Source organism: Pelophylax lessonae (assembly GCF_965119305.1).
Source record: "Pelophylax lessonae genome assembly, chromosome: 11".
Taxonomy (NCBI): Eukaryota; Metazoa; Chordata; class Amphibia; order Anura; family Ranidae; genus Pelophylax; species Pelophylax lessonae.
In genome coordinates this window covers 34,759,001-34,831,089 of record NC_138778.1, presented here as the reverse complement: position 1 = coordinate 34,831,089, position 72,089 = coordinate 34,759,001, and the positions used below count along the sequence as shown (strand labels likewise).

At 40.9% G+C, this 72,089-nt stretch overlaps 1 protein-coding gene across 1 annotated transcript; it reads right to left on the bottom strand.

The window, feature by feature from the left end:
* Positions 1–21,146: 21,146 nt before the first annotated feature.
* On the bottom strand, positions 21,147–50,397 carry LOC309567345 (uncharacterized protein; the record flags this gene model as incomplete). The annotated part of the gene is made up of 8 exons (XM_082272760.1): positions 21,147–23,463; positions 23,544–23,604; positions 27,642–27,690; positions 30,364–30,504; positions 33,254–33,364; positions 39,581–42,560; positions 42,936–43,310; positions 50,286–50,397. The coding sequence occupies 8 exons, from the start codon at positions 50,395–50,397 to the stop codon at positions 21,248–21,250; spliced, it is 6,045 nt and encodes a 2,014-aa protein (XP_082128886.1). The 3' UTR covers positions 21,147–21,247.
* Between the last annotated feature and the right edge of the window lie 21,692 nt (positions 50,398–72,089).

Sequence of the window (72,089 nt, the reverse complement as noted above, 5' to 3'; positions counted from 1 at the left end):
ACATACGGTCTGCAAACCTTTACATAGTCCTCGTTTTTTGTTTTCCTGTCTGATTTATATGCCGAACTAGCATTGATCCACTGTACTTTTAATTAAACAGGAAGATGTACTGTGATAACTTGATATGTTGTATCTGAGAAGCTTTGCCATAATATTTAAGAAAAAATAATTAAAAAAAAAACATTATTACTGTGTATTATTTCACCTATACATTTTGCAGCTATAGACCAGATGCAGAAAAATGGTGTGTGGCACCTTTGCAGTGCCAAGGCACAAAAATAGGTCAGTAATGGTGCCATCACATGATAATAGTGGCAGGTCAGTAGTAAGAGATAGATATGGTGTCAGCCCAACAGCAGTAGAAGGAGCTGACAATGGTTGCAGACCAGCAGTGGTGGCAAGAACAGATAATGTTGGCAGGTCAGCAGTGATGGATGGAGCTGGTAATGGTGACAGGCCAGGAGCAGTGGCAAGAGATAGTAATGCTGTAATGATATAATAATGTTTTTTGGGCCAAAATGAAAGAAAAAATATATTCAGTAGCATCATCTTTAGGGGTTTTGTACTAATTTCTGATGCAAAATTGGCTCATTAGTTTTGTAAATGTGAGCCAGCCAATTGTGTCAGGGACAGTCAAAATGTTTTCTTTGTCACAAAATTACCCACTGCAGTAAATAGCCCTGCTGACAACATATTACCCACAGGGCAAGCAAATATGGTCCAGTGGTCCAGCTTGGACACCCAAGAGTTCAGTGGGTCCTCAGTATGAACTTTTTCCACATCCACCCTATCCAAGATCCTATGCTTTTGGCACTGCTTGTGACTGATGCCAACAGTCAGACCTGGCTTATGCGTTCTAAAGAACTTTAAAGCATGACTAAGTCAGACACCGTAGCTCCTCCTTTCAGTGGCCTGAGAATCCGAGGATCATGGGCCATGAAAGGGGATTCTGCCACACTCTTGAAAGACATCCAAGAGGCACTTCTACATCATCTCTTTCAAGTGGGATATTTTGTTTATCTCTGTGATGGCAGCATGTGGTCTGTCATTTTCCATTGTCCACTGTGTCTGGGATTGCAAAGGTGTCCAACCAATAATGTTCTCTCTCCTTCATGGCCCAAATCCTGAGGTCCTTGTAAAGGCACTGCAGCATAAATGAGCCAATTTGCCATGCATTTTCTGTGGAATAGGACGCAGTGTTCTTGGTTTCAGTAAGGGCAATGGGGTCCCAACAATCTCAGACCACCAATGGGATCCCAGAGGGATTGTTTTGCAGATCCCCGTCTTGTCACAGCTCATCGTTCTGGCTGCCTGTTTGAAGATGGTGAAGATGGTACACACATCATAATTCAGTGAAGTTGCAGCATGAGCAGCAATTGGATGTACATCAGGCTGTTCGCATGTGGCTTGTGTTGCCCCGTCGTTTCGGCCAATTGAACTCTTGCTGCACACTCTTCTGACCTGCCTCAGCACATGGTGGAAGCTAGGGTACATAACTAGGAATCACTGCACTACTAGATTGAGGACATGCACCAGGCAAGACACGATTGTGAATTTCACTGTCAAAGGACAGACAGTAGGTGGGTGCTGCTGTGACCTTACCTGGCCCCACATAGTGTGGGTCAGCCACCTTTTGGCCTGCCCCCCTGAGGAGCTCACAGAATCTCTGGCCCAGTGTGGCTCCTGTCCCTTAGGCACACCAGTTACCAACATCTATCAGTGGGTCATTGCATAAGCTCTTGGTTGCTCGGGGGGACTGGTGACTCAAATGAGTCATTGGATGAGGCTATTGAAGAGGAGTAAGTAGAGGGGACCGAGCTGTTGCCATCAACAAGGTGCAGGACACAGGGTGGCACCATTAGATTCATTCTGCATCCTTCCTAGCCATTTGCAAATATACCCAGTGTTCCATAAAAAAAATATACAAAGTTCCTGCACATGTTTTGTGGATTACATATCTGTGCTCATGTAGGCCTTGCTGCTGACCGCATGGTCCAGCAACACTGAAACTATTTTTACCACATGCCAGTGAAGAGTAGTTATGGCCTTCTGGCCACTGTGGTGCATCAAAAGCCATAAAGTTGTGGAAGGGGTCAGACTTCATCAGCTGGGAAAGAAGCAGTTGTTTATCCAGCAATGTTGCATTGAAGTGGTGTATGGGTATTGTGCGCTGAGCTCAGTGCGAGGAAATTCATCACCTCGCACCGTGCAGCTGGTAATTGAAATTAATGAAATGTTTCTGTTACAATTCGGTAATGTTAATTTAAAAAAAAGTAAACAGTGTGATGCACCGAGACCGGCACTGCTGTAATCCCACTGAACCACGCCACACACAAGCCACTGCTTTGTAATGCAGTGGCTGGTGTGAATTAGCCCTTACTGCTTGTTTACAATATGTAAACACTTTAGTGTGCATAGTCTGAGCACAGGGTCACTTTAAAGCATAGTTAATAAACAAAATGTAATACATTGCGGCTTATCAGTCATTCGTTTCATTTTTTTTCACGTGTTACCTGTCAGTCTTTTCTAGAGTGCCAATCCTTTTTTTTAGCAGAGACCCTAGAGAATAAAACGAGTAACGTTAGCCTAATTTTTTTTCTATAATGTGAAAGACAATGTTACACTGAGAAAATAGATACCCAACATGTCATGCTTAAAAATTGCGCACGCTCGTGGAATGGTGACAAACATTGGCATTTAAGAGTCCCCGTGGGCGACAATTTACAAATTTCTAAAGGTTACCAGTTTAGAGTTACAGAGGAGGTCTAGGGCTCAAATTATTGCTCTCGCTCTAATGATCGCGGAGATACCTCACATGTGTGGTTTGAACACCGTTTACATATGTGGGCACAACTTGCACATGTGTTCGCTTCTATGCGTGAGCTAAGGGGGGCGGGGCAAATTAAAAAAAATTTTTCCTATTTCTTTTATCTTTTATATTTTATTTTTACATTGTCCTTTTCAAAAACATTTTTTGATCACTTTTATTCCTATTACAAGGAATGTAAACATCCCTTGTAAAAGAAATAAGCATGACAGGACCTCTTTAATGCGAGGTCTGGGGTCAAAAAGACCTCAGGTCTCACATCTACACTAAACAGCAAAAAAAAAAAAAAAAAGAGTCATTTTTTTTCATGATGAAAAAAAAAATGGGCTTTTTAAGGCTGTTGCTAGGAAGCGATGTATATGACGTCGCTTGGATCCTCGAAGGCCAGAGAGTTGAGTGGGTGCCATCTTGCCCTAACTCGACTTCTTGCCTAAGAGGAGAGCGGACCGTATCATTTTCCCCACTACCGACGACTCCGGTAAATGACCAGGAAGCAGCGGGGGGGCACCTCTCCCGCCGCCCATAAAGGTGATCCTGTGGCAAATCCGCCGCTGGGACCACCCTTATGTTAAAGCGGACCACATGCCGTTCAAAAAATACCTAAAAAAATAGCTGCCATAACCCCAGTATATAACATCAAAGTACCAACATAAATACACGTGGGCGGTCCGCAAGTGGTAGAAAATGATAGGTCAAAAACACATTAAACATATATTATACAGAGTGGCAACTCTATTGTGTAATATCAGCACAAATAGTAGACAAAATTAAAAAAAACAGAGTCGCGCTAGCAATGATGGTTAGACATGCTGAATACTTAAAATACAGACAAACAGAATATACATATACAATCCAAAAGACTATCACAGAAATAATAGTTCCCAATGGGTGTGGTGACAAAAAAGTTAAAATTGAGCTCAAAGATACTTTGCCACATATGGTTCCCAATCAAAATATCATGCAACCTACATCTATCACCATGTTCAACTGACCACCAGAGATGCTGCCACCTTAGATGTAAAAAAATGCCCGCTTAACAGCAGTACTGGACCTCTTTTTTACAGCAGGCCAGTAACGCTTTTTGTCTGATTACCCTACCAGGGCCTTAGGATGGTATTCCTGCAGACTTTTCACTGGACCATAAGGGAAAACATAGAGCTAGAGCAGGGGTGTCAAACTCCATTTCATCACGGGCCGCATCAGCATTATGGTTGCCTTCAAAGGGCCGGTTATATCTGTAGGATTAGATGTCCAGAGCACCCCATGTCCTGCGTGGGGCAAAGACAAGCCTTTCTACAGCTGCACAGAGGAGTGCAGGATCTGGCAAAGGAGTTCTGTCCTCTCTGCTGTCGACTACAGAGACAAGGTGGGGGCAGAGACAAGGGGGTGCTGCAGCTGCAGGAGAGGTGCGGGGGCCACATGAAATGGCCTGGGGGGCCGCATTCGGCCCGCGGGCCTTGTGTTTGACACCTGTGAGTTAGAGTGTCCATGTTATCAGGCTCCAGTTTAGACCTGTTTTCTCTCTCCGAGAGAGGAGAGTGGAAGGGTATTGAACAGCTGAAGAGCCTGGAATTAACCCAGCAGGGGAAGGCAAATTTAAGACCTGGAAACAGGTCTAAATATTCTGATTGGGAACCATATGTGGCGAAGTGTCTTTGAGTTTAATTTTAATAACTTTCTGTCACAACAGCCATTGGAAACTATTATTTCTGTGACAGTCTTTTGGATTGTATATGTATATTCTGTTTGCCTATATTTTAAGTATTCAGCATGTCTAACCACCATTGCTAGCGCGACTGTTTTTTCATTTTGTCTACTATTTGTGCTGATATCCCACAATAGAGTTGCCACTCTGTATAATATAAGTTTAATGTTTTTTGACCTATAATTTTTTACCACTTACGGACCGCCCACGTGTATTTATGTTGGTACTTTGACGTTATATACTGGAGTTATGGCAGCTATTTTTTTTAGGTATTTTTTTTATTTTTTATGGCAGGCGTATATTTTACATCTAAGGTGGCAGTGTCTCTGGTGGTCAGATGCACACGGGGATAGATGTAGACTGTATGATATTCCGATTGGGAACCATATGTGGCAAAATGTCTTCGAGCTCAATTTGAACTTTCTGTCACAACACCCATTGGGAACTATTATTTATGTGATAGTCTTTTGGATTGTATATGTATATTCTGTTTGCCTTTATTTTAAGTATTCAGCATTTGTAGCCACCATTGCTAGCGCGACTGTGTTTTTTAATATAAGAGCTTACTTAGCCACTGGAATTCTATCAAAATTCATCAGTTTTTTCTGTACTTGCAACAAAATGTACCAAGCCTGAAAAATACAAGGACTGGTATGCAGCAATATCTTAAATTTTCTTTTTGGATTTAAAAAATTGCTTTACAAAAAAAAAAGTAAATACACTAAACAGAGCAACGGCAATTTAACTCCCGAAGTATCATGATCAGTTGGTAAACCAGCTAAAGGTTCTACTTTGTCTTCTGAGTTGCTGCCATATCTATCTATGGAACTGTACACTGTAGATTTTACAAGTTAAACTACTGCTTAGTCCTTGAAGTAGAAATAGACGAGAAGGTATGATATGATATGATGTTTTATCTGTTGAATTTATGGTAAATGCTCCACTCAAATGCTTCTCTCAATTTAGATAAATGTACCCCTATTTCCATTCTATAAATACATTTTTTAAAAATGTTCTATATTTATATATTATTTTCATTTTAAACATTTTAATTGAATGTTTACTATATTACAACGTATAAACTACTGGAGTCTACAAAGTCTACAAACAGACAAATGGAAGTATAGCTATAACCGCTCATTAAAGTAATAAAAACAAATTGTATGAATAGTCCAATATCTACATTTCTTACCTTTTTTAAATCATATATGAAATTCTGAAGTCTTTGTGCATCTTCTATTCCAAATAGAAAAGTGTGGTTAGAGATCCTTATATCTTGAACCAGGATAACACCCATAATCCTTCCTAGTTATCATAAAGCCAAAACCTATTATAGTTGCTTGAGTGATCCAAAGTAAACTATCAGTGGCAAATCAGGAAATATAAAACCACCAAGGTCATGCATTAGTTTGAATTAGACCCACTTGTTCCAACTACAATGATAACAGGTCATTCTTATCTCTGCGTATCTTTAATAAGGATATTATCCTTGCAGTTGGCAGGTGCCACACACATTGTATATTCAGAAAAAAGGAGTACAGAGGTAAAAGGCTCTTTCCAAGTGTAATTTTTCACTTCAATAATGTGCTTTCCTGAGGAGGGTTTATGTTTCAATCTCTTCACACATTTCATGCATGTCAAAATAAAAAAATAAAAAACAGGTTTTATATATATATATATATATATATATATATATATATATATATATGCATATATATATATATATATATGTATAAAAACATATATACTGTATATATATGTATATATATATATATATATACATATATATATATATATATATATATATAGTATTTTTTTTCTCTTTTCTCATTTTTTTTTGGTGTACATTAGTGTTATATGATAAAAACAAATTTATGCAGCGCTAGCTTCAATAAAGTGATAAGTGCTGTGATATATAAACAATATTCAATAATTTATAAAGTGCATAGTAAAGATCATATACACAAAGTGCTAAGTGCTAAAAAATATATGCAATATCCAATAAATTATAAAGTGCATGTATACACATAAGTGGTTAGATATACTCCAAAAGAATATTCAGTGCTTGAAACAAAAAGTCCTTATGGTGATCCAATTAAGGTGCCAAGGTGCCAAAAATAATTCAGGTGCTTGCAAAGTGACAAGGTGCCCCTCAAGGTTCCCCACTCGTCAGATTGCAGATAAATTAAGACCTTCAAGATTATTGCACATTGCCCAGGATCTTTAAGGACCAGAACTTCTCCTGTGTAGCCTTCACACTTGTTGGGTCAGCTTCCGCATCCACAAACAGGTAATATCAGAATATGGCTCAATAGAAATCCTGGTGGAATTGTGCACATATACCCAGGTAGAATTAGTTATTAATAGAGATATTTTTAGATGAATTTTGCAGCAAAGTACAACTGCAGGGGCCCCTGAGGATAACCGCAATGTGGAGCTGTCTTTGTGAGATTACTCTCCCCATCAACGCTGATTTTGTCTTCAGGTCTCCATCACAAAGACAGCTCCACATTGCGGTTATCCTCAGGGGCCCCTGCAGTTGTACTTTGCTGCAAAATTCATCTAAAAATATCTCTATTAATAACTAATTCTACCTGGGTATATGTGCACAATTCCACCAGGATTCCTATTGAGCCATATTCTGATAATACCTGTTTGTGGAGGCGGAAGCTGACCCAACAAGTGTGAAGGCTACACAGGAGAAGTTCTGGTCCTTAAAGATCCTGGGCAATGTGCAATAATCTTGAAGGTCTTAATTTATCTGCAATCTGGTGAGTGGGGAACCTTGAGGGGCACCTTGTCACTTTGCAAGCACCTGAATTATTTTTGGCACCTTGGCACCTTAATTGGATCACCATAAGGACTTTTTGTTTCAAGCACTGAATATTCTTTTGGAGTATATCTAACCACTTATGTGTATACATGCACTTTATAATTTATTGGATATTGCATATATTTTTTAGCACTTAGCACTTTGTGTATATGATCTTTACTATGCACTTTATAAATTATTGAATATTGTTTATATATCACAGCACTTATCACTTTATTGAAGCTAGCGCTGCATAAATTCGTTTTTATCACATTTTCCTAAGAATTTTCTTAGAGTCTGCAGCAGCTGCTCATTACCTTATTCATATTAATAATTTTCACGTTGTGTAGCGCGGGTTTAATTTTGTTTTTTCATTAGTGTTATATGTTAAAGGATAAGTTTACCTTCATGGAAAATAACATTGCACATATTACCCCCCCCCCCCAAAAAAAAAAAATATAAACGTACATTTCTTTTTTTTTTTTTCCCCGGGATCCTCCAAAGCATTGCACCAGCTATCGGTGGATCACTGGTGCAATTTCAGACCCCTGCAGACATTTCCTCTTGCTTTCTTGCCCATTCTGCTTTATGGCTTTCTATTTGTCAATGAACTAGGAGGGCGGAAGACAGTGGAAAACAGAGCTTGTAGTGTTTTCATTCACAGATTCTTGCTGTGGGGGCAGAGCCCCGCACAGCCGTGCTGAGATGCTAATTTTAAAATGTTACAAAGGGTGCAGGGGAGAAAAACGCGGGAATGCTGGGGGAGGCTGTAGCATGTAACATATTACTAAATACGAAGTGTAACATGCTCCAAAGGTGAACTTAGCCTTCAAAAAAAATGAAAATAACAGAAAATATCATCAAAATATAGAAAATATATCGAATAAGTGTGAACCCAGTCTGAAAGTTCTGAGCTCCTCTTTGAGTATGTGGTTCTGGAGCTATAAAAACGAGACAGGGGTCCTTATTCCTACCTACTCTATCCAAAATGATATAAAAACAGTTTTAACCTTAAATACATTTCACAGTCTCCTTTGTACTTCTAATCCTGCTAAAAAGTGTTTTGTACAGCTGAAATAACCTAAAGCTAGATATATATGGTTTCCGTATTTCTCTGGTGGATTGTTTTTGGATGCCCATTACTGCACGAGTTTGAATTTAGATTTGGACAGCAGGAAGTTTAAGGTCGACTTCAACTTCATTGTCAACTCCAACTTTTAATATTTTTTTACAAATTCCTTCCCAACTAGAAGGTTGAATGAAACCCATCAAGGACCTGCCCTCTGGGTGCCCTTCATAAGACCGCTCTGAACCCACAGGAGAATTTTCCAAAAAGCAGTGACATGTCAGCAGTTAGAACCCACTTACCATTGAAAGAAGAAGACTGATAATGCCACAGAAATGGACCAAAAACACCTGGAAAAAAAAGTATGAATACATTGTGTCTGAACCTATGAGGAGGGAGAATACAGAGAGAGCCGCTGCTCATATGCACATCACTAGATTGAGATCCGACTCGGGTAAGTATAAGGGGCAGCTGGTGTGGGTGGGGGGAGCTGCTCTTAGAAGGTTTTTTACTTTAATGCAGAGAATGAATTAAAGTAAAAATACCTTTAGCCTTTAGAACCACTTTAAAGCTGAACTCCTGCCTTACCTTCAGTTTTTGGACCGTTGCATGGGCTCCTCTCCTGTATAAATTGCCTACTCTGCAATGAGAAAATAGTTGAGGGATAGTAATGCACTGCTGTGTAGAATGTCAAAAATTAAATAATATATGGAAAGAAAATGTGCAAAATATGGAACTGCCACCACTACTATGGTATGGAACGCAACCACTACTATGGTAAACTCTAACCACTATAAAGACTAAATATAAAATAGAAATGGTGCGCTGTTCTAAAACCGCAAACACAGGCCCTTGACAATCACAAAACTTTTGAAAGACTATTAAATACACCATAAAAGTGTCATACATATACTTTTCTGTGATATAACATTTAGTGCTATCATACACATAAGCAATCCTAATAAATGTCCAAAAACTCCTTTGTTATAGTAAAAATAAAATAAAACATTCCTAGGTACAAATAATAATAATTAAGTCTGCTTCACAGACACATGTCAATCGATGCAAAGTGTGAAAATATATAGTCCATCCGTAAAGAGACAGCTGTATGTCAGAAAACCATTACCAGACACCTCTGTGTGCAATGCCTGCTCATTACAGGTTATATTTCACCTTTTTGTATGTTAATGATCCGGTAGTATGCCTTTCTGGAGACTTGTGTTAGACACACAGTAAGTAAAACCAGCTCTTGGCATCCAAAGAGTGCTGCATGTATGTGCTTGGAAGCTGTCATGACGGCAACAACTTAAGCCTCATGCACATGGGGCATTTGAAAAAAACGAGCTGCAAAGCCAGTTCCAACCTGAAATCCAACTACTACAGCTTAAAAATGTCTGATTCGGCCTAACGACGTATGCAGCCTTTAGCAGCGTCAGGCGTTTTTACAGCTTAACGCTGCTGCTCCAGAATGCGCTGGCCCTGGGTTTTTTCTACAGCTTGAAAACGCCTATGCCACTTACAGCTCCTAAAAGCCTATGTGTGCATGAGGCCATAGAATAACATGGAGGGACATTTTTAGGCTGCAAACAAAAATGTCTGACGCTAAAAGCAGCTGTAAAAATGCCCTGTGTGCATGGGGCCTTACTGTTCAGGGCTGATGGGGTGCCTAGAATGCCTGTGGCTACTAGCCACCAATGACACATCTCCGACCCCACTTCACCAGCTGATAGCTAAATGTAAACAAAGGGGGCAGAGAATATGGCTGTCATTATTACCCAATATTGAATTTACCTTATTTGGTTAATGAAAGGATTCTTCCAACCACTAGCTGAATGCATAATAGCAGCCAATGACATTGTGCTGCTGAAAGCATCTTAGCATTCAAGGACATTGTTGAACATTGAACTGGGGGCTGAGCATGTATTGAGAATGGAGTATCCAGTATGGACATGTGTGCCTCTTAGCCCCCCTACATGCCTCTATGCAATAAATTCAAGATTTTGTTGCAGGCACTGACATTTGTGTGGAGGCACAACACAATTCAGCATCTTAGACAATTTTTATAAACTCCAGCAGATATACGCATATCAAGCATCATCTTTTTTAATCTGTTCTGAGTTCACATTAGTATAAATCTTAGATATTCATGTCATGGCACTAGGTGGTGCCAAAAACCATTGCTTTTATTTCATAGCTTAATTTTGTACTGGGATTTCTATTTTCACCTTTTTGAACAGTATATATACTCATACACTATATTGTTAAAAGTATTGGGACGCCTGCCTTTACACGCACATGAACTTTATTGGCATCCCAGTCTTAGTCCGTAGGGTTCAATATTGAATTGTCCCACCCTTTGCAGCTATAACAGCTTCAACTCTTCTGGGAAGGCTGTCCACAAGGTTTAGGAGTGTGTCTATGGGAATGTTTGACCATTCCTTCAGAAGCACATTTTGTCTGTATGTTTTTTACTTTTTAGCTGCATTTCACATAGGTTTCAAGATGTCAATCCACATCATTAAATTCTGTAGGAGTGACTTTTTAATAAATGGTAAGGATATTCATATATGGCTTGTGTTTTGAGATCCTCCCCTCCGCCCTCCAATTTTTTGGAATCCTCCCCCCCAATGGCCCGGTGTAGCCTGATGACTCACACCCCTTCTCCTTTCCCCGTCCCTTTTTTTTCCTCCCCCCCCGTCCTTTTTACCTTCCCCATTCCCTCTCCCTGTTGTCTGGTTGTTTTTTGTTTTTCTTTTGCTGATATATTATGTTTTATGTATATTGATATGTACTATTATTTATTCTAGATATTGTGATATTAAAAGAGTTTGTCTGATATGAATATATTTTTGGATCCTGAAGAAGCTCCATGAATGGATCGAAACGCGTAGGTCCACGAGCATATTAAAAAGCTCATTTTTAGATCATGTGATGCATTTTAGACATGCATTGTTTTATTGATATGACTATAAGAAAATATTTTTTTCTGTTCAATATGTATTGTTTGCAATCTTCAATAAATATGCAATTTTCTTTTTCACTTTTATTGACTGATATATAGGCACATTCAAATCCCCACATCCAGTGTTTGGTAGATTTATTCCTATTTTTTGTCTAATTCCCTTTCCTTTCCCTTCTTCTACCCTTATCAGTCGCCTACCAACCTGGTTACACAACTATTTTTATTATACTTATAACATTATTTAGCTATAAGATTTAACCCTTCTGCCCTTCTGGTATAATACCTACAGGCAGTGACTAATGTATTGGCTGCTGCTTACCTACATGGATCCCCAAGAGCTATATATCATATTCAAAATTAAAACACTAAACAAATATACAAATATATCTAGCACCTACACATATATTCCCATCCCATCCCATACATAGCTACAACGTTTCACTTATTTGCTATTTTATTTAGCAAAACTAACCAAGAGTATTCACAATCAAATTCATCAATTAATTAAAATAGCTAAAATCAAAAACATACCCAAACTAACAATAATATATAGATATATGTTTCAATGGAACCCTTTAATTGTTCACAGTGTGTGCAATGAAGTGTATACACTTACACCATTAGGCCCTAATATCAAATTTGATCCTAATTGTTTTATTTCTGATTATTATTTTTTTGTATATTTTTATATATTATTTTATATATTTTAATGATATTTTTGGAACAAATATTTTTTTTCTTTTCTTTTCTTTTTTCTTTTTAACTTTATTTTATTTTTATTTTCCTCGATGATAACATTCAGTGTTTTAAATATTTCCATGTTATTGATCGTATTCACTTTATTTTCTTATAACATGATTAGAATGTTTTCTTGTATTTTGGTTAATGTACAAGTGATTTTAATAATTTATGTCTTAGTTTTGTTGGTAATTTGATAAAAACGGATTTTATCCTCTAAATATTCTATTATTATGGATATTCTTTAGAGTTACTACATTGCTGAATCAACTTTCAATGTTCTTTATCATAACACTGTTGTTCTGATAACATCCAGTGTTTATATGGTTAATAGTGAAGTTTGATCTCCATTATGCGGTTCCTATGGTAACTGCTGTGCTACTTATTCCCGGCGAGAGTCATCTAGTCATGTGTCTGTGATGCAACGCGTCGGGAGGAGCTGGGTGACGTCACTTCTGGTCTATGGCCGAGACCGGAAGTTCGGAAATGTATACGCTGTATGATCCGGGAACCCCTCGGTCCGTCCTGGAAACCTACCTGCTATTGTATTCTACTCTGTAAGTCACTACTTATGTAAAATAAACCGTTGTTTTTATATACTACTCTTTGGAGATGCTTATTTGTCTTACATGGGCTGATCAATGTCTGCCACAGAGTGAATCTCTACAACTGAATTGCTTTATATGAATATGCATATTAAGTTTATTTAAGGTGAGCGGCCATTGCATGTGTTTGGTGAATAGTGGCTGTTGGAACTCTGCACTGGTGACACCTTTACCACTGGATATTGTCATTCACTACGTTGTATGGACTTGTTTTTTTTCACATTTCTTCACAATTTATATGGACTTATTGATTATCTATATTATATATTTTTTCCGTGATTTGCTTTTTATTTTTTTTGATTTACACTGTGACAAAATCAGAGTTTTGCCTGCAAAGGAGAGTAATAATTATCAACAATATCTCTCAAGAGGTATGAATATTTGGTCCCACTTTACAATGTAAGACCTATGGCCTGTTGCCATGAAGTCTGTAACTCCTGAATAATCAAAGCAATGCTTAGATGTGTACTTCTTGGGACAGATGCTAATGTCATCAGCCCAACCACCTGTCTTCCAGAAATCATCCAATATGTTGATTTACCCATCTGTTGGATAATGTGTATTGTATTGCATGAGCTCGAGGACAGCCGTCTGCAAGTTAATTGGCTCAGGTTGATTGAATCATTGTCATCGGTTGAGTTGCTGAGTGGAAATAGAATACTGTTTGTGGTCATTGTTCCTTAGAAATGTTAATGAACTCACATTGCTTCTGTTCAGATGGCTAGATAATCAGTTCAGGTTAATTCTCTATACAATTCCATCTGCATATAATAATGTGATCAGACAACCCCTGACCTGCGTATGGTAATTTGGTCAGGAGGGGGTTGTCCATGCTGTATATAAATTCTGTGTGACTGTTCAATAAAGATTTCGTTTTTACCCCTTCATGAAGTCTCGACTCATGTTTGGGGGATTGGGAGCTATTTTCAGTTCTCGGCGTTACTTCGACTGGGATTTCGGGAGAAGCTGCATGGATCTTTCTCACAGAGACTATCGGATCCGTTACATACACGTGGGATTTATTATTCACTTCTGCTTTTTATATTAGCACTATATACACTTTTCATTATATATTTATTTGTTTTGTGCTGATTTTATGCCCCCTTTTTGTTGATGCACTTTATGTATATATGCCTTTATAAAATTAAAATGCTTTAGCGCCGATCTGATATTTCTTTATTTGATTATTGTTGTATGTGGTGACACTAAATTGATTGGCTGCTATCGCCCTTATACTTTTTTGTTTTATTCGTTTATAGTCATTTAGTATATGTGCAAGGCTATGCTTCATCTGCTGGTATTGGTAGCGCATTGGTTTTACTGTTTATTATGCTTACTTAAGATAGCCATGGCCAGAAATGCTAGGGGAGTGTTTTTCTAAGTGATATCTAAGAAAAATAAAGCATGGACACATGGTTGAATGGGTGGGTGAGTTTGCATTTAATATTAAAAATGAATTAAAAAGTACTTTTGGTTTGTGTTAGTGAATCGTAGTAACTTGTATATCAGGAATAGAAATGGCTAAGGGGGGGTCATAGTACAAGAGGTCTTGCAACAGGTCTTGGATACTGATCTACCACTTGACACCATACACTATCTTCTAGGTCTTCCTTTTAAACACCCAAATTTCTAAAATGTTAGCCACACACATTTTGACTGCAGCAAGTTGCCTATTTCCTAAGCATTAGAAATTAGTAGAGATACCATCACAAAACCAATTATTTTCAATTATATCTGAGATGCGAGCTATGAAATACTTGACAGCCCTAAATGAGAAATCCCTAGATCAATTTAATAAAACATGAGCTTTGTGGGGCACCTCTACTTTTGCATATTTTCCTTCACAAACCCCTAACTCTAAATAACCCTCCAGTACTTCTTAATTCTATTTATATTTAGCAGGTTAATCTTTTTCATAATATGTGGATTGCCATTAATTGGTGCTCAGGCATATCCTCAATCCCTCATATTGTTTTACATTGGTTCCTTATAAGAATTTGCTATATCCTGTTTTTCTATATCCAGTTTTAGTCCAGAGCCGGCTGAGACCAACCGAGTGCCTGCTATAATGTGTTCGGGCTGAACTGGCAGAGGAGCAGGTATGGCAGGGGCGGTGCCTGAGCATGCTTTGTAATGTCATGGTGCAAGAAAGTCGCGTAGAGGGGGGGGGACCCTCGTTTGTGGGTCTGAGGGACGGGAGCAAGGCAAGCCAGAAGAGGGACTGTCAGTGCTGTTTGGACTGGACTGGACTTAAAGGACCATCTTGTGTGGAGAGAGACTGTCACTGTGACTCAGGAGGGGATATGTCATGTCAGTGATTTGTGTTGCTGCACACTGCTGTCAGTGTCACTGTGAGAGTCAATTTTTTAATGACATTCACCTGCCCATTCTAATTTCTTGTCCTCCTGAGTCCTGTCCCTGAGATACTTACTTACTTACATTCTAGATCAAAAATAACATAAGAAATATGCTTTTGCCTTAATATCTACCCTAAATAACATTGCTGTTTGCACAATGTACTTATTTGTAGACTAAATACTGAAATTTGCACCTAAACCTATAATTTTGTAACTTTTGGCAATGCCAGTAAAAACATGGCTGTGCCAGTAAATTTTAGGTGTCATGTTAGTAATTTTCAATCTAGTAGGTCAGCAACACTGTTGCCTACTCTCTCTAAAACTAAATTAAATTATTTTGGCTTTACATACACAGATGCTGTCATTATTTTTTGGGGGTACAAATTGTTTGCATTTAGAGCACCATGGTGGTCTGTTTGCTCAGGAATCTGATCAGCTCTCTGACAGAGTGACAAAAGTACTTCTTCCTAATTTCCCTTGCCCAATGTGCTGGTCATGTGACATACTTCAAAACTAACAGCTATAGGGCCCTTGCTCACTAGTGTTTTGTCCTGGGTGCGCCAAATCCCAGCTTTTCGAGTGCCCAGGAGGAACAGGAGACAGCCCCACTGCATTTTAAGTGATGGATGAACCTCAAGGTCTGGATATACTGTTTAAAATTATTAGCCCTATGTGGAGCTACAGGAGTCATTTTGCCAACCTGGACTGGTACTTTTTTTTTTTGTTTGCTCATCTGCAGTTTTTGATATTTTAATACACTTAATAAATATTGGTTGGGATAGAAAATGTATGCTGTATGCTTAGTGAACCTTCTTTTGAAATGCTAGAACCTCTTGTCTTAAGTCATCCTGGCTGCAATGTACACTTATTCGGTGGATTTGTTGTAATAAGCTGCTCCTCCTCAGCTTGACATTGGTGATATGAAAGAAAAAAATGGAGCGCCTTTAAGTGTAGTATGTTTAATTATCCACGGTAATACAGATACAAAAACTTGCTCACATAAGAAGAATGGGAATAAGCTGATCTGAAAAGGTTGCAATCCGAGATTGGGAGTCCACATCCAGGTAAATGTCTCCATGCCAGTAGAGCAGGGGAGGAAGCGTTGTACATCAGTGGCTCTGTCAGGCTAGATGGTCAGCGGCTTCCAGGTATCGCATGAGATCACCGATCGGGCAGCCAATAGCACTGATCGGTGATGTCACGCAGGCGACTCTGCGTCTCCAGTGTCTGTGAGCGGAGTGGTACCCGGAGGCCGCCGGCCATTTAGCCTGATGAAGCCACAGATGTACAACGCTTTCTCCCCTGCACTACTGGCGTGGAGACATTTACCTGGATGCAGACTCCCAATCTCGGATTGCAACCTTTACAGATGAGCTTCTTCCCATTTTTCTTTTGTGAGCAAGTTTTTGTATCTGTATTACCGTGGATAATTAAACATACTAGATTTAGAGGCGCTCCACTTTTTCTTTCATTTTTGCATTACAGAGTTGAATTCTCTCTGCCGCAGAGCCAGCCCTTGGTGTCATCCACTCTTTTAATTTTTTTCATTTTATTGAACTGCTTAGTGACTATGCATGGACTTCAATCCCTATGGTGATGCTATTTAGGTATGTGCTATGCGCCAACATTTTACCTTGTTTGACATTGGTGATATGGTGGAGAGGATTGGCAAACTTTGATTTGGGTATAAGCACAAATAACTAGCTCTTTCATGTGAGGGACATACCTGTATTTCTAAAGGAAGTGTTCCCGGCAAATTGTGCCATGGTACCTAATTGATTGGTGGGCACTGTTAAAGGTGGGTATTAATAATGGACACGGTTTATTGTGGTATAACTCTTTGACATTTTGCAGCAACAGTTGGCTTTGTAGCTCTCTCCATTTGGACACATGACATCCCAGAGCAGGAATGGAAGTTGGTGGTGGAAGGCTTTTCTCTGGAAGACACTAATCACAAGTCTGAACAGGAAGCAGATGGCTTTAATGCCCACCATGTGTCAATGACTGCAAGTCTCCTCTCTGATCAATATATTGTATAAATTGTGAAGTAACTCCACCCAGAGCCACCAGCTCAATATCCCTTATCATATCTGGCTCAGGAGGCAAATTGCATCCTTCCCCCAGCACAGTTCGGTCCTGGGTTAAATTAGGGATCGACCGATTATCGGCAAAGCCGATATATCAAGGGCCGATATGCACTTTCTGGCAGATGTCGGTAATCCAATAGGGTGATTGACCTTCACTATTCTGTTGGGCTATTTCATGGAAGACACAAGATAATAAAATAAAGTCCTGCACAATGTACTGGGAATGGTTTAGTAGAGGATAGAATATGAAGTTCAAATTTAGCTGCTGCCTAACCAAATACTATACCTCATAGGGGAAGGTAAGGTAAAGATAAAGATAAATGCTGGGTCTGGCACTGCTAGATGTTATTTAGGGATGATCGAACTTTTGAAAAGTTCGGTTCGACCAGAACACCCGAACTTCCCGAAAGTTCGGTCCGGATTCCAGAACCCCATTGAAATCAATGGGACCCGAACTTCGGTAATCAAAAAACACCATTTTGAAGCCCTAAAACCCAATAAATGCCCCTAAAAAGTGCCTAGGGTTCTGGGTCATGCCCCAGGGACTATGAATCAGGCAAAAAAAAGTTCTTAAAAATTGTCGTTTTTGATAGAGAGCAAATTATTGAACAAATTATTGAAAAAAAAAATGAGATTTCTTTGGATTTAGTGTCTGGGGGGTCTAAAAATTGTACCTGTGAAGTTTCAGCTCTGCAGCATGTCCAGAACCAGAAAAAAAAAGATTGTTTGTCTTAGAATTGCAGTAGAGCAGGGATGTGGCTCCGCTATTTTCACACCTGGCCGTTTTTGTTGCAGGCGTTTATTGGGCTTTTTTGTGGACGTCTTTGGAGGCAGGCATGACATCTGAACTTCTGTGTAGGGGTATATATACACACACACATATATGTATAAGTACACATACACACATATAGGTGTGAAAGTAGGCCTTGTATTTTTTGAAGGCCTTTTCTTTAGTTTTAATATGCATTTTTATGTTTGAGTTTAGCAACACATTTTTAAACGTATTCCCCGCTAGAGTGCACTGCCCATTACCTTTATTTAGTATGTTCTTAAAGCACACCCATTTTTCCTCTGTGTTCTTTGTTCCCAGGGTTCTATCCCGTTTTATATTGTCTAGCAAGGAGCGCAGTTTAGGGAAGTTGGCTCTTTTGAAATTCAGTGTCCTAGTATTACCCTTGTGTTTTCTAATTGCATGATTTACACTGAAACTAACTGACTTGTGGTCACTGTTTCCTAAGTTGCCCCGTATTTCTACATCCATGATCAGGTCTGTATAGTTAGTAATCAGTAGGTCTAATATTGCTTCTTGTTGGTGTGTTCACCATCTGACCCATAAAATCGTCCTGCAGAACATTTTGAAACTGTCAACCACAAACCGAATGTGCGGTTTCTTCTGCTCAGTCTATATCTAGATGATTAAAATCCCCCATTGTAATGACACTTCCCATCCTTGCTGCCATTCCAAGCTGTGTTAGGAGGTCCAACTCCCCATCCTCCCTCTGGATAGGGGCCTATAGCATACACCCAATATTACCTTCTCCGTAGTGCCTTCCCTTTGAATAGGGATTCTACCTCCTCCTTAGCTCTGTTTGTGATATCTTCCCTCATATTTACTTGTACATTGTTCTTAATATACAGGCATACCCCACCCCCTTTTTTACCTTCTCTATCTCTGCGATATAGAGAATACCCCTAAATGGTCGTCAGCCAATCATGAGAGCTGTCAAACCAAGTCTCTGAAATTCCCACAAAATCCTCCTCATACATTAGCAACTCCTGTTCTCCCATCTTGCTGGCCAGACTTCTAGCATTTGCATACAAACCTCGTAATTTGGACTGGTTGCATACTATGTCCTTGTTTGATGTTATGAGGCTGCACTTGCGATTTGCCAACCTACCTACCATGGGTTTAGGATCTCTGGACACCCTACTGCTAATGCCCCCATTAATGCCCGCTGAACCTTCCTCCCTGCTGGCTAGTTCTACATCTGTACCCCCCCCCATCACCTAGTTTAAAAACCCCTCTAACTTTTTGGCCATCTTCTCTCCCAGTACGGCTGCACCCTCCCCATTTAGGTGCAAACTGTTGCTACTAAAGAGCTGGTAGCCGACTGAGAAGTCGGCCCAGTTCTCCAGGAACCCAAAAATCCTCCTTACTACACCAGCTCCTCAGCCACTTGTTAACTTCCCTAATCTCTGTGGCTCGAGGTACAGGTAGTATTTCTGAAAATACTACCTTGGAGGTCATGCTCCTTAATTTAGCTCCTAAGTCCCTAAAATCGATTTTTAGGACTCTCCATCTCCCTCTAACTTTGTCATTGGTACCCACATGTACCATGAGAGCTGACAGCTGAGTATTCCCCAGCCCCACCCAATAATCTGTCCACCAGATCTGTGATGTGCCGGACCCAAGCAAACAGTTCGGCATTTTTGACAGATTGACCAAATAATTTGAAAAAAAAAAAAACTTCATATAGTTTATATTTGATTTCTTTACCTCAGATATGGTATGGTTGATACCATACCTTGCAATTAATCAGGTGCAGCAGTTTTTTTCGTAGGGTCACACACACTTGTTGCTAGTAACACTTTTTTCTTTTTACAAATGTGATGATACCAATAGTATGTTGTCATAGTAAAAAAATAACAACTAGCTACGCCAGACCCAGCATTTATTTTTATCTAGTTAACGGAAGAGATGGTTGCAATTCCTTCTCGCTTTCTGGTCAGCTACATCCCTAAAAAATGCATCAGCTTTGATCAATCTAGCTGAAAGGTGAAAAAATTGGGAGTTCATTGGGACCGGATTAGGCTCTTGTACAGACCACTATAGCATGGAAGGACAGACCTCCTGTTGGCGGGCTGCTGAGTGGTAAATAATCCCTGATGAAGAAAGATAACTTTATGCTTTCAAAACGTGTTGGATGTTTCAGTCTGGAGCAGCAACTTCTGTACCCAGTGTGCAAGTAAGAATGCCTAGGACCTAGCTGGAAATATTCCACCCTCTAAGTTTCAAATACTTGCAATATGGTTGTATTTGTCCCCTAGAGGGAATTGTTAAAGATTTGTACTATTTTCATTTAAAACAATGGTTTTTATTGAGTGTTGTAATAATTATGGACATATTTTATGAAATTTATAATACATTTATTTTGAAAATTTAGTATAGCGTCACAGTTACAGAAATTGCCATGTAGAGTCCCGGTAACAGAGAGGAGTTTTTCTTGTTAAGTAGATTTGGGATGAAGGCAAGCACACCCCCTGCTATGTGGGCTTTTAAATATTACTTCCTGGTCAGACTTTAGGTCATGACACAGGAAGGAGTTGACCAGCTGATCTTTTTAGCACACACCCTGCATCATCTACCCTCAGCTGGTCAACTCCTTCCTGTGTCATGACCTAAAGTCTGACCAGGAAGTAAGGCAGAAGTAATTGAGCAGTGTGTTTAAACAGCTTTGAAGAGAGTTAGATAAGTTAGTGTAGAATTAATATAAAGCTGTTTTATTTTTACAAAAAAAGTACATTAATGCTATATTGGTACATAGGGGAGCTGGAATTTAGGGGGGAAAAAAAGGTGAACTTAGCCTTAAAAGTATTAATGTTATTGGATCATTATGACTGCCGGGCAACAGACAAAAGGATAAGTCAGCCATATCAGCCTCGATATTTTTCTAATACAAGTTTTTCTTAAGAAGCTGGTGGATGGCTGAGACTACCAGCATCTATCCCAAATGTGAACATAACCTTGTGCTTGAAGAAGTATGTTGTTTTCTTGTGTAGGTCTTGATACGCACATTGATTTTGAAAAAAAAAAAGTAAAGAAACATATTCACAGAACAATTTATTTTTAATTAACACACACTGCATTATAATACAGTTTTTGATAATCAGAAGAACAATTGTTTAAAAGTAATTTGTACAATGTGCAGGAATGCATGGCATTAATATTGATTATTTGCATTCAAATGTTCCATTCAAACATGCATTTCAGAAAATTGATCAAATATGATTGGTTTCTAAGATTGAACTTTCTATGGGCATTTTTAATCAACCAAATGGCTAGTAGAATTGTATTCTGCACTCTAGAATTACCATTTCACTTTCTTGGACCAGACTTTACTCTCTTGTACAGGAATGCTTTCACTCCAAGTAAAAGTTTCACCTTTCATACCTGACATTCCCTTCCCTGCTGACCCCAATCCAGATCCCCATCCACTGTCACCAGAAAATTGAACCTGTCCAAAGCCACCTCCAGACATTCCTGTTTTACTCTCTTGCACAGGAATGCTTTCACTCCAAGTAAAAGTTTCACCTTTTTTACCTGACATTCCTTTCCCTACTGACTCCATTCCAGATCCCCATCCACTGTCACCAGTAAATTGAACCTGCCCAAAACCACCTCCAGACTTTCCTGATTCAATAAAGTCTGTTTGGAAAAGCTCCTGACCTCCGAAGCCTGAATAAAATCCACCAAAGCTGCCACCTTCTCCAGTTCCTTGTAGTCCTCCAACTCCATTGAAAGTTCCTCCATCTTTGCTGAGTCCAAATTGATAATCATTAAATTTAATGCCATCACCAGCAACGCCTCCAGCAAAGCTCCATTGTCCACCTGCAGCTCCTTCAAATCCATCAGAGCCTCCCTGGACCCAGTACTCAGATCCGCCTCCTTTTCCATTTAAACCTCCTACTATTTCGCCTCCAGATATTGTTTCCCATGATAAGCTACCTCCTCCAGTTCCTCTAAATCCGCCTAATTCATTAACATTTCCTTCAACTATACTGCCTCCAAATTGATATTCATCAGCAAAAATAGCATTACCACTAGTGCTCCAACTGCTACCTGCACCTCCTATTTCAAATTCACCTGTGCCCCCCTGGTCCCAGAACTCAACTTCTGCTATACCTCCTGATATTTCTCCACCATTTCCTTTTTCAACTGATATGCTACCTTCTCCAGCACCTCTAAATCCACCTATTCCATTTATGGATCCCCCAACTTTGTTGCCTCCAAATTCATATTCCCCATATGAATTACTATTGTCACCATTGTTCCAACCTCCGTTTCTACCTCCCTGGCCCCAGACTCCAAATCTGCCATTTTCCCCATCTACATCTCCTGATTTGTCTCCACCATATTGTATTTCTTCTGATTGGCTACCTCCTCTAGTTCCTTTAAATCTACCCCATCCCTTGGCTCCAGATTCATTTTCCTCATATGAATTACTGTTGCTATCTGTATTCCAGGTTTCTAACAAGCCGTCAGGCATGCTTACAACACCATCCATTATTTCAGATATAGTTTCAGTTATACCTGCTACTTCATTTAGCACTCCATCTAGTACATTATCTATTAGGCTCATAGGCATTTCTAAAATATCTCCTATATCAGATAAAATACCGGTATCTAATGAGAGAGCATCAGTTAGAGCATCTGTTATATCACCTAATAAATTGTCAGTGATACCTGAAACTGTATCTGATAATCCATCTACTACATCTGTTAATATATCTAATTGGAAACCATCTGTTAGGCTACCTAATAGTTCCATGGGCATTTCTAAAAGATCCCCTACTACATCAGTTATCATTTCTAATTGAAGACCATCGGTTATGCCATCTATAAGACCTCCTACTGCATCATTTATAATATCTAATGGGAGACTATCTGTTATGCCATCTAAAAGACCTCCTACCATATCATTTAACATATCTATTGGTAAACCATCTGTTAAATCAGTTAAAATATCCAATTGGAGAACATCTGTTAGGCCATTTAAAAGATCTCCTGCTATATCAGTTATCATATCCAAAGGAAGACCATCTGTTAGGGTACTCGCTAAATCAGTTATCATACCTAATGGGAGCTTATCCGTTAGGCCACTTAATAATTCCATAGGCATTTCTAAGAGATCGCCTGCTAAATCAGTTATCATATTCAAAGGAAGACCTTCTGTTAGGCTACTCGCTAAATCAGTTATCATATCTAATGGAAGCATATCCGTTAGGCCACCTACTAATTCCATAGGCATTTCTAAGAGATCGCCTGCTAAACCAGTTATCATATCCAAAGGAAGAGCATCTGTTAGGGTACTCGTTAAATCAGTTATCATATCTAATGGGAGCATATCCGTTAGGCCACCTAATAATTCCATAGGCATTTCTAAGAGGTCGCCTGCTAAACCAGTTATCATATCCAAAGGAAGAGCTTCTGTTATGCTACTCGCTAAATCAGTTATCGTATCTAATGGGATCAGACTCGTTAGGCCACCTAATAAGCCGCCTCCTTCACCCCCAGGAATCAGACCTGTAAACAAAAAGGAGAAGTGGTAAAACACATTATTGTAAATTACTTTGATCACCTAAGATAAAAAAAAATGTACTTACCACCTGCCAAGCCAACGCCTGCATTTACAAGTCCGAGGGCGACTTCAAAGACAGGGCACACCTGTTTTATTAGAAAAAGAGCATGCATGTGAAAAGGACAAAGGAAATGGCTGTTTTATGTTATTTTACTGTGTATTGAAGCAATATGGAGTGCTATGTTAAAAAAAGAAATGCAGATGTTTGGGTGGCTGAATCTCTATGGATTTCTAACCATTAATTTACAGTATGCATTTAAAGGAAATTACATAACCACTTGCAGTAAACAGTCGCATGTTGGTTGCATTCACTGATTACTTTAGGCAGGCAATAGGTGCGTACCTAAATCTTCAAGAATGATGGAAATCCAGATATCTGGCCATCCTGCTATAGGTTTTTCAGGATTCAAGACTCAGCATTAGCATTCGTGCACATTGACTTTTTTTGATGGCTTAATTTTCTACAAATAAGATCCAAATAAGGATTGGGACCAGATCACTGGGATATTTTAATTCGAGCTGGAAATTCCCCTTGTCTGATAACAAACAACATTGACTGGCTCCAGGCACTGCTGTTATCTGACATTTCCAGGTGTCTCGTATAACACTGTCATTCCTTCCACCAACTACTACATCACTACTGTATCCTTTAGGGGCATAGCAGTTGGTAGGAGGAACCCCAGAGTGCAGCAGGGGGAATGAGGTGTGCTATTTGACACAACCCAAAACATCAGACAGGAGCAACGTCTAGAGCTCTTCAAGAGAACGAAGATATAACACACCATCCATTGGCACGAAAGGGTAATATAAAGCTTCACACCCAGATAGGCAACATTCTCTAATATATGAATAGGCAGCATTGTTAGTGATTTCATCAATCTCTAGCGAGTGGATAGGCTGCATTCTCCGAAATGGCAATGATCTCTAGTGAGTGGATGGAAATAAAAAGCCATATTGCCACAATGAGCTGCACCATCCAATGTCTCATTTAGGTAAAATTTCATAAAGACATAGACACTCTTTAGTCACATGGATGTAGCACCTTCCTAGTTAGCTAGGTGCTAGCTAAAGCATTTATTGCTCCTGCTGCTTATCAGGGGAGTTTGATCTATTAGTTTGCCTGTCACATGTTTCCAGGTGGGATTCGCTGGGTCTGAGGGAGTGTCCCCACTGTATCCAATGAGGGAGCTTGTTGAACAGTGGAGGAAACCCAGCCAGTGACACATCAGGTTTTATGGCAGTCCCAGTGGGAGGGCATTCCTGCAATGCATCCTGGGATTGACCATAAATACTGAGGGGACATGTGACAGGGCGTCTTCTGGCGGGAAGCAGAGTCCCAGGAGGAGGTGGACGGCTGTCTCTCCTCCTGCAGGTGTGAGGAAGATGGTTCAGGCAGTCGGCCTAGTGAACCAGGTGTGGAGCTGAGCTGCAGAGGATCCAGAGTGCTGACAGTGAAGCTGCTGGCAGAGTCTCTCGGGAAACAGTGTCCAGGAGATTTGCCAAAGTATGCCTGAAGTCCAATAATGTGAGCGGGGGTTGTGTTATGTGGCAAGATCTAACTATTTTTCCTTGAACAACACGTATTTAAACCGCATTTACATACAAGCATAGCATAACTTGAGCATCTTAGCATAACTATTATTAGAAAGCTATTTAGACAACTTTAGTTTTTGGCCGTACATACACTTTAAGGTGTAAGGGCATCCTATTTCCTGCCTGAGCTCCATGCTGATATGAGACATATCTGTATTATCAAAGTGCTATCAGGGTGGTGTAAAAGAAAGCTTAACATATTTTTGGGGTTTCATTTTTAAAGCTTAAAGCAGGCATGAAAAAGAAAAACCCAAGAAAATCACCATTTAAATGACTAATATTTCAATACCAATAAACTGATAATCCCTAAAGCCTGGAAAACACCATCAATAAGAGTTGTAGACCCCCCTTTGACAAAGTCGGATATGACGAAACGCGTCAGTGCGTGGCTACACGGCAAATCAGAGAAGTGATCGGGTGAGCGGCGCTGCTTCTTAAATGTCCGGGTCACCAGCGTGGAGGTGGTGAGGACGTGGGGAACACCACAGACCCCTTTATATATTACATGCGCTGAATTCTTTTTAAATTTGTGAGTGCAATTATGTTGGATTTGACTTTAATAAATATTTAAGCTTAAAAACCATATTGCACTAGTGGGATCTCCTCTGTTTCCTTTTTACATGCATATAAAAGTATTGACCCTTGTGAGAAACTTAAAGATGATGTCTGAATTCAACGGTGGTCTTTTATGCGCTTGTAGCCCTGACCATGAAAATGGAGGGCAATTGTATGGGGTGAGTTGCCAGCTGATGGGAGTGGGATCCCATTACTCAGCACGGAGCTCTATCATCACCAGTCCCTATTGAGCACATTTGATTTAACGTGGACTTTACACTTGCAGGTTTGATAATTTTGTGTGCACTAATTAATCAATCCTTATAACTCATTATCTTTAATGATTGTCATTTACTTTAACACTGTGAGAGAGATATTATTTCACTTATTGTTGAGAACACCTATTTAATTTAAGGGTGGTTTCTTCTGTCTCTGTGGAGGAGTATTTGTATTCCCTTCTTGTTTTTTCTTCCGTTAATTTACTTGGGATAAGAATGTCATCATTCTGTCTCACTAATGTATATATATATGGTTATTAATGTGTTTACATGGATGCTCTAGGGCTCCAACCACTGCTTTGTTAAGCATGATTTATGTGGTTGATGTGGCTGTAGGTTCTATGCACTGATCTTTTTAATTAATTTTCAATAAATATTTGTATATTTTTTATACACTTTTTTGTCTTTTTATTGCTTGCCTTAAAAATCCTGAGCAAGAGGAGAAAAACGATGTGTATTTCTGGCAAACTTTGTTAGGGTGTAATGTGTCCCAAGCATTTCCTTTGAAATATCCAGTTTTGACTGAAGCAATAATGTCCATCAAGCTTTCAGTAGTCACAGAGTGTACAATGAGATCAGTTCAATAACTGATGTAGCATCCTCCTAGGTAGGTGCTAGGCAAAGCATATCTGTGACCCTGTTCTGCTTATCAGGAGGGTCTGATCTGTTAAATTAGCCTGTTACATGTTTCCAAGTGTGATTCACTGGGTTTGAGGGAGTGTCCCTACTGCAGCCACTGAGGGAGCTCATTGGAAAGTGGAGGAAACCTAGCCAGTGGCACACTCTGTTTTGTGTCAGTTACAGTGGGAGGGCATTCCTGCAATGCATCCTGGGATTCCACATAAATAGGAGGGGAGCACGTGACAGGGTATCTTTGGGTGGGAAGGCAGGTTCCAGGAGCAGGGTAACCGCTGTCCCTCCTCCTGTTGCTGAGGAAGGTAGTCCAGGCAGACGGCCTAGGGACTAGGGGATGAGCTGTGCTGTGGAGGATCCAGTATGTGCTGACCAAGTGGAGTTGTGGGGCAGGATTCTTCTGGAAAACCAGTGTTGTGAGTACTTAAGATCTGCCCAGGGGTCTGCCAAAGAGAGTGGGCCACTCCAGAGAGGTCAAGGGGATCAGAGAGCCAGCTAACCCAGGATGTTGCAGTAAAGGGGGTGCCAAGTTGTGAAGACCTGAAGAATAGGGAGTAAAGATGGCACCAGGAAGGGCCCTGAAGTGTCTCAGCAGTACAGTCTGCACTACAGGTCAGCTATCTCAGGAAGGAGTACCTTAGGGAGCTTAAAGGACTTATCACAGTCAAAGGTGAAGTTAAAGTAAGCAGCCTAGCTGTGACCAGCGTCAGTCAGCATTAACCAGCATCAGTCAGAGTTAACCAGCGTCAATCAGTAGCTCTGTATAGTCCCTGCCTATTTTGTGCATAATTCAGTTGTTGGAGTATCCCACTCATCCCTTCTCCTATCTAAGTTCTCAATAAACCCTAAAAACCAAAGAAACTGGACTGGTTCTTGTCTGAGGTAATCACGCTTGGAAACATGCTTAAATGTCCTACTGGTGCTAATGGTAACCCACACTCAGCAGCTCCCATGGGAGTAGTGCTACACTGGCAAATCACGCTCAGCTTTTCTTATTAGCAAAGTTTTCATTAAAGCAGGTATTTACACATCAGCAAAGCATTCAAAAGAGTATAGATACTTACAAGGCCGGGCAGCATGCCTTTTGCCATAGGTCCTACCATGTCAAGTACCCTAGATTTAATCAGAAAAAGGAAAATAAGTATATAGAGAACTCAGAGCAGCTTTACAACTGCAAACCATGGTTTTCAACCAATTGAACCACATTTTGTTGAATTGTTCTTTTTTCTGGTTTAAGGGAAGCTGTCAATTGTTCCATCTCATTGATCTCATTTACCAAAGCTATCCACAGCACATGAATTTGACGTGATATCATCCTCTCACAATCCCCCGTAAAGCAACAGTCATTCTAAAGGCAGAGGGTTTTTTATCTTTTTTTAATTCTTTTATTTAAAATTTTTGAAAGGATAAAATCCGTTTTTTTTTTTTTATCTTAATGCATTCTATGCATTAAGATAAGAAACCTTCTGTGTGCAGCAGCCCATGGAGATGTGTGAACCGGCTCCATTCAGAGCCCGGCACAGTCCTCTGTCATGTGAATTGGATGCGGAAAACCCACATCCAATTTGCATAAGTGTGAACCCAGTCTTAAGAGTTTTTTAAACTTTCCTTCTCACCACCACCTAGCCCTGCCAGTCTAGTTTTACTAATCTAACCCACCATGCCCCTTCTCAGCTGGATACCTGCCAAGTTTCCGACATTGGGTAGACATTGGGTAAACATCGGGTAGACATTAGGTAAACATCTGCAATGTTTACATGTGGCCAATCGAATTTCCCCATAAGAAATGATGGAAACTCAGATGATTCATTCCACAACCATCATAAGTCCTTCAGTTTATAGTCCATATAAAAAGACAATGTGATAGGTTGTGTAACCATAAAATGTCCATCCACAAATGGTGCCTCCACAAGGGGATTAGAAGCAAAATTCAGCAGCAGCTACAGTTTATAAAAGAGAATAGAGGTGCCTCTAAGTGTAGCAATATGGTTACATTTAATAAAGGTTCAACATTTAGCAACTCACACGGTTGAAGAATAAAAGAGGCACATCTAAGTATGCAGGCATCTGGGGTAAAGCTGTCCACATAGACCATCCTCCTCACCGCCGGCTCTCACCGCCGTCAGTCTGCAGTCGTGACCAGGAAGACTACCCTGCATCTTAAAGCAAGGCTTGAAGCGCTCATGGAGCGCAGTGTGGAAGGGATGATGTCGATGGTGGTTCAGAGGACAGTCTATTTGGACAGCTTTACCCCAGATGCCTGCATACTTAGATATGCCTAAGTTAATCATCAACCATGTGAGTTGCTAAATGTTGTACCTTCATTATATGTAGCCATATTGCTACAGTTAGAGACGCCTCTCTTCTCTTTTATACTCAGTTGTGGCATGATGCTACTTGTATTACGCTACTTGTATATCAAGACATCGCTTGTTTATCAAGTCACAATTTATAAAGAAAATGTTGCTTGTCTTGCAAAACGCTCTCAAACCAAGTTACTCTCAATCCAAGGTTTTACTGTACATCCTGAAAAGGTTCAAGGACATGTAGAATAAAAGTCTAAGACAGACACTGTATACCATTAGGCACAGCAGGTTTGTGCCTATACAGTAGGTGTCACTATAGGAGGGAGTGTCTAAAATCCATGGTTGTCAAATAATTTGACAACCATGTCCTGGTCAGAGTTGAAGGAGCTCTGACAGCCTGTGGCTGTACCCCCGTGTACCACACTCTTGAACCCGGCTGCTGTTTCGTAGGTCCCCACCTTTGCTACAGAAACATTAACAAGGTTGGTGAAAGACAGATGATAGGGTCAACTCCCTTTATTACAAAACGGAGCTCCACAACACACTGCTTTATCCACCGAACATCAATTCATATATTCATATCGCCTATCGCACTCAGGACTGGAGGGAGAGGACACATCTTTAAGTGGCACTGCAGGATATAAAACGGGATGGCCATGAACATATAATTTTACTCAATTGTTCTAGATGTATAATTGTTTCTTCCTCAGTCTTCTCTCCCTCACTGATCTGTGTCTCAGCCAAGAATTACACAGGTACCAGGATTTACAAAATTGTCCCACTTCTGAGCCAGCATTTCATTGCCAGAAGCAAATGGTGATCATTTATGATGGCTGAATAAAGATATTGTCAACCTACTGGGGTGAAAAGAGGATTGGAGGACCTTAATTATGAAGAGCGCTTACAAGCACTTGATTTATTCTCCCTGGAGAAGAGACACCTGAGAGGGGACATGATGGCGATTTACAAATACCTCAATGGTGATCTCAACATAGAAAAAAAATGATTCAGTCTCAACGAATGCATGAGGACACGAGGCCATACAATGCGATTAGAGGAGAAGCCATTTAACCTCAGGCTACGGAGGGTTTTTTTTTACAGTAAGGGCTACAAGACTGTGGAACTCTCTGCCACAAATGGTAGTAACTGTGGGGAGTATGGCTACTTTTAAAAGACTCTTGCATGTACATCTCAAGGATCAAAACATTCAGGGGTATGTGAAATGATTACGGCCACACACCTACACAGGTTGAACTGGGTGGACTATAGTCTTTATTCAACCTCAACTACTATGTAACTATGTAACTATGTAAAATAATAATTGGAATTGAATAAGGGATTATCAGAGGAGTGCTGTGGTCTCCTTAGGTGAAAATACATATCTGTACTTGACTTAAATGACTTAGTACACATGCATTAAACATTAAAGAAACTATCTTACATTAGGTTCACTTTTATCTAAAGCAGGTATTTTACTTACATCAAACCCTCCACTGTCATGCCGTCGAATATTCCTTGGCAGCTATCAACATTAAGTTGAAGACCAGCACCTTGATCCTCTAAGACGACAGTTATTTCAAAGTCAATTTCGATACGGAAAGCAACTAAGTCTAAAGGACTTCTAAAAGAACAAAAGAGAAATGTTCTGTAAGTAATTTGAATGGAGAAAATGACATTATGTTGTACCAATGAACAATTTTCTGCAATGTTGTTTTAAAATAATTGTATTACGTATGATTTTCTGGTTTATAGTATTTAAATAATTTGAAGTGTAAGTCAGGGCATTCAAAACATTTGCAGTACACTTCTACATGTACACGCACCCATGTTTTATACCTTTAAGGACCCTACAAGCACAGAAAAATATCTGTTTACTGTATTTGCCAGAAATGCACTCTGCCACTAGGTCCTATTGCGGGCTGGCAACACACAGCATTTTGTAGGCTAAGTGGTGTCAGCCCTGCCCAGTTTTCTTTTGCTAAACTACTAAATCATACCCCTTCTTCTCATGTCCACAACATGAGCACAGATTAATCTGTAGTTCAGGATATAAACTGGGAGGGCTAATCAGGCTCACTGAGATAACACAGGAAGCATAGAAAGGACACGGGGCAGCTCTAGATTTCTGACATACAGGTATTTTTCTTGCACTTATTGAACAAATATAACAAAACACTTTCAATTGAATATTTAGCAGACCAAAAGGAGAAAATAGAAGTTTGTTGTTACGGTTTACATATACTTTAACACAAACTTTTCCAAAAGTAAACTTGTCATGGGCAAAATATGAGGGATGTGATACCTGACTCTCTAAGTTTAATACTTTTACCAGAAACAAGTATGCAAATAAGAGTTTTTGACTTTTCCCTGACTTTCCTAAATTGTGTAATTGCTCCAGGTTTCCTTCTTTCTATATTAGCAAGTTGTCTCCAGTCCAGATAGCATTTGTTCATATTGTCTTTTAACTATACTATTGTTTAACCACTTCTGGACCGGAAGGATTTGTCCCCTTAATGATCAGGCCATTTTTTGCAATTCGGCACTGCGTTATTTTAGGAGACAATTGTGCGGTCGTGCGACACTGTACCGAAATTAAAATGATGTGTTTTTTTTTCCCCACCATTAGAGCTTTCTTTTGGTGGTATTTGATCACCTGTGCAATTTTTATTTTTTGCGCTATAAACAAAAATAGAGCAACAATTCTGGAAAAAAAAAATGATTTTCACATTCTGCTATATAACATTCCCAAAAAAAAAAAATTAAAAATCTAAATTTTTTTACATTTTAGGCCAATTTGTTGTCTGCTACATATTTTTGGTAAAAAAAAATTAGCAATAAGCATATTTTGATCGGTTTTATTGCGTCTACTAACTACGGGAAAGATTTATGTCATTTTTATTTTTTTTTTTTTTTTTCTACTAGCAATGGTTTTTTTGCGGGACTGCGACATTGCGGCAGACAGATCGGACCCCTAACTGACATTTTTGACACTTTTGTGGGTACCAGTAAAATTACTACAGTAATCAGTGCTAAAAATATGTACTGTAATAATGCCATTGGCAGGGAAGGGGTTAACCCAGGGGCGATCAAAGGGTTAAATGTGTACCTAGGGGCGTGTTTCTAACTTTACAGGGGCGGGGCTTGTGAAATGATCACAGAGACCTGTGATCCTATATAGAAGGATCACAGGAGCTCTGTGATCATTCCAAAGAGAAAAATGGTCAGCTGTGTTTACAGTGTTTACAACAGCTGTCCATTCTTCTCTCTCAGCAGGGAACAATCATGGGTGTCAGGCGGCAATCGGAGCCACCTGCCCCATGCATCGGAGTCCCCGCTGCCAAATGGGGGCGGGAGCGCGCCGGCGGCGGCGCACGCTTGCCCCCTAGCTGCAGGCACGCGACGGACGTATACCTACGGCGGTTTGCGCAGGAGGGCCAGTCTTCCACACTATAACTGCGGCGGGCGGTCCTTAAGTGGTTAATAATTATAATTAAAAAAAAAAAGATCTACCTCATTTGTGTGGATGATGGAATCTGATTTTTTTTTTTTGTTCATCTATGGGCACCCCGTGGCCTCTTTCACACAGGTGGCCATGGAGCAGTTTTACCACCTATACTTCCCAACTTAAAGCAGGGTGTAAGACCCCATTCCCACTAGCGCAACTTGTCAGGCGACTTGGTCGCCTGACAAGTCGCGGTGGGTCGCCTGCCATTGAGTAGCAAAGGACCCGTTCTAATAGGAGCGACACAAGTCGCTCCGACTTAGAAAAAGGGTCCTGTACTACTTTGGGGCGACCTGGAGGCGACCTGCATTGACTTCAATGATATGAAGTCCGTGCATGTCGCGCCGAGGTCGCCCCAGCAAGTAGCATCGCCCCTGTGTGAACGGGGTCTTAATGTACAATTTATTTATTTTTGTTTGTTTAACAAGTGGGTTAAATGAAAAAAAATGACAAACCCCTGCATTAACACAAGCAATGTTGATGCAGTAATCTCTCCCACTGTTCTTTTGTTATCTGACAGCGGGAACACCGTCCCCATCAGAATACCCAAATCAGTTCTTGCAGCCATCGGCTGCACACACTGATCGAATGCTGGTTTTCCAGCAGGACTGTTCGGCAGAAGCCGGTTGTTAGACCGGCTTTTGTAGAACATACAGCAGTACATGTGTACCCAAATTCCTGACGAATTTCAGCATGTGTGTACAAGGCTTTAATTTACAATACAGCCAGAAAGGGCTACAGTGCCTCAAAAAAGTGTCCATACTCTTTGAAAACAATAAATCTGCAGGATTCACTTATTTCTGCTGCATGATGGGTAAGCTCAAAAATTGCCAATAAACTGCACATGTCTATATATGATAACATTTACCCTGTTTCTTCACCACCTCCAGCTGATACCCTGGTTAAAGCATCAATCTTTACTCCAATGCAGTCGTCCATTGGGGTTATCTTGATATTTGGGAAGATTATATCAATGGATCTGTAAAATATTCAGAGTTTACATTATTATCATTCTGATATGACAGTATTTGATTAACTTATTATTTTTACTTGGAACAAGATTAAATACCCCAAGGTAAATGACTGAGCCCCCTTTTATACAATAGAAAGATCATAAACAGCAATTCTGATTCCTAATTGTTGCATAGCATACAGCAACCCCAAAAATGTCCAGATCCGGATACATTTATACTTCAAGGTCTTTGGAACATATTTTAGGATTCTCATCTCAATAAAATGTATCTTCAGGCATAACTGTTTTTAGTTTTGGATAGAGTAGGGTAGGGTTAGACCCTCTGCCAAGTTTTCATTTCAGTCTGTGTGATGGGGAGATTCACACTATTATTTGTACTAGTGACCATCGTGACCAAAAAGAAAAAGTGTGTGTGTGTTTGTGTGTGTTTGTGTGTGGGGGGGATTTAAAATGTTACAGTTGTCCCAAGAACAAGTGGTAAGGGGAAATGTAAAAGGAATGACCATTCCTGGGAATTCTCTCACCTTGGCAGATTTCTTCTAATGTTAAAATGCATCTCCAGGACAGGAACCATAGGGACATTTCCCAAGTGATACACAGGAAAAAGAAAAAGAAAAGCTAAAAAAAAAAAAAAAAAAAAGAGAAAAAAAAAAAAAAAAAAGAAGAAAAGAAAAGAAAAATATCCTGGCCAAGTTTTAATCTTTTCATACTCTATCCACAGTTAAAAAAGGTCTAAGGATACACTTTAACACAAACTTACTCTTTATCAATTGTCAGTTATATTAATAAGAAACAAAGAAAAGCCTTCTTAAAGCAGAAAGTATTTGCTTGTCTAAAGTTTAAAAAAAAGGACTATCCCCTGTTTTAAGATAGGGGCAGAGCCTTGCAAATCATACCCTTATGCCCCTACAGCCAGTCTGCACATCCAGAACTACTGCTATATAGTGCAAATAAAGCCTAATATTACAGAGCCATTTATTTCAAAGTACATACAGCTGTTTGCCATCATAAATGCAGTGTATAAAACAATTTGGCTTCATAACATGTAATAGGGTTTATGTACATTTAAGGGACAACTAGACAGCTTATGGTGAGGTGGGCAAAAAGAAACCAGACCCCCACCACCACCACTTAGTAGTAACTCAGTAGGGCCTTCTTAAAACACAAGGTGCCTTCTTGCTCTAAGCAGTTTGAAAAAAAGAAGTCCTCTAATATTAGGCTGTAGGCCCTATATACCAGCTATGGCTCTGCCTAATAGTCAGCCTCATATGGCTCTGCCTAATTCCCTATCATAATTTTTTGGATCTGTAAAGAAAGTGAGATATGCAAACACACTCTACTGTGTTTTTACTAAATAGATGAGTGGGTTGGATGCTTTTTATTTATATTAGGCCATCTTGCCAACAAGGTGTCCAGTTCTATTAATAAAAAGCAACAATGTCACATATGGCATTGCTAAAAGTTTGCCCTGAGAAAAAGTGGTTAATGGGGGATATGATCAGAATATGTTCTATTACATTAACAAATTATATAAAAAAAATTGTAGAGTTCAACCGTCTTGTTTAAAGTGAGATGGCCAGGTCATAACAGTGGAGCCATCAGAGTTGCTGATGCTTAGTTAATCTTCTGTGTGCCTGAGAACCCCCAACATCTTGGCCAATAGAAGGTAGGTTTTCTAATGACTGGGGCAGAACCTTGCTTTAACATGGAATAAAAGTTGAAAAGTCAGCAAGAATCAAACAGGGTCCACAGGCATATGGAAAAATTTTTATTATTGGCTATAGCAAAGATGCGTTAAAGTACAAAATTAAAGGCAGAACTTTTTTTTTTTTATTTAATATTTGGATAGAGTGGTGAGCATAGTCAAGTGTTTTTATGCATTGTTTGCTGTTATGGGGTTTCCCACTCTCTCTCTCTCCTGTTCATCAATGTCACCAGAAATAAAACGGGGTCTAAATCAGGGGCGTAGATAAGGGGGGGTCAATTTCACAGCAGCTAGGCTAGTGTAGCCTATCAGCTGCGGGAGCCGCACTGCCACTGGGAAGACCACCTGTCTTATCCACGAGGCTAACAGGCAGGGCCCGGCTTACATTTAAGCCATGTTTACTATTTGCTTCACTAACAGATGTGCCTGCTGGGGGCGCTGTATATACTGTATATATTTACACACCACAATTTGTCACAGCGTGGCAGGCGTGATAATTATTGTTCTCTGGGTACTCAAGGCTGAACCCCCCCCCCCCCCCAGGGAAAAAAAATGATCTACGGCATTGATCTAAATGCCAAATATTTACTAGCCACCAGTACAAGAATAGAGGGAAAACCCACCATTGGGGACTTTTATTCCCCTGACAACTGTCTAAGAGGGTATCTCCCTTACATTGGAAAGATATCCTATCACTTGTAGGACAGGAAGTGAAGGGAAATCTCCCTAATGAGACACAAACTGGAAAAAAAAAGACAGTAGTTTTAACACTCCCCTATTCTATTCAAAATCTTAAGTTTGAGTTTTAGATATACTTTTGGATTGGTGAAGTATTCTCTCAATTAGTAAGTGCAGCAACACATGCTATTTATTTCAGTATGTTTTTAATTTTCTTTATTTACTTGCAATGATCCTGTACTAGAAATTTTGACTACTCCAGTTAGAGTCAATTCCCTAGCAAAGTCCCTCCCTCCTTACATTTTCTAGCCCTTTCCTCCTCTGAGAATGACTAATTATTCTTTGTGCTTGCCCTCCCCCTTTACCCCTCTACCCCTCTACATTACCTTTTATGTAGCTGCTGCCAGGGGGGGGGGGGTAAAGGGAATACTATAGAGTTTTACAGAATTAAAGATCTGAGCCTGCTGGGGCTGCTGATATCACTTTCATGATGGTGGCAAATAGCAACAGTTTCAGGGCTCTTGGATGTCACAAGGGAGGCTTTAACAGGTAATCAGCAAGTATAACATATTTTTAATGCTCTTTCAACCTTATACAATTTTTTTTTAAATGAATGGTCTGGTGACAGGGTCTCTTCAAACTAAACCCTCCTATCCTTTACAGCAATTTTAGCCTCTGTTTGATCTGCAGTTGGCATGGTGCTGCACATGTGATCAGTAACAGTATGACACCAGCCATTTGATGGCTTGACAGTTCGGTTGCGACCCCAAGTAATTGTGGCAGTTATCATCCATGGCATGCCTTGAAAGTAACTGTTTTGGGAAACAGTTAAAGTGATTAATTCCTCTTTAAGGGATTTTTAGACCTTCCTCTGTATCACATTTGCATACTCTTGTGATTTTATTGAAATCTCAACTTGTTTGATTTTTTTGAAATCTCAAATTTTGTTGTCTATAAGAATGCTTATTTGGCTAAAGCACTATAATAAGGGGCCTCTTTATCTATGGGAAAAGGGAGCCGTAATTGCTAAAAGCTGGATGGTCCTTTATAGTCAACGCTGTATATTGGGCGGCACTTTGCAGGGGGCGGCAAAAAAGCTCCCGACCGAAAATAGTCCCTGCTGGCTTGCTCTACACTTTTAGTGTAGCGCCAGCAGTGGCATTGCTATGGGGGTGTGGGGGTTGCCTTGACTGGAAGGGGTGGGTCATATTTAAGTTAGGGGGTGCATGAGTTTATTCAGGCCTAGGGCAGCACAAAACCTAAATACACCATTGGTTATAGTGAAAGTAAATCTAAAAGTAATGTTTCATAAATTGCTCCCTTTTTAACTGCTGAATACAGAAGTACATTTTAATCTTGCTAGTAGTGAAGCCATAGTAATTTCCTGTTGATCCCATTAGTTTCTGTGCTCTTTATGGGTTTCCTGTGATAATGCTAACCACAGGCTTCCTATGCAGTGGTAGCCTAATTATAAGTTATTAGTTGGGAAACTATGGCTTCAGAAGTGGAAAATGCAATGACAGCTCCACACCAATGGAGTCCAAAATCTTAAAGAGGAAGTAAACCCTCCTCAGGAAGTTGTACCTATAGGTAAGCCTATGATAAGGCTTACCTATAGGTACTGTAAATATCTCCTAAACATGTACGGTTTAGGAGATATTTACCTTTAATGCAGCCAGTGACGTCAGTGGCGCATGCGCTCTGAAGGAACGGCTGATCGTGCCGTTCCTTCAGAGCCCCGTGCCGTGACCGTCGGCTCCCGCGCGCGTGCGCGGGAGTGACGTCACCGCGGCTCTGGCCAATCAGATGGCCGGATGCCGCAATCCCGGAAGACGGGCGACTGAACATGTCGCTCGTCATACAGGTAAGAGAGCGGCACGGCGGGGGCTCGTTCTAAGGTAAGTATTTCATAATGAGTTAGTATGCGATGCATACTAGCTCATTATGTCTTTCTCTTGCAGGTTGTAAAAAAAAAAAATTTTTTTGAACGAGTTTACAACCTCTTTAATATGCTTCATATTTGATCAATAGAAGGTAAAACAGCTAAGTACCTTGCATCATTAGCTTTTAATAACCCCAACCTGGAGGAACACAGCAATCATATAATTTAGTTTTTCTATAATTATTTCACTATTCTAAAGCTTTTCTACTCCAGTTCATATTACTCTTAAGCCCTAAGGAAGAGGGAATGCCTAGACCCCCAAAATGCATTGGTTGTTTTACCTTGTTTTGATCTAATGTGAAGCAAATAAGGATTCTCTTAGATCTCTTTGACTAGGCCCTTGGAGTTACCTGGCTGATGAAAGCAGCTTAACCAGAGCAAGTGTTTTTTCTTTTGCAATATAGAACCTCTATAATAGAATATTTAGAACCTTGCAGCCCTGAGACTGCTACTGTCACCATCTTGGATGTGAATTCGGTAGCTCCAACAGAGTCAGAGCTAATACTGTCACGCAAGTGAAATTCTATAGTATTCCCTTTTATTCCTTCTCTGGCAATTATTTTGTGGAAAGAAAAAACAATGCCTTGGTGGGGAAATATAATTTACGACAAAAAACCTTAGATTGCAGATAGTTGTCATCAGGTGCTGACTGGCAACTTTCGGCCCAGGGGGCAAGTACAAACCAGAGGCCCATGGTAAACCACCTCCCACTCTCTCTCTTCCCAGCCTCCTCCTGACCCCCTTTCCAGGCTGAAGCTCTGCTCCAGGTACTCTCTACTCACCGGCCAAATCTCATTTCCCGACTTGGCCAGCAGGGGTGATTGGGGGAAGCTGGGACAGCTCGGTTGGTGCTGGCCGGAGGAGGAGAGTCTCCAGTGGGGCATGGAACCATCCTTTGCTCAGACACAGTTTTCACCATCCATGCTGGGGGGGAGGGCTACGTTCTGTCCTTGTCTTTATCCCGAACTCAGTAGGTCAGTGGTGGGGACTTTTTACTTCTTCTCCAGGAATCCTTTAGGCATGTCTGTGGCAGAAGTGGTGCAGCATTTTTATGGGGCATCAGAGGGGCCTGGGGGGGGGGCAGTTGCCCCCTGCCCCCTGGCCCAGTCCTCCCCTGGTTGTCATCAGTGGGTCAGATTTAGACATTCCTTGTTAATAACAATGGATCTACATCACTGGACAATGGTTATACAAATGTGTTAGTGTGTTCACTCTTTAGAGAGCATATAACAGGTGGTAGGGAGGTGTTGTATTGCCTCCTCACCTCCTGTTTCAACTCCTGCTTTAACCCTATGAATCCTGCACTAGTGTGCCGCAACTACATGCACTGCATGCAGTTGCAGGGGGCTTGCACAGTGGGCCAATTTACTAAAACTGTAGCACCCGTTGAAAATGACAAGGGGGGTATAATTCCTGCTGCTACCTGTGAAGCATATTATCATCACAGCCATAAAATGTGTACACTCCCCTGCCTCTTGAGCTAAATTGGAGAGCATTTGGGGGCTTTAAAAAAAAAAAAAAACCACACAGCTCAGACAAGGTTTTATTGCCTCCTTAACCTCAAGTATGAAGAAGCCCTAAGACCCCTATACTAAAATATTTTTCTCCAGTCCAGAATCCTTAAGCACTGAGGAAAGAGGCACCAGGAATGCCCTAAAATATGTTGGGTTTTTAAACACCCTTAAATTTTATAAACATTTTTTAGACCCTTAACAATATGGTGCTCTCTTTCCTACCACTCTGTGACACATTTCTTGCAATCTCTTTTTGCCGATAAACTAGGAATACGTAATCAAAACATTTCCCATTAAACACTTTCCTCAAGACTGCAATGAACTTAGTGTATAATTTTTGAAAGTTAATTTATTTTAACAATTTATCCATTAAATTTACTTACCCAATACCTCCAAGAAGGCCTCCCACAAGGTCTCCACTTAGAAGTCCTCCAATCAGATCACCATCAAGAAGGCCTCCTAGCAAATCTCCACCGAGAAGCCCTCCGAGTAGTCCATCATCACCTAGAATTCCTCCAAGCAAATCTCCACCGAGAAGCCCTCCAAGTAGCCCATCATCACCTAGAATTCCTCCAAGCAAATCTCCACCGAGAAGCCCTCCAAGTAGCCCATCATCACCTAGAATTCCTCCAAGCAAATCTCCACCGAGAAGCCCTCCTAGTAGTCCATCATCACCTAGAATTCCATCTAGCAGATCACCACCTAGAAGCCCCCCAAGCAGTCCATCCTCTCCAAGAACTCCTCCCAGTAGTCCATCACCCCCAAGAAGGCCTCCCAGTAGTCCATCATCACCGAGAAGGCCTCCCAGTAGTCCATCATCACCGAGAAGGCCTTCTAGCATATCACCACCAAGAAGCCCTCCTAGTAGTCCTTCATCACCAAGAAGCCCTCCTAGTAGTCCTTCATCACCAAGAAGCCCTCCTAGTAGCCCATCATCACCAAGAAGCCCTCCTAAGAGTCCTTCATCACCAAGAATTCCTCCTAGCAAATCACCACCAAGAAGCCCTCCTAGCATACCATCATCCCCAAGAAGCCCTCCTAGTATACCATCATCCCCAAGAAGCCCTCCTAGTATACCATCATCCCCAAGAAGCCCTCCCAGTAGTCCATCTTCACCAAGAACTCCTCCTAGCAAATCCCCACCAAGAACCCCTCCTATCAAATCACCACCAAGAAACCCTCCTAGTAGTCCATTATCACCAAGAAGCCCTCCTAGTAGTCCATCATCCCCAAGAAGCCCTCCTAGTAGTCCATCATCCCCAAGAAGCCCACCTAGCAGTCCATCTTCCCCAAGAAGTCCCTCCAGCAAATCACCACCAAGAATATCTCCTAGCAAATCACCACCAAGAGCCCCACCTAGTGATCCACCATCACCAAGAAGCCCTCCTAGTAGCCCTTCCGCACCAAGAAGCCCTTCTAGTAGCCCTTCTTCACCAAGAAGCCCTCCTAGTAGCCCTTCATCACCAAGAAGCCCTCCTAGTATTCCATCTTCCCCAAGAAGCCCTCCCAGTAGTTCATCACCAAGAGCCCCTCCTAATAATCCTTTATCACCAAGTATCCCTCCTAGTAGTCCATCTTCCCCAAGAAGCCCTCCAAGTAGTCCATCTTCACCAAGAAGCCCTCCTAGTATACCATCTTCACCAAGAAGCCCTCCTAGTATACCATCATCCCCAAGAAGCCCTCCCAGTAGTCCATCATCACCAAGAACTCCTTCTAGCAAATCACCACCAAGAACCCCTCCTACCAAATCACCACCAAGAAGCCCTCCCAGTAGTCCATCATCACCAAGAACTCCTCCTAGCAAATCACCAACAACCCCTCCTACCAAATCACCACCAAGAACGCCTCCTAGCAAATCACCACCAAGAACCCCTCCTACCAAATCACCACCAACAAGCCCTCCCAGTATTCCATCATCACCAAGAACTCCTCCTAGCAAATCATCACCAACAACCCCTCCTAGCAAATCACCACCAAGAACTCCTCCTAGGATATCACCACCAAGAACCCCTCCTACCAAATCACCACCAAGAACTCCTCCTAGCAAATCACCACCAAGAAGCCCTCCCACTACTCCATCATCACCAAAAAACCCTCCTAGCAAATCACCACCAAGAACCCCTCCTACCAAATCACCACCAAGAACCCCTCCTACCAAATCACCACTAAGAAGCCCTCCCACTACTCCATCATCACCAAAATCCCCTCCTAGCAAATCACCACCAAGAAACCCTCCTAGCAAATCCCCACCAAGAAGTCCTCCCACTACTCCATCATCACCAAAAACCCCTCCTAGCAATTCACCACCAAGAACCCCTCCTAGCAAATCACCACCAAGAGCCCCTCCTAGCAAATCACCACCAAGAACCCCTCCTACCAAATCACCACCAAGAACCTCTTCTAGCAAATCACCACCAAGAAGCCCTTCCACTACTCCATCATCACCAAGAGCCCCTCCTAGCAAATCACCACCAAGAACCCCTCCTACCAAATCACCACCAAGAGCCCCTCCTAGCAAATCACCACCAAGAACCCCTTCTAGCAAATCACCACCAAGAGCCCCTCCTACCAAATCACCACCAAGAACCCCTTCTAGCAAATTACCACCAAGAACCCCTCCTAGCATATCACCACCAGGAAGCCCTCCCGCTAGTCCACCATCACCATGATGCCCTCCCACTAGTCCATCAATACCATGAAGCCCTCCCAAAATTCCACCACCACCGTGATGTCCTCCTACTTGTCCACCACCACCATGATGTCCTCCCACGTGTCCACCACCACCGTGATATCCTCTTACTTGTCCACCATCACTGAGACGTCCTCCCAAACGTCCACCATAAAACCCTCCCACCCTTCCAAAAGCACCAAGAGACCCTCCTCCCACTTGTCCATCACCACCAAGATACCCTCCCACTTGTCCATCACCTTCAAAATACCTGCCTGATACTCCATTATCACCAACATATCCTCCCCCTTGTCCTTCACCAAAAAGATACCCTCCGGCTTGTCCATCATCACCAAGATATCCTTTCACTAGTCCATCCCCACCAAGAAAACCTCCAACTAGTCCATCACCAGCTAGAAAGCCCCCCACTAGTTCATCATCACCAAGATACCTTGCAGCTATTTCACCACCACTGAAAAATCCTTCTACTTCTCCACCAGCACCAAGAGACCCTCCTTTTCCATAATTATCATAACGTCCTCCCACTACTCCATCACCACCAAGCTGCCCTCCCATTAGTTCTTCACCAACACGAAAGCCTCTAACTAGTCCATCACCACCAAGAGACTCCCCCACTAGTCCATCACCACCAAAAATCCCCCCTGCTAGTTCATCACCACTAAGATACCCCCCTACTAGTTCCTCACCACTAAGATACCGTCCAGCTATTTCACCACTACTGTAAAACCTTCCCATTTTTCCGCCAGCATCAAGAGTGCCTCCTTTTCCATAATTATTATAAAGCCCCCCCACTACTCCATCACCACCAAGTTGCCCCCCCACTAGTCCATAACTACCAAGAACCCCCCCCACTAGTTCATCACCACCAAGATACCCTCCAGCTATTTCATCATCTCTGTAAAACTCTCCCACCTTTCCACCAGCACCAAGAGACCCTCCTTTTCCATAATTATCATCCCCACCAAATTGCCCTCCCATTAGTCCACCACCAAGAAAACCTCCAGCTAGTCCATCACCAGCTTGAAACTCCCCCACTAGTTCATTATCACCAAGATATCCTCCAACTTGTCTATCACCTCCAAGAAAACCTCCGACTAGCCCATCACCACCAAAAAATCCTCCTGTTAACCCTTTATGACTGCCTTTTTTTCCACTTGAATGGTGGTGGCCATGATTTGACCCCTTACGATCCTTATGTTTTGCGTGTCCTCCACCACCATTTTTATCTTTACTCTTCCAGCTAACCTTTTCATCTACACCTCTATCAGATATGTCTTCAGTATAATACCAGGTTTGCACAGGTTCCATAGATTCATAATCATATTCATAATATGTCCAAATTGTTTCATCAGGAGATGATGGTCCTCCATGGTCTTTATAATGATATGTAGTCCTGTGTTTACTTTCTTCTGGTTTGGCGTTATCTAGAACATTGCAAATAAAATAGAAATGTAACTATTGGCAAAATATAAAACAAACAAACAAACAAACAAACAAACTGTATATAATGCAGTTTGTCTAAAGCTTTAACATAGCAGTGTTTTTTAACGCCCTGTGCAAAATATCTTTTCTACCTGTTGAACTTGCCAGGAGGTCTGTTTTTTTTTTCATTTTCTGTAACAGGCCAAATTGTCTAGAAAAAGTGGCAGTTACACTGGGATATCCTGGTCTCAGTTGCTAAATTGGATGGGCCGAACACCCCCCTGTTCAGTTTGCACCAGAACATCTCGAACAGGAAAAAAGTTGTAGCGAACATGCAAACTCTATTAAAGTCTATGGGACACGAACATTAAAATCAAAAGTCCTAATTTTAAAGGCTTATATGCAAGATATTGACATAAAAAAATGTATGGGGACCTGGGAACTGCCCTGGGGGACATGCATCAATGCAAATTATTTTTTAAAACAATTGTTTTCAAAGGAGCAGTGATTTTAATGATGCTTAACGTGAAATAATCAAAATAAAAAATTCCTTTAAATTTTGTGCCTGGGAGATCCCCTTAACCACTTGCCGACTGCCGACAGCAGTCCTACTGCGGCAGTGCGGTTCCCCTGGGCCCAGCGATGTAGACCTACGTTGCTGGACCTCTAGTGATTCCGGGGGCGCGCGCACACCGCCGGAGGCGAGCTCCCACTGTGTTTACACAGCGAGAGTGGGGCCTGGGGGAGGAGAGGCGGTGATTGCCGCTTCCCTTTCCCGATCGTCGGGGAAACGGTGAGAAGACCTGCCTGCTTATGTAAACAAAGCAGGCGGGTCTTCTCAGTGACAGACAGGAGGAGATCACAGGATTCAGCATAGCTGAACCTGCGATCTCTGTCTGTGTCACAGGACCCCCCCTCCCCCACACATCAGTAAGCATGAAGCATACGCTTAACCCCTTGATCACCAACAGTGTTAACCCCTTCCCTGCCAGTGTCATTATAACAGTAACAGTGCATATTTTTAGCACTGATTACTGTAGTAATGTCACTGGTCCCCCCAAAAGTGTCAAAAATGTCAGTTAGGGGTCCGATCTGTCCGCTGCAATGTCGCAGTCCCGCAAAAAAATCGCAGATCGCCGCCATTACTAGTAAAAAAATAAAAAAATAAAAATTACATAATCTTTCCCGTAGTTAGTAAACGTGATAACTTTTGCGCAAACCAATCAAAATACGCTTATTGTGATTTTTTCTTACCAAAAATATGTAGCAGAAAACAAATTGGCCTAAAATGTAAAAAAATTTAGATTTTTAATTTTTTTTGGGGGGGGGGGGGGGGGAATGTCATATAGCAGAATGTGAAAAATATTGTTTTTTTTTTTTTTTCAAAATTGGTGCTCTTTTTTTGTTTATAGCGCAAAAATTAAAAACTGCACAGGTAATCAAATACCAGCAAAAGAAATCTCTATTTGTGGGAAAAAAAGGGACGTAAATAATGTTTGGGTACTGCGTCGCATGACCGCGCAATTGTCTGTTAAAATAACGCAGTACCGAATCGCAAAATAGGGCCTTGTCAGGAAGGGGGTAAAATCTTCCGGGGCTGAAGTGGTTAATGTGCCTGTAAAGTGTCGCTTCTGTACGATGTATGGAGCCTGCTTCAGTAATACTGACATTTCTAAAGGAAAAAATGTAATTTAAAACTGCTTGTGGCTGTAATGTATTGCCGGCTCCCAGCAATACAAATAAAAACAAAAAAACATGAAAAAACAGCGTAAGGTTCCCCCCCAGTTAATACCAGCCCCTTGTTAAAGGGGGCTTTTAGATTCCGATAAGCCCCCCACCCGCAGACCCCCACAACCACAACCCAGGGTTGTCAGGAAGAGGTTGATGGGGACAAGGAGCTTTGGGGGGGACCCCAAAGCACCCTCCCTATGTTGAGGGCAAGCAGCCTGGTATAGTTCAGGAGGGGGGGGCTCGCTCATCCCCCCTTGCCAGGCTTCATGCTCGCATAAGGGTCTGGTATGGATTTTGGGGGGGGAACCCATGCATTTTTTTATTTTTTTTATTTTGATGTGGAGTTCCCTTTAAAATCTATACCAGACCTAAAGGGCCTGGTATAGATTTTGGGAGGGGGCCCTACACTGTTTTCTTTTTTTTTAATTCTGTCATAGTGTTGCCCTTAACCACTTAAATACAGGGCACTTTCACCCCCTTCCTGCTCAGACCAATTTTCAGCTTTCAGTACTCATTGGCATCTATGGGAAATCTCGGTCGGAATGGCATGGCTCCCTGTCTAACATTGACGTCTATGGGAAACATTGGTCAGCTTGACATGGTACAGTTCCCTGTCTTTAACATTGGCTTCTATGGTAAATCTTGGTCAGCTTGACATAGCACTGCTCCCGAACCATAAGTGACAGGGACACTAAACTTGGGAAGCACCAAGAAGGAACCCAGGACTGCAACATATCCATACATTTTAAAAGTGGAGTATGCCTGTACACTGACTGCACTAAATTGACTGAACACACTATACATTAACTACCTGCCAAATGTCCATTGTCACACACTATACACGGCTGTGGTGTAAGCAGCAACCTTTTATAGTGTGGGGCGTGGACTTAGCCCCTGAGCCATGATTGGCCAAAGGCACTCTGCCTTTGGCCAGTCATGACTCTGACAGTACATCGTGCTGTGATTGGCCAAAGCATACAGGTCAGGTGCATGTTTTGGCCAATCATCAGCAATCAATGTACGGCAAAAGCGCAGTGCATTATGGGGCAGATTTGGCTTGCTTGCCCACCTGCTGCAGCTGGAAGTCATTCAATTAGAGGTGAAAGTAATACGCCTGCACCTGGCGAGGTACGTCCCCCATGTTTGAACATGTGGCAAGCCTAGAAAAGGGTATGGTATGGATATGAGGGGTACCACATGCCATATGGCTTCAACATAAGAAGGGTACCTTGACAGCAAAGGCACCTTGTAACCATGTTGATGGGAACAAGGGCCTCATCCCCATATCCCTGGTCCAGTGGATGTGGTGGTCTACGAAACTGCAAATAGCGAATAGAACAAGCACACTTTTATAAAAAGTATTTCATTACAAAGATTAGCAGAACATATGTCCCACGGTGTAAATCCAACATCATATACTTCGTCCAGCGATGTAAATCAATTGTCAATCATGGTGAGCGACACCCTAACAGCCTGCCGACACAAACTCAAACACCCATGCAAAACTATCCTCTCCTGCCAGACTCTTATTGCAAAAATATATTTTCTTGGTACTGCTGAAATGTAAACGCCAGTGCCAAAGAACTTGGCTGACACTGTATTTGATTAATAAAGTCACCCAGGATCCCCAATTCACTTTGTTTAAAAAGCAAAAGCAGGTAGTAGATTGGAAATGTCATATAGCAGTGGTTACTGTTTATTTATTTATTTTTGTTAAATAACTACACTACTGCGACTTGTCCCACGATTTTGGACTGCAAAATCGCATGACAAGTCGTTTTCCATTATTTTCAATGAGCCCCATTCATATCAGTGCGTTTTGAAGTCGCACCGACTTCAAAGTAGTTCCTGCACTACTTTGCCACGATTTTAGTGCGTTTTGAGGCATATCGCCTTGCCATTGCTTTCAAAATCGCGGCAAAGTTGCGTCAAAATCGAGCCGCAAAATTGCGGCAAAATCGCGGTAAAAATCGCATCGCATAAGTCTGAAAGGGGCTTAAATGTCACTTTTGCTGCATACATTCTACATTTCTACCACTTTATGCACAGATTTAAGGCATTCCCCCAAGCTTGCTATATGAAGGAATTGTGTATTTTAATGTTGCCCTTTTTTTAAAAATATTTTTTTTAAAAATGTTGGGGTTGGTATACGTCCCTCCTGGCAGTGCCCTGCTACCCCTTCCCAATTTTTACAACAAGCTTGTAAACTGGCCTTGAAAAAGGCCAGAAAATAATTACAAGATATGGTTCCCTTAGCCTTCATTAGGGGGTTGTAGATTTTTTTTTCAGGCAAATGTCCAGTGAACCGAACTGTGAGGTCAGACCCCCATGCCTTACTGACCCTCAGAGATAGAGTAATTATCTCTAGAGTAATAGTCTAGAGATAGAGTAATTAAAAGTTTAGTTTAGGGGTCCCTTCAGCTTTTAGAACCACTTTAAGGTTGCTTTTGGTAGACCAAGGATGCAATGAGCTTTAGATAGTTCTGTTCAGACCAATTACTGTTCCAAGAAGCAATTATGGCAGTTGCCAGTTTCTTGCCATTAATGAATATTGTCAGTCAAGCTTTTTTTTTTTTTTTTTTTGAGTATTGTCAGGTTAACCTGTTTGTTGGACCCATATTGTGAGCTTTTTACCTTCATACATTCTAGGCATGAAGGTAAAAAAACCTGCTGTGTGCAGCAGCCTACCTCAGCCCCCCTAATACTTACCTGAGGTCCATCTGGATCCAGCAATGTTGCACAAAAGACTCTGCTGTCCGGGACACCCCTCCTCATTGGCTGAGACAGCAAATCAAAGTCATTGAGCCACTAAGGAGACAAAGTGGGCAAGACCAGGCTGTGGCTCCATGTCTGAATGGACACTGGGAGTTGCGGCTTAGGTCAGATGCCCCCATAGCAAGCTGCTTGCTGTGGGGGCACTCAACAGAAGGGAAGGTGCCATAAGCACCGAAGAGGGACCCGAAAAGAGAAGGATCTGGGCTGCTCTGTGAAAAACCACTACACTGAGCAGGTAAGTATGACATGATTGTTATTTTTAACGTAAAAAAAAAAGAGACTTTAGTATCATTTTAACCTCTTCAGTCCTGGAAGGTTTTACCCTCTTCCTGACCAGGCCATTTTTTGTAATAGGGCACTGCGTTGCTTTAACTGACAAATGTGTGGTCATGCCACGTTGTATCCAAAAAAATTGATGTCTTTTTTTTCCCTTACAAATAGAGCTTTCTTTTGGTGGTATTTGAGCACCTCTGCGGTTTTTATTTTTTTGCGTTATAAAAAAAAAAATAGACCGACAATTTTGAAATAAAAAAATATATATTTTTTACTTTCTGCTATAAAGCATATTCAATAAATCCCAAAATATCGTCTACAAACTATGGGATAGATTTATGGACTTTTTTTTTTTTTATTGTTTTCATTAGTAATGGCGGCGATCAACGATTTTAAGCGGGACTGCATTATTGGGGCGGGCAAATCTAACACTAAGGGACACTTTTTGGGAATCAGTGACACTGATACAATGATCAGTGCTTAAAAATGCTCTGTCACTGTATAAATGACACTGGCAGGGAAGGGGTTAACATCAGGAGCGTTCAAAGGGTTAAGTGTGCTCCTAGGGAATGTTTTCTAACGGTGTGGGGGGGGGAACTGGCTGCAGGAAGAGAGAGATCTGTGTTCCTGTGTAACTTATCAGGAAAACAAGATCTCTCTCTTCCTGCCTGACAAATCAATGGTCTGCCTTGTTTACATAGGCAGACTGCCGTTCTGTTATTCCTCCAAAGGATCGCGGGGGGCTGGTGGCCATTGCGGCTGTCGGAAGCGCTGATTGGCTTCCACTGTGTCCAATCACAGCAGGAGCGCTGCTCCGGTGGTGCGCACCCCAGCGCCTATGGAAGAAATCATGTACAGGTACGTTATTTTTCGTTTGAGGGCCACCCTGCCACAGCAAATGTACGTGGACCTGTCCTTAAGTGGCTAATATCACGATTGTATTTTTTTTACATAGTTACATAGTTAGTGAGGTTGAAAAAAGACATCAGTCCATCCAGTTCAACCTATGATGTGTGTGTGTGTTTGCTGTTAACCGTACATTGTATACCCCTGTATGTTGTGGTCTTTAAGGTGCCCATCTAATAGTTTTTTGAAACTATCGATGCTCACTGCTGATACCACTGCTTGTGGAAGAGAATTCCACATCCTTACTGCTCTTACAGTGAAAAACCCCCTACGTACTTTAAGGTTAAACTGCCTTTCCTCTAGTTTTAGTGAGTGGTCACGTGTCTTATTGTATTCCCTTTCTCTGAATTTGCTGCAGGAATACTGAATATTATTTACTACAAACTGATTCAATACGCTAGACCAGCCTTTCTCAACCTTTTCAACACAGAGGAGCCCTTGAAATAATTTTCAGGTCTCAGGGAACCCCTGCTAAAAATGACCATATCTACAACTCTGGTCAGTGGGATGAAAGCTCCTTACACTTGTGGACATTGGGAAGAATTACCTTCTTCCAGATAGCTAAAAAGAACAATGGTGTCATTGGGAACTTATCTGAGAGGCAGAAATTGGTCATTTCTCAAGGAAACCCTAGCAACCTCAGGAGGAACCTTAGTTGAGAACCACTGCGCTAGACACTAAACTAAATGTTATATTACATTTTCGGTAAATTTAGAGTTTTTTAGGACATTTTAGGTGCCATTTTCATTCACAGATGTGCTGATTGGTTGCTTGGTGTGATTTGGGTGCTCATCATAGGGCTTGCAAAGCAACATGGGAAGGTTTTGTTAAAAGTAGATATTTTTCAAGCAAATTTTTTCCTTCTTAAAGAAATTAGAGGCTAACTGAAATCTGTATTTTCAGAGTAAAATAATTTTTTCTTAAATCATTCCCTTCATTCCTATTTCCTGCTTGATGTCAAGGGATTCTGACATACTAATTTGTGCGAGAACACACTTCCCAATTCAGTAAGGCAGGCCATTGATCATGATTAGATTTCCCCATCAACCCTCTGCTACAGGAAAACAGACTTACTGGCAGGATCCCCAGGGAAAAATAAAGGAAAGAAAGCCTAAAAAATAAAACTAATGTAGCCACCACATCTAAGAATTAGTAAGCTGCAATATAAAAAATGTTTGCATTTTGGAAACTTGAGGGTGTTGGAATCTGTTACAGACTGACATAAAAAAATGGACCATTTTATAATTGTTATATCTTTATCTGAAATAGGTAATAACACATGGACAACATACCCCAAGACATTGCTTCCGTAGCATACTTTTTGGGTGCAGGTCTTGCAAACACGACATGGTGGGATAAGATTGCCAAGCTGCAAAGGAGCAGCATATTCAAGAGAAGCCGCATCCTTTGATTCTGAAATGAGGTTCAAATAAACAGCAATAAAATCATCAATATATAAGAAATAATACACCAAAAAATGATATACGTTGTTATGATCTGTCAACATATCCAAAGTGATTATGTAATTCTAGCACAAATGGTCAATCATATGTAGACATTGACAGCTGGGCCACATTTAATAGTGCAAAGGTTGCAAAGAATACTCTCCTGCTGGTGGTGGACCCTGATAAATATTGGCAAGGGAAGAAGCTATACATTCTGGAATCAGAAATATGCTCACATACAGGGTATTCAGAGCAAAAACAAAAAAAAAGCAGTAGGACCACCAAGATAACCTAGCACCCTTGTTTCCCAACCACTAGACCAACCTATCCATGTGGCTCTTGAACCCAAGCAGTCAGCAGTGGGAATGTTGATTTTGTAAAGGGGCTTTATTGGCAGTGATCTCTAGCAGTCCCTTACAACATGCCCACAATCTCCTGCTGCACTTGTCTAACTTTTAACCACACCTGTAGAATGTCAAAGGTCTCTGACCATTTCTGCTAGTACATAGGCACTTGCTGTCTTCTCTAGCATTATGTACACTGAATATTATACCCTATACCTTACCTTAGTCTTTACTTTTAGTTTACTTTTCACCAAGCATAAAAAATTCAACCAAAGATTCAATTTTCATAAAAAAAATGAATTTATGGTAGCAGAACATAACTTTAAATACTAACAATGAATCTCTGTCCAGTCAGAGAATTGGCCAGCCCTTAAATTGACTCTCCCAGATAGACAGCCCAACAGATATCTAATGAAGTGCAAATGAAGGCTGACAACCCTTCTGCTAATTGAAAAACAGTGGTTTAGAGTTGTCAGCTTGCAACAGTAAATGGTGCTACTGGCAGGATCTCCGTGTAAGAACTACAACAGATTTCTGAAAATGTATTTGTTTAGTTGCAGAAAACTGTATACCATAGGGTGGTATGCCAAAACATACTAAATTTATATTTTGGGTTTACATACTTTTCTTTATGTCAATACACAGTTAGGGTAAATTCTGTGTGAACGAATAGTCCTCATGTATGATTTCGAGCATTTAGGCTAACTTGACATATTTATATATTTTAGCCCTAAAGTATATGTAAAGGTAAAACTTTTTGTTGGTTTGAATAGAGCAGTGAGGGTTATACCACCTGTCAGGTTTCTTTTCTTATATTTGCCCTTGCTGGGAAGATTAGCCATTTCTATCTATTCAGATGACAATTGTTACCAAGACAGAGACTAAGGGGAAATCTACACTTTGTCACCAGCACAAGAGCTCAGCAATCATTCAGTAGAAGTGTTCAAGTGACAACTCTCCAAGATGTGCAACATCACATGAGTTGGATGTGAGAGGAGGACAGGTGGAGATCCGTAAATTAGCAGAGGTAGCAATGTTTCACCTCCACTTCCTTGTACTGCTGTGCATATGGGGATGGGGGGCACCAGTTTGCCCTAGAGACTCCTGACCCCTGTACATTGACCTGCTGACCCCTGTACTCTGCCCTCTTGACCCCTGTACATTGACCTGCTGACCCCTGTACTCTGCCCTGTTGACCCCTGTACACTGCCTTGCAGACCTCTGTACACCTCCCTGCTGACCCCTTTACATTGTCTTCTGACCTCTGTACACCATCCTGCTGACCACTGTACATTACACAAATGGCCTCTGTACAAAGTTCTGCTGCCCCCTTTACCCTGCCCTACAAACTACTGACCCCTGTGCACTGGCCAGAACTCAAACCAGACAACCAAGCCTGAAGCTAATCAAGCAAATCAGTCTTCATGATGCACTCCTCCATCAGACACGAGTTCATCAATTCCTCACCAAACATGAAAAAAATATAAATTAAAATAATGTTTCTTACTGAAGCTAAGTTTTAAGTAAGGCTAAGTCTATATTTTTACAGAGATGCTTTTTCTCCTACTTTTAAGTTTTCTTCATGCCTTCCTTGTTTTTTAATTGGGCTAGTTACCTTCTTCTTCATCTCTTCCACATTGGTCTGGTAATTCTCTACCTCTCAAAGGTCACCAACTCCTGCACTAGGTAAGTGAAATATCCTTCCTCAAAGAAAGAACTTGCTAAGCTTAGAATGAATGAAATTAAGTTTTGCTGACTTCAATCATGTGGAAGCAAAAATCCTCTTTTTTTTAAACGTCTCCATTATGTGATTGGGTATTTTTTACAAAGTGAATTTTCACTTTGTTCCACCTCACTCAATCAAGTAAGTGAAAATTAAATTTGTAAAGTGAACATTTACTTTTAAAGTGAACATACTCTACACAACCCACCTTGTTTAATGTGCTTCCAAAGTGCTTTGGTTTCCCACCATTAAGGTATTGCTTGAAAGTTAAAATGCTTTGACTGGAGCCACTTTATTTTGTTTTGGGCAGATGAGGATGGGATTAAAACCTTTGGGAGGGTTTTATTTTGTGACCCCGTTGATGGGATTTGCACCTGACAAAACTGGGAGAAAATCTAGCCTTTAGCACTTGGTACCAGAACAGGTGTCCTTATAGGGAGACTTTTCTCTACTCCTGTCCAGTAAACTTTAATTGACAATGCTGTATGTGGCATATTCGTTAATATGCTCCATTGGCCATCACATCTGGTATATTTTCCTTCTATGACTGTTGTTCCCCTAACCAAATTAAATTGTTATTTTGTGGTCCTTTGAAAATAATAAAGAGGAAGTCCGCAATAAATGAAGTTGTCTGCCATTGCCTTAGATCAGCTTTTCTCAACCTTTTGAACCTTGAAAGAGCTTTGCGGTCTCAGAGAACTTCTCACATTGATGGTTATTGGAGAAAAGCCCCTTACATTGGTGATTAGTGTAGTGTCCCCTCATATTAGTGGTCAGTGGAGAATTGTCCATTAGATTGATGGTCAGGGGGTGAAGGATCCCATTACACTGGAGGTCAGTAGGAGTTTCTTTACACTGGCAATAAGTATGCCCCTTATATTGAAAATCAATGGGAAAAGATGTGTTAGCTGTTATTTACCTGAGAGGTGAAAAAAATTGTTCATTGCCCAAGGAACCCTTAGCAATGTCTGAAGGAAGCATTGGGTTCCACAGAACCTGATTGAGAAAAGCTCCTCTAGATAATAAGATCTGATTCCAATACTTTAAAACTCATATACATATACTCTAAAGTATGGTGGAATCTCATTATTCAGAATAGTAGTGTAAATTTCTCAACTTACCTTAGATAGGTTAACTTGGTGTGTTCCTGAGTTAGGTGGAGACTTGTTTCCACCTTCCCTCTCCACTGAAGATGCAACCACTCAAGTGTCCCTTATAAACCAAGTGGATGTCGAGAGATGCCAATTAGAGAGGACAGTTGATGACAGAAAAGATTACCGGAGGCAGAACTATTCTTTGTAATCTGTCCAAGATAAATAGTTAGCTATGAAACCATTACAAGGCAAAGTGTCAAGGCTTTAAACAGCACTAATCCGAATGTTTATGCTGGCCATTAAATAACTTTACGATCAAAACAATATATTTTATTGGTTTTTAGAGTAATATTGTTATTATTTGTATTAATATTTGGTCATATGGTGAAAAACACCATTGAGTTTACGAGAAACCTAGTTTTGCCCACTGGATGAAAAAAAAGAATAGGAGAATGAGAATGTGCTTTTTTAAATCAGGCAGTCTGTTTGATACTCTAATCACTTACTGACCGTATCACTTAGATATGTGGTGACAAGGTGCCTCTGCTGCACCAGGTCACGTACTCGGTACATGATCCAGCACTTCCAGGTAGGGTTGGGGTTTTGCTTGTGGCCAGTATTCCTATAGAGTGTGCCACATCCCTTAATTAGAATACAAAGGAAAATTCCCCTGAGTGTGGGACTTTTTAGGCACAAATTTGAAACCAATTCAACAATGTATGCAAAAATGATAATATTTATTAAAGTGACAAAATATAAATATAAACATGAATAAAATCACAGGCAGTAAAAAGGCAAGAATAGAACCAAAAAAGGATTGTAACCATGTAGATGACAGGAACCTGAGCCCGATAAATTTCGGAAAATAACTTTTTCCTTCTTCAAGGGCGGTTCTCTTTAGAAGTGCTCTGACAACAGAATAATAGCATAATTACAACACTATACATCATAACAGCAATTATTTTTGCATTTCATATATCATGTATATATAAGCAGCGTTGTATAGGTATACAGATCATTTCATATTAGTTTATAGACTTATACATATATCTATGTTGAAAAGAGACACTTACATGGTTATACTTGCGATATATTATATTGCCTGTTGAACAAGTTAAAAGCAAGCTGGTTCACCGTGTTTGTGGATCCGCATTGTTGTTATATATATCCCGTAGGGTCATGTGTATGACCTATATATTGGGTTTAGCCGTATCGTAGGATATAAATGAACCCCCGTGCCTCCAAACCAATGTGGCCACCTGAAGTCCCAAGAGAGTTGGACGCCAAAACACTGGCAAAGTGGGCCAACTGAAGAAAAAGATATACAAAGTAGATGGAGCATATCAGTCATAGGGTATGGTTGAGCCTAATAGTATTATGTTTTGTGGTAGGGGGTGCTCCGCAGGAGACCTGGCTGAGCTGTAATTATACACAGCAGATGCCGATCAGCGGGTGCCGACCAATGGATGACTGCTGTGCTTTGGGAAGACACACAGGACAGATCTCTGCCTATAAAAACAAGGCAAGTCATGGCAGAGCTCTGTCCTGTCAGCCAGGAAGTAATGGATTTTCTTTCCCCACAAAGCAGGGAATAAAATCCATGACTTCCCTTTGTAAAAGCACCCTACACAGTACACCAAAACACTGGCTAGGCACACGTTTAACCCTTTGATCACCCTAGATGTTTATCCCCCTCCCAGCCAGTGTCATTAGTACAGTGACAGTGCATATTTTGAGCACTGATTACTGTTTTAGTGTCACTGGTTCCCACAAAGTGTCAAAAGTGTTGTTTAGTGTCCGATCATAGCACAGTCCTGCTATAAGTCACTGATCGCTGCCGCTACTAGTAAACAATAAATAAATAAATAAATAAATAAAAATTCCAGTATACTGTATATACCACAGTTTCTAGACGTTATAACAATTGCGCAAACCAATTAAAATACGCTTAATGAGATTTTTGTAACCAAAAATATGTAGCAGAATACATATTGGCCTACATTAATGAAGAAATTTGTTTATTTTAATTTTAATTTTGGATCTGTTTTACAGCAGAAAGTAAAAAAAATATTGTTTTGTTTTGTTTTTTAAATTGTCTGCCTTTTTTTTTAATAGTGCAAAAAATAAAAAACGCTGTGGTGATGAAATGCCACCAAAAGAAAGGTCTATTTGCGGGTAAAAAAGGACATATATTTAATTTATAAAAGAAGAAACATTGGTCAGGGGGACTTTGAATGAGGCTAATCAAACAAAAAATCAATATTTGTAAAAATAATAAATGATAAATGTATTGCATTATACTAATATGAAAACCAATATCAAACATAATAGGGTAAGTAAAAAACAATTCATTCAGCTGTATCATAATCGATAGTCAACATAATTATCACAAAACAGTATGTATACACATGGGAGTAAAAAACATAGCAAAAAGTAAATGGAGTAGTGGAAAAACATTATCCAAACATGTCTAGGCATCCGATAACTCTACGCGTTTTGTGAATTGATCTCCACTTCTTCAGGAGTAAGTGCAGAGAATAAAGTCTAGAAAAATTAAAGGAGAAAGACCAAAATAATGTAATAAATGCAGGCCTTTTTTTTCTCAGAGAAAAGGTGCAGGAACTCCCCTTTTAAGCCACCCCTTGTCTCCACCCCTACCAACCTCTGAGCACCATCCCTAGATTACTTCCTCTATCCACCTCCCAGTGCCACCAAGCATCATTTTGTAGTAATTTTATGGAATTTTTTATTGATAAGCCATGAAATATATCCCCTGCATCCAGCAACAATACACCCCCCTTTCAACAAGAGTTTTCCCCAGCAACAAAAGACCCCCCCCCCCACAGCAAAGTACCCCCAAGCAACAATGGATCCATCACAGCATTAATAGATCCCTCCAGCAACAATAGATCTTCTAGAAGCCAGCATCAATAGACCCTCCAGCAGCCAACAGTTGACTCCCCCCTCTATAGTAGATCCTTCCCAGCAACAATAGATCCTCAAGCACACCTCAACACCCCTTGCCATTTCATGCATTCAGTGCTAGAGGTGCCGGAACTGCGTTCCCCCGCGTTCCCACTGAAAAAAAGCCCTGAATAAATGTAAGGGATCCCAGATGGGAAAGTAGTAGTGGGACTAGAGCCTTGATACTTACTGTCAGCTCAATTTAGAAAGGAAAACATTGGGGTTATTTTAATAAATACATGAGCAAATTCACTCTGCAAAAGCGTATTCAAATGATTTTGCTGATGACTTAAAGGTGTGTGATAAGGTTGATACTTCTGGAGGTGTTTCTTACATAGACCATGAGTTGGCATTGCTGAAAGTTTGGTCAAAGCATCCAAAACTTAGTTTACTGTTTCAAAATATTACACTAAGGGAAACAAAATTCTCTGACAGAGTACAACATTAGGAGCAGAATGCTAGCCAGAACAACAAAGGAAAAAGATTTGAAGGTGCTTATTTTCAATTATTGCAATATGAGTAAAGTGTGGCCCTGGAAAATAAAAAATCATGGGTGCGACCATGGAGGGAACACCAGTATGAGGAAGGAGGCCCTGATTCTCCTATATAGATATATAGTTAGAACTCTTTTAGAATAATGTGTCCCATTCTGGAAATCTCACTTAAAATAACATATTCTAATAATACAATAAGATTAAATACGATATCAACAGTCTTGAGGAAAGAAGGGAAAGAGAAACAAGAATTAAATATTTAATTACATAAGAATTTAAATGGGTTTTAAGAGGGCAATATTTGCAATATGAACTAGAATGAAGAACGCGGGGACATGATCTCAAACTTGCAGAAAGAAAGTTCAAAACTAAACTTAAAAAGCATTATTTTACCAAAAACACAATTGATACATAAATTTATTTAAATATCCTTGGGACAAAGATAGATCTTTATACAGACAGAAAGGTTGAGAAAAATTTAAAACATAAATAAAAAATAAAATAGGGGCAGACTCGATGGACCACTTGGTCTTTTCATGCTGTCATTCTACTATGTTTCTAATGTTCATATTTAGGATATTAAAATTTATGTGAGGTTTTGCTGATTTGGTTTAAATATATAATGACAAGAAAAAGTATGTGAACCCATTGGATTTAACTGTTTTTTGCAGTCATTTGACTTAAAATATGATCTGATCAAAACACTTTCTCAGTAGCGTTGCCATTTTCCATGGTGCTCTTATCAAACTTCAGGCACACCGCAATGTTTTCATTGGAGAGCAGTGGCTTCCTTTGTGATGTTCTGCCATAGACACTCTGCCTGTTCAAAGACTTACAAATGGACTCATGAACGCCAAGCCTTTAGCTGTTACTCATTGGTTCATCTTTACCTCTTTGAGGATTCTGCATTGTGCCTTGGGAGTCATCTTGGCTGGGCACCCACTTCTAGGAAGTTTTGCCACAGTACTAAATTGTCTCCATTTATAGACAATTTGTCTAACTGCCAACTGATGGGTGCCTAAACACTTTGAGATTGCTTTGTATCCCTTTCCAGCCTTGTGCAGGTCAACTATTTTTGGTGATGATTCTTCAGAAAGCTCCTTTTTGCGAGGCATGGTTCACATCAGCTACTGCTTCTTATGAACAGCAATCTTAAAATGTTTGAATGTCCTTTATCAATCAACATAGCTCTAACCACACTTCCAAACTCATTTCATTAATTGGACTCCAGGTGTGCAAAAACTGCTGACTCTAATTAGCTTTCATTGAAGTAATTTGTCTATGGGTTCATTAACCTTTTCCTCCAGCACTGTGAATGTTCAATAACGACATGAGAAATTAGAATGGTTTGTGTGTTATCAGCTTAAATAAATTTGGAGAGATTTATTAACACTGCTTCACACAGAATCTGGTGCAACTGTGCATAGTAAAAAAGGAAAAATACTGCGCTAAATAATAAACATAAAAGTGGAAACTCAGCTGTTAGATGGGCACAGTGAAAAGATAAACAATTGCATATAGAGCTGCGCTGAACATGCATGTGAATAGAGTTAAACCAATAAAAACCAAAATCAATAAATACAAAACATTTATTTTAGCAATGTTTTGTATTTATTGATTTTGGTTTTCATTAGTTTAACACTATTCACATCCGTGTTCAGCTTAGCTGTGTATAGTAACCAATCAACTTCCAGTTTAACCACTTCTGGACGGGAAGATTTTCCCCCTTAATGACCAGGCCCTATTTTGCGATTCAGGACTGCGTTACTTTAACGGACAATTGCGAGGTCATGCGATGCTGTTCCCAAATAAAATTGATGTCCTTTTTTTCTTACAAATAGCTTTCTTTTGGTGGTATTTGATCACCTGTGCGATTTTTATTTTTACAAAAAGAGCTACAATTCTGAAAAAATAAATATTTTTCACGTTCTGCTATATAACATTCTCAAAAAAAAAAAAAAAAATGTAAAAATCCAAATTCTAGGCCAATTTGTTTTCTGCTACATATTTTTGGTAAAATAAATCGCAATAAGCGTATTTTGATTGGTTTGCGCAAAAGTTATCGTGTCTAACTACGGAAAGATTTATGTCATTGTTATTGTTTTTTTTTACTAATAATGGCAGTGATCTGCCATTTTTAGCAGGACTGCGACATTGCGGCAGACAGATCGGACCCCTAACTGACATTTTTTACACTTTTGGGGGGACCAGTGACATTACTACAGTAATTAGTGCTAAAAATATGCACTGTTACTGTAATAATGACACTGGCAGGGAAGGGGTTAACATTGTGGGTGATCAAGGGGTTAAATGTGAGCCTATGGGAATGATTCTAACTGCGGGGGGGGGGGGCATGGCTTGTGAAATGATCACAGAGACATGTGATCCTATATAGAAGGATCACAGGAGCTCTGTGATCATTCCAGAGAGAACGGTCAGCTGTGTTTACAACAATCGGAGCCGCCTGCCCCAAGCATCGGAGTCCCCGCTCGCCCCCTAGCTGCAGGCACGCGACCGACCTAGGTCTATGTCAGTTCCTGCAGGAGGGCCGCACTGCCGCAGTAAAAAGGCGGCGGGCGGTCCGGAAGAGGTTAAAGCCCTCGTTCACACTGAAAGCGGGTTTGAAATCTGAACTCGCATGATTCAGTGCAAGTTCGGGGGCAACTTGACAGATGTCCAAGCAGTGCAGGAACTACTTTTGGGAATCAGTGTGGTGCCTCAAAGTTGAAGTCGCACCAATTCGGGCGGTGCCGTTGCCGGCAATAGACTCCGATTTGGCATGCAGTTTGACAATTGAACAGAAGTTGGAATCTAATTGTTTACTATGCACAGCTGCACCAAATTCTGTGTGCTCCAGTTTAATAAAATCTCCCCCATTGTGTTTGTCTATTGTTGGGACTTAGATGAGGATCAGATCACATTTTATGGCAAATTACTCCAGAAAACCAGTTAATTCCAAGTGGTTCACATACTTTTTCTCGCAACTGTATTTTAAGCATTTTTTTTTTTTCTGAAAGGTTAGATAAGCACTTCAAAACATCTTCTTTTTCCACATTTTTTTTTACCTATAGGCTGTGCTTAACGTATTTGTAGACTGCTGTGGTATTTTCCTTCTTAGCTAGATGATCCTAAAGCAAACCTCAGCCTCAGTTCACATGTCATCTTTCACTATCTACTGTAACTTGATGCACAGCTAGACAAAGTGTGATGATGCTGTATACATAAGGTTACTGTAGCCAAACTGCTAAGTAGGTCCCTAATGGAAGGTCTTGCAAGCCTTTGTAAATATCAGCAATTCACATTTAGTTCAGCATTAATCCCTGGAAATTCTTACGCACATTTAAAAGGCGAATAAGGACATGATCTACCCCCTTTACTTATCAGAAGTGTTTGTTACAAAGGTTAAATGTGATTTCTGAGATTTCCAACCTTCTACAATGCTACTTGTCAAAGTATGACAGTTCACTTTAACAAAGTATTCAGAGTTAACACTTTACCTAGCCAAATACCAATAAAATGTGTTATATTAATATAAAATATTCGTTTTCTGAACATTAGTTAACCACTTAAGCCCCGGAAGATTTTACCCCCATTCCGACCAGGGGGTATTTTGCGATTCGGCACTGCGTGACTTTAACGGAGAATTGCGCGGTTGTGCGACGCTGTACCTAAACGAATTTGGCATCCTTTTTTTCCCACAAACAGAGCTTTCTTTTGGCGGTATTTTATCACCTGTGCGATTTTTTGATCACGCGCTATAAACAAAAAAAGAGCGTCCATTTTGCAAAAATAGCAATATTTTTCCCTTTTTTTTATATGAAATTCCCCCCAAAAAAAATGTAAAAATCAAAATTTTTTAAAATTTTCGGCCAATTTGTTTTATGCTACCTATGTTTGGTAAAAAAAATCGCAAAAAGCGTATTTTGATTGGTTTGCGCAAAAGTTATTGTGTTTACTAACTAAGGGAAAGATTTTTGTCATTTTTGTTGTTTTTTTTTTAACGCGTAATGGCGGCGATCTGCGATTTTTTTTGCGGTACTGCGACATTGCGGCGGACAGATCGGACCCTTGACTGACATTTTTGACACTTTTGGGGTTACCAGTGACATTTCTACAGTAATCAGTGCTATATATATGCACTGTTACTGTAAAAATACACTGGTAGTGAAGGGGTTAACTTTATTTGAGAGGGAGGGGCTGTGTGTGTCCCTAGGGGCGTGATTCTAACTGTGATTGGCTGGGGCTTCAGCTGTATGCAGACTGATCAACGGATCTACATAGTAGATCCATATGATCAGCTCTCATACAGCGAGGAGAATGACAGGCAGCTTGTTTACACAAGCTGCCTGACATTCTCCCTCTCCCCCGCCGATCGCAGAGTGGCCGGCGGACATCGGGTCCGCCGGTCACACGCGCGGGGGGGTCCGTGACCACTCGGGAGCGGGAGCGCGCCTCCGGGGGCGCGCGCTCGCTCCCTAGACCCTCACAAGCTAGTGACGTAGCCCTACGTCACTTTGCCTGTGAGGGGCTGACCGCCGACGTAGATAGTCGTGCGGCGGTCGGCAAGTGGTTAAATTTTTTAATGGTAGTGGGATCAAATCGACAATCATTTTTAACCTTAGGCCCCTTTCACACTGGCACCATCAGTTTAGCCACATTGAAAACATATCAGTTATCATACGTTGCTTCACCAGTCTTCATCTCGTCTTAAGTTCTGTTAATCTCCATTTACATCCATCTTCCGTTCCATTAACATTTGTTAATTTACCCGTTTACATCCATACATCTGTTTTTTGCATCCTTTTTTCGATCTGTTTACTGCAATTTCTGTGGCTTTGACGACATTACCCAGAAATCATTGCTCCTCCCATGCTGCATTGCAGTTTGCAGTCAGCTTGTCCTTGCTGTGTCCTTGCTTTGTCCTTGAGTGTGCTATCTGCTTTGTGCAATAGATTCCAAAAATTTTGGGAACAGGGTGACATTGTTTTTCATATATGCCTAGATGTGGAGAAAGGAGAGCAAGAAAAAAAAGCAGGTTGTGGCTAGGAGACGTAGTCGATTTTGGACCCATCCAATGCTACTAAAGCGGTCTTCTGAAGGTTTTGTTGCTCTGCGATACGCTCATCGCCGACTGTATCCTACAAAGTTTTTCAGGATGACCGTCGGTACATTCAACTACTTATTGGACCAGCTGCACCCACGGCTCTAGCAAAGACATACCAACATGAGAAGGTGTGCACCTACAGATAAACGTCTCTTAGTGAGCTTGAGGTAAGAGGCTATTAGAGATGTATAGAACTGTTCGCCGGCGAACAGTTCCCGGCGAACTTAGCATGTTCGCGTTCGCCGCTGCCAGCGAACATATGCGATGTTCGGTCCGCCCCCCATAAGACATCATTGAGGCAAACTTTGACCCTGAACTTTACAGTCAGCAGACACATTTCCAGCCAATCAGCATACCTCCCTCCCACACCCTCCCACCTCCTATAAATAAGCAAGGGCAGCATCCATCTTAGATCATTCTGAAGCAGTGTGTGTAGTGAGAGTAGGGAGAGAGCTGCTGCTGCTGCTGCTGCTGCTGCTGCTGCTGTTAAGCTAGGGACAGTTAGTCAGTGTTCCTGGTCTTGCAGTGTTCTTGGTCCACTACTGCTGTAATATCAGCACCCCAAAAAGCCCTTCTAAGGGCTGGTATTTGTGTTTTTTTTTTTTTTTATATATATATATATATATATATATATATATATATACCTAGCGTCCCCAAAAGCCCTTTTAAGGGCTGGTAATTGAGTTGTTTCTTCTTATATATATATATATATATATATCTATATCTATCTAGTGTCCCCAAAAGCCCTTTTAAGGGCTGGTAATTGAGGATTTTTTTTATTTATATATATACATATATATATATATATCTTGTCCCCAAAAGCCCTTTTAAGGGCTGGTAAGGTAATAGAGTTTTTTCCTTATATATATATCTATATATATCTATTGTACACTGCAGTTGCCTGCCCGCTGTGTGTGAGAGGCCACAGACCCACCACAGACTGTACTGTGTGCACACCACACTCATTTCGGGTGGCACAGGCACAGTACCTTGCATTTTAAAAAATATTTTTTTTTTCCTCTGTCATAATTGCAGTGAGTGCTGTGTCAGGTCCACAGAGTGCACTGTACCCACTGCAGTGCACTGCCCACCACTGATATATATACGGTGGCACAGCATCTTGTTGCAATAAATTGAAAAAAAAAAATATTTTTTATTATTGCAGTTGCCTGGGCTGCCAGTTACTGTCAGGTCCACAGAGTGTACTGTGCCCACTGCAGTGCCACTGTGTGCCCACCCACCACTGATATATAAGGTGGCACAGCAGCTTGCAAAGTAAAAAAAAATATATATATTTTTTAATTGCAGTTGCCTGGGTGCCAGTGACTGCTGTCAGGTCTACAGAGAGTGTACTGTGCCACTGCCCACCCACCACTGATATATAAGGTGGCACAGCAGCTTGCAAAGTAAAATAAAATATATTTTTTTAAAATTGCAGTTGCCTGGGTGCCAGTGACTGCTGTCAGGTCCACAGAGAGTGTACTGTGCCACTGCCCACCCACCACTGATATATAAGGTGGCACAGCAGCTTGCAAAGTAAAATAAAATATATATTTTTTAAAATTGCAGTTGCCTGGGTGCCAGTGACTGCTGTCAGGTCCACAGAGAGTGTACTGTGCCACTGCCCACCCACCACTGATATATAAGGTGGCACAGCAGCTTGCAAAGTAAAAAAAAATATATATTTTTTTAAATTGCAGTTGCCTGGGTGCCAGTGACTGCTGTCAGGTCCACAGAGAGTGTACTGTGCCACTGCCCACCCACCACTGATATATAAAGTGGCACAGCAGCTTGCAAAGTAAAAAAATATATATATATTTTTTAAATTGCAGTTGCCTGGGTGCCAGTGACTGCTGTCAGGTCCACAGAGAGTGTACTGTGCCACTTCCCACCCACCACTGATATATATGCCTGCAAGAGAAAAAGCCAGCCGCAGAGAAGCCGTATTCCTGAAAATATAAGAAAAATGCTGTTTTTTAGGGGTTCTGGACATGCTACAGAGCTGAAACTTGACAGGGACACTTTTTAGACCCCCCAGACACTGAATACAAAAAATGACATGCCTGCCTAAAAAAATGCCCGCTAAATGCCTGCAAGAAAAAAAGCCAGCCGCAGAGAAGCCGTATTCCTGAAAATATAAGAAAAATGCTGTTTTTTAGGGGTTCTGGACATGCTACAGAGCTGAAACTTGACAGGTACACTTTTTAGACCCCCCAGACACTAAATACAAAAAATGACATGCCTGCCTAAAAAAATGCCCGATAAATGCCTGCAAGAGAAAAAGCCAGCCGCAGAGAAGCCGTATTCCTGAAAATATAAGAAAAATGATGTTTTTTAGGGGTTCTGGACATGCTACAGAGCTGAAACTTGACAGGTACACTTTTTAGACCCTCCAGACACTAAATACAAAAAATGACATGCCTGCCTAAAAAAATGACCGATAAATGCCTGCAAGAGAAAAAGCCAGCCGCAGAGAAGCCGTATTACTGAAAATATAATAAAAATGCTGTTTTTTAGGGGTTCTGGACATGCTACAGAGCTGAAACTTGACAGGTACACTTTTTAGACCCCCCAGACACTAAATACAAAAAATGACATGCCTGCCTAAAAAAATGCCCGCTAAATGCCTGCAAGAGAAAAAGCCAGCCGCAGAGAAGCCGTATTCCTGAAAATATAAGAAAAATGCTGTTTTTTAGGGGTTCTGGACATGCTACAGAGCTGAAACTTGACAGGTACACTTTTTAGACCCCCCAGACACTAAATACAAAAAATGACATGCCTGCCTAAAAAAATGCCCGATAAATGCCTGCAAGAGAAAAAGCCAGCCGCAGAGAAGCCGTATTACTGAAAATATAATAAAAATGCTGTTTTTTAGGGGTTCTGGACATGCTACAGAGCTGAAACTTGACAGGTACACTTTTTAGACCCCCCAGACACTAAATACAAAAAATTACATGCCTGCCTAAAAAAATGCCCGCTAAATGCCTGCAAGAGAAAAAGCCAGCCGCAGAGAAGCCATATTCCTGAAAATATAAGAAAAATGCTGTTTTTTAGGGGTTCTGGACATGCTACAGAGCTGAAACTTGACAGGTACACTTTTTAGACCCCCCAGACACTAAATACAAAAAATGACATGCCTGCCTAAAAAAATGCCCGATAAATGCCTAAATCAACTTTGAGAGACAAATAGCGGAGGATAGTAAAAAAAACCCAAAGAAATTCTTTAAATATATCAACAGCAAAAAAACTAAGGCAGAGCATATTGCACACATAATTAACAATGATGGGAGGATGGTTACAGAGGACACTGAAAAAGCAACCGTGCTAAATGCTTTTTTCTCGTCAGTCTTTACACAGGAAAAGGAGGGGTACACTGACCATGACTGTATGGTTAGTAGTAATAAACAGGACTTGCCACCATGGCTAACAGAGGGGGAAATCAGGGAAAGGCTGGATAAACTTAACACAAACAAATCACCAGGACCGGATGGCATACATCCGAGAGTGCTCAAGGAACTCAGTATGGTTATATCTAGACCACTGTTCCTGATCTTTGCTGACAGTATTAGGACAGGAGATGTACCAGGGGATTGGAAGAAAGCTAACGTGATTCCAATATTCAAAAAGGGCCAGAGGCATATCCCGGGAAATTATAGGCCTGTCAGTTTGACATCAGTAGTATGTAAACTTCTGGAGGGGATGATAAGGGACTATATTGTAGAGTTTGCTAAGGACAACAACATCATCAGCAGTAATCAGCACGGGTTTACAAATGGGCGTTCTTGTCAAACCAATCTCCTTACATTCTACGAGGAGGTGAGCTGTGAGCTAGATAGGGGGAGACCAGTGGATGTGGTGTACTTGGATTTCGCTAAGGCGTTTGATACAGTTCCCCACAAGCGCTTAATTTATAAAATAAGGTCTGCAGGTATCGATAGCAGGGTTTGCTCTTGGATACGGAACTGGCTAAAAAGGCGGGTCCAAAGGGTAGTAATAAACAGCGCATACTCAGACTGGTCTGAGGTGGTAAGCGGGGTCCCCCAAGGCTCAGTCCTGGGACCAACCTTGTTCAATTTATTCATAAACAACATTGAGGTCGGGATCAGTAGTTCGATATCAGTTTTTGCAGATGACACAAAATTGGGCAGGGCAATAACTTCACAACATGAAGCAGATATCCTGCAGAATGACCTGGACAAAATAACAGAGTGGGCAACGACATGGCAAATGAGGTTTAACGTGGAGAAGTGTAAGGTTTTGCACTTGGGGACTAAAAACATAAAATCACAATACACGTTAGGAGGGGAGCCCTTGGGGGAATCAAAAATGGAGAAGGATCTGGGAGTATTGGTTGATGATAGATTAGGAAACAGCATGCAATGTCAAGCGGCAGCTTCCAAAGCCAACAGAATATTAGCATGCATAAAGAAAGGGATGCATTCCAGAGATAAGACTATAATCCTTCCACTTTATAAAACTCTGGTCCGACCGCATCTGGAGTATTCCGTCCAGTTCTGGTCGCCAGTCCTCAGGAGGGATGTGTTGGAGCTGGAGAGAGTCCAGAGAAGGGCAACTAAACTAATTAGGGGATTGGAGGACCTTGACTATGAAGAGCGTCTACAATCGCTCGATTTATTCTCCCTGGAGAAGAGACGTCTGAGGGGGGACATGATAGCAATTTATAAATATCTTAATGGGGATCCCAGCTTAGAAAAAAAGCTGTTCATTCGAAGGGATTGCATGAGGACTCGAGGGCATACAATGCGATTAGAGGAGAAGCGTTTTAACCTCAGGCAACGCGGGGGGTTCTTTACTGTTAGGGCAACAAGATTGTGGAATTCTCTACCACAAGAGGTGGTTTCTGCGGGTAGTATGGTGGCTTTCAAAAGACTCTTAGACTTACATCTCAAGGATCAGAACATTCAGGGGTATGGGAGATGATTACAGCCACACATGCCTACACAGGTTGAACTGGATGGACTATTGTCTTTATTCAACCTCACCTACTATGTAACTATGTAACTATATGCCTGCAAGAGAAAAAGCCAGCCGCAGAGAAGCCATATTCCTGAAAATATAAGACAAATGCTGTTTTTTAGGGGTTCTGGACATGCTACAGAGCTGAAACTTCACAGGTACACTTTTTAGACCCCCCAGATGCTAAATCCAAAGACATTTTTTATTTTTATTTTTTTTTAATTTTTCCAATAATTGGCTCTCTATCAAAAAATTATAATTTTTAAGAACTTTTTTTTGCGTGATCCCTCTCCGGCATGCCACAGTCCAGGTGTTAGTCCCCTTGAAACAACTTTTCCATCACTATTGTGGCCAGAAAGAGTCCCTGTGTGTTTTAAAATTCGCCTGCCTATTGAAGTCTATGGCGGTTCGCCCGGTTCGCGAACATTTGCCGATGTTCGCGTTCGCCGTTCGCGAACGGCGAATTTTAGGTTCGTGACATCACTAGAGGCTATTCATTTATCAAGAGTAATTTTATGTTATGGTCTACTGAAAATGAGTGTCCTCCTGTCCTCCATATATATATATATATATATATATATATTTATATATATATATATATATATATATATATTTGTGTGTGTGTGTGTGTGCATGTGTATATATAATAGTAAATAATAGTTATATAATAAATATTGTATCCATTTTATGTTTCGAAAATGTTGTATTATCTTTGAGTGCTGCTACAGAAAGAAGCTAGAAATGATGATACATTTTTTCTAGGTTTCTTGCAACTGGCCAGTACTATACCTCTTTAAATCATTATTTTTTTACTGGCCATTTCAACTATTTCAGAGATTGTACATGATAGTTGCATAGCCATATGGGAAGAGCTGTGTCCATCAGTGATGCCATTACCAGATGGAAACATGTGGCAAAGAATAGCAGATGGATTTTGGAATCGGGCAAACTTTCCAAATTGTATCATAGCCCTTGATAGGAAGCATAACTTTGGATACAGTTATGCTTCCTATCAAGCCTTCAGATTCGGGGTCAAGATTTCATAATTACAAAAAATATTTTTCATTGGTCCTCATGGCTATCTGTGATAGCAACCATAAATGTATCGCTGTGCACATTGGGGTATATGGGAACAGTTCTGTTTCCAGAGTGTTTAATGAGCCTGTAATGGGTCGAAGACTGCAAGAAGGGAGATTCAACATACCATCTGATCAGCCTCTGCCTGAGACTGAAGGACCAGACCTGCCTTTTGTGTTTGTTGCAGATGAGGCCTTCGCACTTTCTTCATATCTGCTTAGGCCTTATGCGAGAAGTAATCTGGACGGCAAGAAGAGGATCTTTAACTATCGGCTGAGTCGGGCAAGACACCTCATTGAATGTACATTTGGCATATTGTCCAGTAAATGGAGTGTTTTCCAAACACCGTTGCAACTCAGCCTTGAGAATACTCAGTTAGTAATTCAGGCCTGTTGCAATCATTATGTTTTGATAGCATTAAAAAGACACAAAAGCACAAGATATGTTCAAAACAGTTTGGTTTTATTAGTCTGCATAACCAGTTTACGTAGGAACAACGTATATTCAAAATGCAAAAACCATATAAAGATTAAAGGTTTTTTCACTTTACTTTTTTTTTTCTTTTTATTTGTCAAAGCTTTAACAGTGCAAAATATATGCAAACTTTTCAGAAACACAAGGTTACAAATCCTGATAAAAAGGGGTGGGAGATGGGGAATGTGAAGTAGAAAGTTAATAAGAAGAACCAAAGCTGGATTGGCTATTAGCTTGAGAAACATCTGAGCTAGTGTTTAAACTCTGGGAATATGTTCCCTGAGAGGAATGAGCAGGAGATGAACTTACATAAGAAGGCCTCTGGGTATTGTGCATTGAGCTGTATGAATGCAAAGGGGTTTGTGGATAGGGTGGTAGATATGGCTGGCCTGGCAGGCATGGGGACTCATATGAATTTTGAAGGTATGACCTCTGAGGGGCTACATACTGGCTAATGATGGGCAATGGCATTCCTGACTCAGCAACTCTAATACATACCTCCACATTTTTTTTATTATTATTATACAGGATTTATATAGCGCCAACAGTTTCCGCAGCGCTTAACAAAATTAAGGCAGACATTACAGTTACACTACAATTTGGAACAAAAGGAATCAGAAGGCCCTGCTCGTTAGAGCTTACAATCTAAAAGGGAGGGTCAGTTGATACAAAAGGCAATAGCTGTGGGGGATGAGCTGATGGAGCAAGTGAAACAGTGTTATTAGTTAGTAGCCGGGTAGGCTTCTTTAAAGAGAAGGGTTTTCAGGGATCGTCTAAAGATGGATAGATTAGGGGACAGTCGGACAGATTGGGGTAGAGAGTTCCAAAGAATGGGAGAAGCTCTGGAGAAATCCTGGAGCAGAGCATGGGAAGAGGTGACAAGGGAGCTAGAGAGCAGGAGGTCTTGGGAGGACCAAAGAGAGCGGCTTGGTTGATATTTTGAGATCAGGTTAGTGATGTAGCTGGGGCAGAGTTGTGGATGGCTTTGTAAACTATTGTTAGCACTTTGAATTTTATTCGTTGGGTGAGTGGAAGCCAGTGAAGGGATTGGCAGAGAGGGGTGGAGGACACTGAACGGTTGGTAAGGTGGGTAAGTCTTGCAGCAGCATTCATTATGGATTGAAGGGGGGATAATCTATGTAAGGGTAACCCAATGAGGAGGGAGTTGCAATAGTCGAGGCGAGAGATAACCAGGGCGTGAATTAAAAGCTTGGTGGTGTCATTGGTTAAAAAGGGCCGTATTCTAGCGATGTTGCGGAGGTTAAGGGGGCATGATTTGGACAGGGATTGGATGTGAGTCTGAAAGGACAGTGCAGAGTCCAGGGTTACCCCTAGCACCCTGGCATGTGTGGAAGGACTAATAGTTGTTCCATTGATCTTGACAGAGAATTCCGGGGAAGGGGCATGTGGAGGAGGAAATATTATGAGCTCGGTTTTAGATAGATTCAGTTTGAGGAAGTGGTGAGACATCCAGGCTGATATGTCTGTTAGTAGATCAGTGATGCGGGAGGAGACTGATGGGGTGAGCTGAGGGGTAGAGAGGTAGATTTGGGTGTCATCAGCATAGAAATGGTAGTGGAAGCCATGGGAGGCTATTAGCTGATCCAGGGAGGAGATATAAATTGAGAATAGTAGCGGTCCAAGGACAGAACCTTGGGGAAACCCAACAGTAAGAGGAGTTGCAGGGGAGTAAGTGGAATTAAAAGTGACACTGAAGGTGCGGTGAAATAGGTAAGATTCGAACCAATGGTGAGCACAGCCACGGAGACCGAGTAAACTGAGTTTTTTGAGAAGGAGGGGGTGGTCAACAGTATCAAAGGCAGCAGAGAGGTCCAAGAGTAAGAGTATTGAGTAGTGACCATTGTTTTTTGCTGTTAGTAAGTCATTTGTAAGTTTTAGGAGAGAAGTTTCTGTGGAGTGTTGCCGGCGAAATCCAGACTGAAGGGGATCAAGGAGGTTATTCTCAATGAGGTGCTTGCTCAGGCGGTTGTAGACTAAACATTCAAGGAGTTTGGAAGCAAAAGGGAGTAAGGAGATGGGTCTTAAGTTATTAAGATTGGTGGGGTCTAGTGAGGCTTTCTTTGGTATGGGAGTTACTAGCGCATGTTTTAGAGAGTTGGGGAAGATGCCAATGGAGAGGGAGAGGTTGAATATATGAGTTAAAGAGTGTAGGATAGAGTCAGAGGGTGACCATAGTATTTGAGAAGGAACAGGGTCCAGGGGGCAGGAAGTTAGGTGGGCATTAGAAAAAATTTTAGTGACTTCCTCTACGGTAGTTGGGTTAAACAAGGGAAGTATTGATTGTGCAGGAGGACAAGGTGTGTAAGGTAAGGGAGATATCTGTAGTGTAAAGATCTCTTCACGAATTGTATCAATCTTATTTTTGAAGTGATTGGCAATCTCTTGGGCAGTGAGTAAGTTAGTGGGTGGAAGCAGTGGAGGACGAAGTAGAGCATTGAAGGTAGAAAAGAGTTGACGGGGACTGTGTGAGAGGGTGTTAATGAGAGCGATAAAGTAAGTCTGTTTGGCAGTGTGGAGGCAGGAACTGTATTTTTGGAGGGCAGATTTATATTGGCTGAAATCCTGCTGTGACTTGGTCTTACGCCACAGACGCTCAAGAGCGCGACTACGTTTTTTGAGGCTTCTGGTATTGTCTGTCTGCCAGGGTTGTAGCAGTCGGGGCCTTATTCTGTGTGTACTGAGGGGGGCAAAGCATCTAGGGTAGATGACAGTGAACTATTGTATACAGAAGTGGCTATGTTGGGGCAGGAGAGGGATGAGATTGTGTTGAAGAGACCATCTGTAACAGAAAAAAGAAGTGAAGGGTTAAGATGGCGAAGGTTTCTACGGGTAATTGTTCGGTAGTTGGAAGGTAAGGAGGAGGACAAGGAGAGACTGAAACTAATGAGGTGGTGATCAGAGAGAGGGAATGGAATGTTGGAAAGGTTGGGAGGGGTGCATAGGTAGGAGAACATGAGGTCAAGGCTAAAAATAATTTGTATTTGTGGCGCGCTTCAGAAGTGAAAATACAAGTGCCTTATAAACTATTGTGAATCAGTATATAATCCTTGAATAAAACTGTGTTCATTATTTAGCTGAAAAATAGTGAGTCACTTAAAATTATACCGTGATTACATATAATACAAAATAAATAATAAAATGGTTCCAATATGTCTCTATATCTATCAAAAAGTGCTGGGTGCTTATGTTCCAAATAAAATGAATAACTATCCAATTGACTCAATATAAATATTTCTTCAAAATCAATCAAAGGTGCTCTGTGCTTTCTTCAATAAAAATTAATACAATACTGTGTTTCATAATGTCCATATACATCAATCCAAACGGTAAGGTGCAATACTATTCAATATCTTCAAAAGTGCTCTCATGCAAAGGAAAA